The 72,089-nt window shown below is 35.9% G+C and overlaps 3 protein-coding genes and 1 long non-coding RNA gene across 6 annotated transcripts; 1 reads left to right on the top strand and 3 right to left on the bottom strand.

The window, feature by feature from the left end:
* Positions 1–18,001: 18,001 nt before the first annotated feature.
* Positions 18,002–20,317, bottom strand: LOC111886930 (uncharacterized). Of its 3 annotated transcripts, none has more exons than XM_023883167.3 (10): positions 20,160–20,317; positions 19,834–19,895; positions 19,625–19,699; positions 19,413–19,494; positions 19,234–19,304; positions 19,025–19,126; positions 18,826–18,915; positions 18,649–18,723; positions 18,473–18,577; positions 18,002–18,400 (listed from the first exon to the last, which is right to left on the bottom strand). In XM_023883167.3, the coding sequence occupies exons 1-10, from the start codon at positions 20,212–20,214 to the stop codon at positions 18,242–18,244; spliced, it is 876 nt and encodes a 291-aa protein (XP_023738935.1). In that variant the 5' UTR covers positions 20,215–20,317; the 3' UTR covers positions 18,002–18,241. The 3 variants fall into 3 exon arrangements, with proteins under 3 accessions (XP_023738935.1, XP_023738934.1, XP_023738936.1); XM_023883166.3 differs by having other exon boundaries at positions 18,002–18,406; XM_023883168.3 differs by having other exon boundaries at positions 18,002–18,406; positions 19,625–19,715; positions 20,160–20,316.
* A 3,394-nt stretch (positions 20,318–23,711) lies between these two features.
* On the bottom strand, positions 23,712–24,746 carry LOC111886892 (uncharacterized). The gene is made up of 2 exons (XM_023883132.3): positions 24,459–24,746; positions 23,712–24,349 (listed from the first exon to the last, which is right to left on the bottom strand). The coding sequence occupies exons 1-2, from the start codon at positions 24,587–24,589 to the stop codon at positions 23,917–23,919; spliced, it is 564 nt and encodes a 187-aa protein (XP_023738900.1). The 5' UTR covers positions 24,590–24,746; the 3' UTR covers positions 23,712–23,916.
* A 6,280-nt stretch (positions 24,747–31,026) lies between these two features.
* On the top strand, positions 31,027–31,953 carry LOC111886937 (uncharacterized). Its single transcript, XM_023883177.3, has 3 exons — positions 31,027–31,420; positions 31,521–31,574; positions 31,686–31,953. Exons 1-3 carry the CDS (start codon positions 31,105–31,107, stop codon positions 31,802–31,804), a joined length of 489 nt encoding a protein of 162 aa, XP_023738945.1. The 5' UTR covers positions 31,027–31,104; the 3' UTR covers positions 31,805–31,953.
* A 3,126-nt stretch (positions 31,954–35,079) lies between these two features.
* On the bottom strand, positions 35,080–36,869 carry LOC122194774 (uncharacterized). Its single transcript, XR_006184611.2, has 3 exons — positions 36,168–36,869; positions 35,977–36,092; positions 35,080–35,369 (listed from the first exon to the last, which is right to left on the bottom strand). It is a non-coding gene; the product is annotated as an uncharacterized LOC122194774 (long non-coding RNA).
* Between the last annotated feature and the right edge of the window lie 35,220 nt (positions 36,870–72,089).

Consider the following 72,089-nt stretch of genomic DNA (forward strand, 5'->3'; position numbering starts at 1 on the left):
TCGAATAAACCCCTTTCCCAACAGCTCCTGAAGCTGCGAGGATAACTCCTGCATCTCCGGCGGCGCGAGGCGATAAGGCGCCTTGGCGATAGGTGCTGCTCCTGGAATCAAGTCAATACAGAACTCCACCAGGGGCGTAGCTACTAAGCTACAAGGTGGGTCCTAGGACCTACCTAAAATTCCAATTTTATTCACAATATATATTGCAAAAAAATTAGGAACTACCTTAGAAAAAATAAAGGACCCACCTTTAGTTTGTTTTTGAAAAAAATGTCTTAAAAATCATTTTAAAATAGGAAAAAAAAAAGTTACCAGGGTCAATATGTTATTTTAAATTATGAAATTGATAACAAAAATTAACCACTCTTAATCGACACTCTCAAAATATCAATAAATAAATAAATTGCTCTGATAAAAAGAAGCTCACATGCCAAAGACTCTCACTCTCCGTTCACCGCTTTATCAATATACTAATAATCAACTAGTTTTTCATTAAAACATATGTTTTTTTTCATTTATATTTCAATTGGTTTTTTTTTAATTTTTAATCGGTGGGGCGTGATCGGTTTTAATAGGCTGAACTGATTGATCCGGTTTTTTTAAGGTACACGATCCGACCCGACCCAACCCCACATAAGTGTTGTTGATTTTTTTAGTGGCTTGACTTAATATGGGAACCATGTGATTTTTTCGTCTAGATTCGCCACTAAACTCCACTTGTCTTTCCAGAGGCACACCCGGCAGTACCTCAGAAAAAACATCCGGAAACTCGCGCACTACCGGAACCTTGTCAACTGAACTTGGCCTCCCAGTGGCCCCTCGTGCGTCCATTGTTGGATTAGTGTCTAAGTCCATAACTATTTTGGTATGTACTTGACCCGATGGTGCATGGTCCTTTTGGGTTGTCTTCACCAAAGCAACTTGATAGGATGAATTATGGAGAGAAATGATTAAATATGATTTATTAATATATTATGAGAATAATATATTAAAAGAGAAATCATATTGTTTAATTAATATTAGTCAAGAATTAATAAGAATTAAGTTTGTGACTAAAAGAGATTAATTAAACTTAAGGGTCTGGAATTGTAATTATAAGATAATTGCAATTTGGGCTATGGATTGCCTTATATTAAGGAGTGGACGAATTCTATGGGGAAACCCATTAGAAATCGTCCAAGGCCTTTAAGGAAAGGAGTCCATGGGTTGCTTAGGGCTTAAGCATCCAAATTAGGGTTTCCTTGTTAGATAACCCTAATAGTCTCACTATATATAGAGCACTTATTCCCCAAAAACGTGGACAAGCTTTCTTCTAGGGTTTCCACACGTTTTGGGCAGCCTCCTTCTCTTCTCATCTTCATCCTCTTTCTCTTGGTGTTTGTGAACCATTAGAGGAGTGAAATTTGTGACTCTAAGCTTTCTAAAGTCAATACAAGAAGGATTTGAGATTGTTATTGCTATATAACAATCAAGGTATGGTCTAAACCCTAATTATATGTTATATTGATTATCATATGCTAGATCTAGGGTTTATAGTCTTGGATAAATTGCATGTACAATAGAGAAACCTAGATCCAAGCATTAGGGTTTGTATGAGCAAATAGGATGTTCTTATGACCAAAACCTATCAGTAGTATCAGAGCCTTGATTGGTTTCTATTGTATTGATGCCTTGTATGTTTGTTCAAGTTTAAAAAATTCGATTTTTGTGAGCCTGCCTGATGGACTCGGCGAGTAGGCCCCTACTCGGCGAGTCCATATGGGTACTCGGCGAGTTCGAGTGACAGAAAGAGGGGATTTCGGGATTTCTTGCTGTTTTTCTCATGGATACTTACCTTATCTGTTTAGATCATTAAAATCCGATTTTAATCATTTTTATGAGTATATCCTTGCCAAAACACAAGATAATTGTCAATTGATTAGATAATAACTTCCTTATATGATTAAAGTTGATTATTTGTATTAATTGGGTAACTTATTTTGCAAGAAATTGAAATTAGGTCAAATATAGATAATGACAAAATTAATTGTTTGATTTATATTATTTGTTATTTGATCCTTGTGTTATGAAAAGTTTCAATTTCCCCCTTTAGGTTTTATAGTTTAAATTTGAACTCAAAAGTTTAGTTTTGAAATTTAAATAGTTGAAACCCTAATATTTTGAAAAAGGTTTCAAAACTTGCCCTCAAGTTTTGGAATTTAAATTTTGATTAAAAGTTTAATTTTGATGTATATTTAAATTCTAAACCTAAATGTTTTTCAAAACTTGCCCTCAAGTTTTGGAATTTAAAAGTTGATTAAAAGGTTTAATTTAGGAATGTTAAATTCTAAAACCCTAGTATTGTTTTGAAAATTTTAAATCACACCCTTATGGTTTTATTAATTAATTAAGGTGTATAATTAAAAGAGGTTTAATAAATCCATAAAAGTTTAGGTTTACAATTTAATTGAATTAAAAGTATAATTGTTAAATTTGACCTCCAAGTATTTTAAAAGTGTAAAATACACCCTATACTATATATAACATTAAAAGTCTAACATTATATATATGTATGAGTAAAAGTCAGTATTACCGTTAGTAGGCCTCATTCACGAAGCTGGTCTATAAGGGGTGTTTAAGGAAATTGCCTATAAAATGGCGATTGAATGGGTATCCACTCTTACCCACCGCACTCTTGACTAGTGGAGGGTCGTTAGCCGAACGGGTAGGATAGGACAAAACCTTCCATTATAAGTATAATGAAGTACAAAAGTAACTAAATGTTTTACAAATTCCCAATCTTAGTTACTTAGGCAAAAGTGAATTGATGCAATTCCATGAAATTACACTTTGTGCCCTTGCGAAGACGTTAGTGGAGCGTGTGTGGTTTACCGGCACACTAAATGGTTCTAAGCAAAGGTAGCAAATGGTGACTCAATGTTTGTCATAGTTCGGTGGAGCATGTGTGGTTTACCGGCACATCGAATAGGTGACTGTAACATGTGAGGGCACCATGTAAGTTTGCATGGTTATTCACACCCGCTTTGTGATCCTCGGCATCCCAGTCACAAACTAGAGGGGCATATCGAGATTTAAACATGCCATTGAAAAGTTCAATGAATCTCAAAGGATCTAGGAGTTTTCATAGATTTAAAACTTAAATTTCTTTTTCATTTTTCATGGTGGAAATTAGTGAATCATCATTCACTTACCTTCAAATATTCTGCAACTAGATTACGGCATCCCTTTTCTAGGTTGTAGCGTATTGTGTTGGGTCCTTGTGACAATAGTCAAATTCGGGTCAAGTCTAAGCCGGACAAGGTCAACGAGTCAAACTGGTCAACTCAATTAAACATTGTATAATAGGGTTTGTATTATGTAATTTCTGTATAACTCACTATCTTAATGAGAAAACATCACTTGGAAAGTTCGTGTGTTTAAATTTCTTTAACCTTAGTGCTAAACAATGAACAAGAACAATAAAACAATGTTGCATACTCATAGGGAGTGTGTAAGATCCTAAAACATGGCATAACGAGGTTTACGGACCTTGCATTGCGAAGCCGGACACTCCCATTCGTCACACATGAAACCGCTCTCAATCGTTTTCACTCTATCTCTTCTTATCGAAAATCTCTCCAAGTATGTCAAATATCTCCCAAATCTCTCTAAGTATGTGAAATCTCTCCCAAATATCTCCTTGTATGTGAAATCTCTCCAAGTATGTCAAATCTCTCCCAAATCTCTCTAAGTATGTGAAATCTCTCCCAGATATCTCTTTGTATGTGAAATCTCTCCAAGTATGTCAAATCTCTCCCAAATCTCTCTAAGTATGTGAAATCTCTCCCAAATATCTCTTTGTATGTGAAATCTCTCCAAGTATGTCAAATCTCTCCCAAATCTCTCTAAGTATGTGAAATCTCTCCCAAATATCTCTTTGTATGTGAAATCTCTCCAAGTATGTCAAATCTCTCCCAAATCTCTCTAAGTATGTGAAATCTCTCCCAAATATCTCTTTGTATGTGAAATCTCTCCAAGTATGTCAAATCTCTCCCAAATCTCTCTAAGTATGTGAAATCTCTCCCAAATATCTCTTTGTATGTGAAATCTCTCCAAGTATGTCAAATCTCTCCCAAATCTCTCTAAGTATGTGAAATCTCTCCCAAATATCTCTCTGTATGTGAAATCTCTCCAAGTACGTCAAATCTCTCCCAAATCTCTCTGAGTATGTGGAATCTCTCTCAAATCTCTCTCAAAATCTCTCCCAACTCTCTATAATCACTCGGGGCATCCCGACCCTCGAATTTGGCGAAAACAGCCCAAAAACGGAAGTCCACGCGAAAAACGGACTTCAGGAACCGAAACCCCTCTCAGGAACCGAAACCCCCCTTAAGAACCGAACCCGAAGGTACTGTTCACTACTGTTCATTCGGTTCTGACTTCTCGCCTTTTATCTCCGAACCGAACCTCGCTTAAAAGGAAGAACCGAACCCGAAGGTACTGTTCACTACTGTTCATTCGGTTCTGACTTCTCGCCTTTTATCTCCGGACCGAACCCTCACCTTCGCTTCTGACTTCGGACCGAGCTCCTCGCCCCTTCGTTTCCCTCTGTTCGCTTCCGGCTCAGCACCAGCAAGGACCGAACCTCGGCCTAGGACCGAGAGGTCTCGCTGGGAACGCTTTTTCTCCCGATTTTCGACAAAATTCGCATTTTAAGCCCGTTTTTAATTGTTTTAACATGGGATTTTCACCCAAAACTTTATTTTAACATATAACACCCCTAAATTAATGATTTAATCACATTTTAAGGATAAAACCTTATCCAAAAGAGAGTAGGTAAAGTACAAAGGTAGAGTGTTGACTTTACCTTATTTTATGACACAAGCAACCCCATACCCACTCCATGATTAACCCACACTCCTCCCCACCATACCTTGTCACTTCCTTGTACTTTTTACCCCTCTCACAAGCCATCCCCACGTTTTTAGGGCTGGTCACTCAACCTTTCTCCTCATTTTCTTTCAATCACTCTCATTCCACCAAAGATCCAACTCCAACTTTTCTCTCCAACTTTTCTCTCTAATTCAAGATCCCAAGGCTGATCATCAAGTGTTCTTCCACTCTTGGTAAGTGTAATTCATCCTCCTTGTGATTTTTACACTTCATTCTACTCAAATCATTGATAGCTTATACAAACTCCATAACTATGATGCTAGATTCTCAAAAATCTTCAAGGCATCTCCAAGTGTTCTTGAGTTAAAAACTTCCATTCTTCAACAATCATCTACTGAAAACACTTAAGGTGAGTTCATACCCCTACATTTTTATGTTTTCTCAAGTTTTTAGGGGGGGGGGGGGGGGGGATACAAGTGAAACAGCAAGAACAAAACTAAACTTTTCTAACAGCCTACATCAGAAAAGTTAGACCCCATTCACGGACTGTTTTGGACAATTTAAACATTTTAGTTTTCAAAACTGTTTTAGGTGCAAGTAGTTCCACTTCTTAGCTTTAAAATGACTACTTGTACATCTCCATACGATTTTTCTACAATTTATGGTGATTTTTACAAAACTGTCTATCATCTCAAACATCAATCCGGACCAGTCTGTGATTATGGACTTGGTTACACAAGTTAGAGGTCCCTAAAAATTATGGGAAAATTTATGAACCAACTAGGCTCATTTTCCAAACTCCCAGAAGTTACAGAACTTGATTTGGTCATTTTATGATTTTTCTACAAATTTTCTAATAACAGTTACAGAAAATGTTATAATCAGAAAAGCACTAGCAATTTCATTTCACCTTGTAACATGTTGAGCAAGGTGTATATTATTATGTGTTTAAGTGTTATTGCAATATATGACATTCTTGTGTTAGTATCTAGACATAAACCAGTTAACAAATGGATTTTTACTAGATAAAGCATAGATTAAACAAAGCGTTATTATTGAAGTATACCCATTACACACAAACATTTTATTAAACTATGTTAAGTATAATTTACGTACTTTGCTGTTACTACCCTTGTTTTGACAAACTATAATAGGTATAGTTTACAATAGATTTCAAAATGCATACATTTCAGAAGGGTACATTTATACAAAAGGGAAACTTTCATTATGTTAAGTGTAAATTCGTTAATAACTTTGTGAGACATTCACTTCGCATAAATCATAAGTCCTGTGTTGTAACCAGAGTCTCCTGGAGGGAGAGCGTGATAGTTGTATATAGATTTATATTGGGCTTGACAAACCCACACCAGAGCTGCTTGCAACAGCTAGACCGGCTGGTCTGTGGTGACAAGTGTCATTTCAGTTCTACGACGCCCGAAGAACGTCGTTTTCAGGCCACCTAGGTCATAGTATGGTTATAATAGCTCACGGAAAGTATTAACAAACTTAAGAATTTACGAGAATTTCACTAATATCATACGCGTTTGTATTGAAATAAACTCACGTTATTTTCTGTAAATAAGGAAGATTACTCATACGTTTCAGTCTTTGGATACAAGACTACAGTATTCATTTTAAGGAAAATATCGGATTTTTTTGGAATAACTATACAATTACATGACAAGCTTTTTCATAATTATATACAAAAACTTATGAACTCACCAACCATTGTGTTGACACTTTTTCAAACTACTTGTATTCTCAGGAAATCGCTAAACAGGTAACAAAGTACTTTTGAGGATGGGACGTTGAGGCGTCAAACTTATCATATTTTGTCAACATATTGTAATTGATTTGAAACATGTAATTCATACAATGATGTAACTCTTTCAATTATATATATGTTGGTTGTATTTACTTTCATCACTATTGCCATTGTTGTTATGATACTACACATGAAGTCCTCCACCCCTGGACGTTTCCGCCATCCTTGGTTTGGGGGTGTGACAGTCCTAGCCTTAGTATCTCATTTGGGTGATTTACTAGGGACTCAATCAATCAATTAACTTGAATTCGTTTTCTCCCGTTTTGTAGATGTCAAAGTTCGACAACTATGGTCTTCCCAAATCTCGTGGAACAAGCATTCCACATGAAGATGATATTCCACGATTAGATCGAGGAACGAGAAATCATGTTTCACTTCCTCCACCTCCTCCAATTATTCTCCCTAACCCACAAGTTCGAAGGCTTGAAAGGTTCAAGCTCACTCAAGCCCTTTTTGGCAAGTAAACATAAAGAAGGAAAGTCGGTGTGTGCACATGTCCTAGGGATGAAGTCACACATTGATAGGTTAAGAATGTTGGGATCCGTTCTCTGTGAGGAGATGGCTGTTGATTGGGTTCTTCAGTCACTTCCTAACTCATATAGTGAGTTCATAAGAGAGTACTATATGATGAACTGTGACGTGACCTTTATAGATCTCACCTATATGCTTATTACTGTTGAATCAGCAATGGTTTGGCGCAAAAGAAAAACAAAGTTGATTGGTGAATCTGCCTTCAAGACCTCCATGGATATAGACAATGGCAACGAAAGACATGCTATGATCAAAAAGTTTGATCATAAGAGAAAGGCAATGTCTGAAGTAGTTCCATGTCCTGTTCCAAAAGAGTCAATTTGCTTTTATTGCCAAGAAAAGGGGCATTGGAGACGAAGCTGCCCTATTTACCTAAGAGATCTAAGAGATGGGAGAGTCAAAATGTATGGCTTTGCTTTAGGTAAAATCCATTGACTAACTCTTTTAAACTTCATTCTAGATTCTTAATACATAATGTGATAAGATTACAATTGATGTTTTGTAGGATCGAAGAAAAGAAAGGAAGCTTAAGGGAAGAAATGAGCAGAATCTAACCGTGAAGAAATGGATTCCGATCGCATTACTTGAAGATTAGATTCTTGAGCTACTACTTAGAGTTAGAATTAGATTGCTAAGAAATATGTATTAGCATAGTTTTTCAATGAATTGCATTGTAAGGACAAATTATTTCCGCAATAAAATAAATTTTGATTTTATATTATTTATCCTTGCAATGGCGTGTATGAAAAATTGATGTTTGAATGTTTCTATTATTAGCAATAATGGGTTTGATTCTTAATTATGAAAATGTCGAAAATTTACCAAATAAGGAAAGTTTCTCATCGCCCAAGTTTCAATTGGACAGAAACTTGGAATCATGCAACTTGGTTGCACGATGAATGGGAAATTTCATATTTGGAAATTAGACTAATTCATTGACAAAGTGTCAAGTGAAGGAATAGGAGATCGAGCACACAATGTTGCGTGTTGATCAAGTCCACCATAAGAGTAACAAAGATATTCTTCATGATTTACTAAAGGTTTAGTAAATATGATTATACTTATAAGATTAAGTGTCATTCTGAATTGATTGAAAGAGTTTAAATCAATAGCAGAACGAATAAGAACAATCAAATAGGCAGAAAGATAAAAGTTTCTCCATTCTAAGAAGAAGGGAGAGTACCTTTTATGTTTTATGATAAGTCTTAATGATTAAGAACCATATCTCAATTGATCCTCTAAGTGAGTCTTAGTACAATTGCATGTCTAATAAGAGGAATCATGAATTGAAGAAATAGTTAAAATCAAGAAGTCAATCATACTTCGTTCCAAACAAGTCTTAGAGTTAAGATTGTGACAATGAGTGACAAGTATTAAGAAGGTTTATAACATTCATCAAATGAGGAAAGTTGTGATGTCTTGGATAAGACAAAGACCAACTAGGACCTATTGATGAAGTGTTTTGATATAAACTACACTAACTCTTGAATATTTGTTTGTCAAGAAATGTTTATTGACAAGAGAATCTTATATGTCAAGGAGTCAGTGGGAGTCTTAATGGTCTTGAAAGGTTTTGAGAACAAATCAAAATAAACCTTATCGGTCATCACTAGCACACGAGTTAAGGTTTACAACCTATCGTGTTGACATTATTATGTTTCTGTGTCGTTCCAATTAAGTTAATTATGCATGTGAGTTCTATGAGTTCTCATTTGAATGCATAAAAGGCAAGGACCTTGATCGATGAAAAGTACATTGATAGGAAAAGTTGAACTGCTTAACTACTTGGAAGACATGGTGGGCAGTTGTGCTACCATAAGGCAAGAAATCAAGATTAAGAAAGTTCGGTCCATATGAGTTTGAATTTGTCGTAAAACTTGGTTTTGACAAATTCACATGGATAGGAACACTTACACCATTAAAATCTAAGTGTCATAAGATTCCCTCCTTCATGAAAGTGACTGTGAGGAAATGCTTTCACTAAGAAAGATTTTAAAAAGATAGTGATTGTGAAAAGTTGTATTCTCGAATTCGATTATGGTTACGGTATCCCTTTACATGATTTGAATTGTGAGGTTTGGCAATTAGTCTGAATTGTTTAGGCACAGATATGAGCTATCTAAAAGAAAGGTGTATAAGCTTAGATAAAGGATTATCAAAGCATTAGGTATTAGAAATATGAACTTAAGAAATTCAATAGGTATTGTTTTTCTGAAAGTTAAGTTGGTTTCTGAATACATGTCAAAGCTAGTGGGAGCATAAGTGTTATGTTTATAATAATCATCATGATAGTGGGAGCATAAATGTTATGATTGTATGATTATTAAGGAAAGTATTGCAAGTTAGCAATATTAATCATAGAAAACAAGAGTTATACTTTGCAAAGTTGTAAAGGTTGAATAGTTGTTTTGCTATAATTAAGGGAGTGAATATTATGCTTCATTTCAAATCTAAAGGCTTAGGTTGTGGAATGTTAATAAATTTAGTCAAGGATCAATAGTGTGTTCTCGAATTTCGATTATGATTACGGCATTCCTCTTCGTAGTTCGAATTTTGAGAACGTAGCACATAAAATATTATGGCAAAAGATTGATAAAGTATCAAATCTTTATGTAAGACATTATGCATCGTGTCCCATACGCTTCGGGTATAGGATGGATTGCAAATGCGATAATATTTGACCATTCTAAAATTTTCCAAATGTCTAGTGCATTTAGAGGGAAAAGAACAAGAATCGGTTTTGACTAAGATAATTAAACAACTATCAAAGGACAATCCAAAGTTCGTCGAGGATTGGTCGCGTGTGAGTAGTTGGAAGTATAGTATTGGATGAAACATATCGGCATTATTATAAATAGATAAGATTCTATTAAGAATGAGTTGTTATATGGAAAATATGGAAACGTGTCCATATTTTGAATTGAATATTGAAAATCTATGTCTAGATTAGAAACTTTTATGCAAAAGGATGTTCAAAGGAATGTACTTTGAGTGAGAGACATCATATCTAAGGATTTGTATTGTAACAATCTCCGATAGAGGACTTTGTAATATCGTTGGCAATAGTCTTTGTGACTTTTGTGCTATGACATTACGAAAGGATCATTACATAAAATGTTAGAATCTAGCATATTCTATAAGTGGCAAGAATTTGATATTCTTTCACTTATGAAAAAGGATTTGGAGTTGTGAAATGAGTATGATTGGAAATGTGTTCATTTGATCTATTTCACAAAGTAAGAACCATAGGTAAACATTGTGTGCATGCTAGGAGCATGGGATAAGTGTAGTAATAATTCAAGTAAGAAGTTGATTACCCGAAACAACAAATAATGAGTAATCGATATGGTGATAAATAAAAGGTGTTTTATTTATGCTCAAAGGTTTGAGGCCATATGGGATTAGTATTATACTTGTGTTTCACTTTGCATGTTTTGAATTCCTGAATAATTTAATTGGTTTAGAACAGTCAAATTATTCGAACGGACCACAGTCATTCATATGTTGGAAGTAGGTATGAATAAAGACTGTCGTGAATTGGTGTGTGGATTGTCTAAAAGGTATTAGACATAAGCAAATGTTTGTTGCAACGTTCATTAGTGCTTATGAATATGATTTGAGCATTGGATTAAACCCATGCTCACTTGGATCACTCCATGAATTGTATCACGAGTGATTGGTGAGACGATAACATCTTATATTCTTGAAACCGAGATGTGTGAGTTGTATCTTGCAAATCGGTTGCACATTGATAATATGTAAACGCACCAGTAACTTGGTGTTATAAAACATATTGTTGTGTGTGATTCGGTGAGTAAGTGCAAGCGAGCATTGAATCAAAGTTTATCCGTTCCTTTTATCCAAAGTAGGATAAAAGCGATATCTTTGGGCCCCTCGATGATTTAGTGATGACGAACGTAAATGCTCGGCCGGGATAAGGCTAATTTGATTTGTTCAATTAGTCAGTCGTCATAAATCGGAAGTCGAGAAATAGTACAGAGAGAATGATTAGATATCATGTCTCATACGATATCTAGAATGGAGGAATATATGATCCCTTATCTAAAGGACATGCGTATCTGATAGGATCAGAGTTGACAGCGGCTTTGGAAAACTACGATTGCAGATCAGGATCTGAAGTCATACGCAGAATAGTTATTAGACTTATCCAAGTTGGAGACTGTTGGATTAGTGTCTAAGTCCATAACTATTTTGATATGTACTTGACCCGATGGTGCATGGTCCTTTTGGGTTGCCTTCACCAAAGCAACTTGATAGGATGAATTATGGAGAGAAATGATTAAATATGATTTATTAATATATTATGAGAATAATATATTAAAAGAGAAATCATATTGTTTAATTAATATTAGTCAAGAATTAACAAGAATTAAGTTTATGACTAAAAGAGATTAATTAAACTTAAGGGTCTGGAATTGTAATTATAAGATAATTGCAATTTGGGCTATGGATTGCCTTATATTAAGGAGTGGACGAATTCTATGGGGAAACCCATTAGAAATCGTCCAAGGCCTTTAAGGAAAGGAGTCCATGGGTTGCTTAGGGCTTAAGCATCCAAATTAGGGTTTCCTTGTTAGATAACCCTAATACCCTCACTATATATAGAGCCCTTATGCCCCAAAAACGTGGACAAGCTTTCTTCTAGGGTTTCCACACGTTTTGGGCAGCCTCCTTCTCTTCTCCTCTTCATCCTCTTGCTCTTGGTGTTTGTGAACCATTAGAGGAGTGACATTTGTGACTCTAAGCTTTCTAAAGTCAATACAAGAAGGATTTGAGATTGTTATTGCTATATAAAAATCAAGGTATGGTCTAAACCCTAATTATATGTTATATTGATTATCATATGCTAGATCTAGGGTTTATAGTCTTGGATAAATTGCATGTACAATAGAGAAACCTAGATCCAAGAATTAGGGTTTGTATGAGCACATAGGATGTTCTTATGACCAAAACCCATCATCCATCACATAGGCTACGAATCCACTGCAGCTCTGATGCAAACTCTGCCTCGCCCTGGCAGCCGAACAAAATGCTGACCCACACCGGGTCCCCTCGCCATACACAGTAAGCACTCCCCCACTAGGGTCTCGCACAGTCACCAGCTGTCTCTCGCAGTCAATGACCACTCCAAACTTACTCAACCAGTCCATGCCCACGATGACACAGACATCTCCCATAGTGATAGGAACTAGGTCTATAGGAAAATCGACACCAAAAATCTCGAGCACACATCCTCGAATCACGTCGGTGGCATATACCGCTTTCTCATCAGCTATGGAAACCCTCACAGGTCGACTCATCACCTCTCGCTCAATGCCAAGGTGCTGACTAAAAGCCAGAGATACAAAAGACCGACTCGCACCCGAGTCAAATAATACCAAGGCAGGTACAGAATTCACAAGAAAAGTACCAGCCGCGACATCGGGCGCCGCGCGGACCTCTTCCGCAGTCAACTGAAAAGCTCTCCCACTAGCCCTCAGGGCCTTGGCCTTCACTGGTCGAGTCTCAGTAGCCCTAGCAGTAGGTGCAGATCCCTGGAGAAGCTGAGGACACTCGGCCTTCCGATGGCCGGTCTGGTTGCAATGGAAGCAAACCATAAATCCCTTGGGGAAATCCCTAGCGATGTGCCCCTCCTTGCCACATTTGTAGCAAGCACCTAATCGAAAGACCCCCTCATGACCATTGCCGCACTTTCCGCAAGTGCGGCCCTTCTGACCTCCTGTCCTCGAATCGGCGGACTTGGTCCGCTTGGCTGCCTGCTGGGACTGAGCCGGCCGCCAATCCACCCGCTGAGACTCGGCCTCCTCCCTGGCCTGGGTCTCCAACTCGATCTCTCTCTTGCGGGCATTTTCCTGGAGCTCAGCAAATGTCCAGTATGTCGAGTTCGATACGAACTCCCGAATGTCTCTCCTCAGTATACCCAAATATCGGCTCATCCGTGCCTGCTCAGAAGACACCTGCTCAGGGCAAAACATCGCCCTCTCATGAAACTTCCGGGTGACCACAGCAACTGAATCATTACCCTGCTTGAGGGTCAAGAACTCCTGAACCAATCGTTCCCTCTCCACCGGGGGAACATACTCATCTCGGAACATGGTGGTGAATTTCTCCCAAGTCACCGCTAAAATCTCCTCAAGAGTGAAGTTCGCCGTCACGAACTTCCACCAATCCTTTGCTCCCAGACGGAGCTGGTTCAAAGCGAACCGCACCCTCAGATGCTCCGGACATGAACACGTGTAGAAGCATCCCTCAATGTCAGCAATCCATCGCATCGCAGCGATCGGGTCCTGTGTCTCATCAAACTCGGGTGGTTTCGTGTTGCTGAACTCCCGGAACAACAACGAGTCACCTCCCTGAGGCCTGGCAGCAGCCACAGCTGCCGTAACTGCAACGGCTGCGGCCTCAGTCACCGCGGCGTACCGCTCATCAAAAGTCTCCAACAGCGTGGTCTTGATAGACCCAAACATCTCCGGAATCTCGGCCCAGATTGCCGCAGCCACCTCATCGTGGATCATCTGACGAATCTCCTCGTCACTCACACCGCTCGTCTCAGGTCTGTGGCGTGTCCCAACCATGATGTCTCTGAAATACAACATAAAAATATCAGAGACCCAATCGAGCATACTCGCACTCGATAACGCAACCCTACTCGACCTCCGATACCCAAAGGATTCTTACTTGGACTGCCCACTGATCCGGTGTCTTCAGTAGTACGGGCCCTATACTACTGACTACACCGCATCAGCGTTCACCCCAAGTCCTCCTCCTTGGACCCCGAATCACGAGTACTCTATTCTTGCTATGCACTGATTACCTACTCGCTCTCAAAGCATCTCATAGCAGCAGATTTCCCCTAGACTAAGGCATCACAAATCAGGCCACTCTAGTCCTAATATGAATACCTAGTCTACTCTAGCATGCATAACGTATTGCAACATATCTTATAACACATATTGTAAGGGTATTTTGGGGATTTTACCGTTCGAGCGCTGGCTGATCGTACACACTGCTTCTCCTTTGGTTATTACAAAATCTCTTATAAAAAATTTTTTATGCCTTTATTAATTGAAAAATTCCTCAAATCCTCGGTTTAAGTTCAGTTACGCCCGAAGGTGCATCCGAATCCCTCAAACCAAGGCTCTGATACCAACTTGTAACAACGTAAATTTTCAAAACAAAATTTTCATTTCTTAAAAACATGTTTTCATCCAGAACAAGCCATAAAGATCCAATGTATCATATCATAATACAAATCATATAATCCCAAGATCATAAATCCTCCATCAGTGTGTACAGATCACGCCGGCGCCTTCCCACGGTCCTCGCTAGTACCTGAAACACATAACACAACAACTGTAAGCATAAATGCTTAGTAAGTTCCCCAGAATACTACTTACGCACATACGCCTTTCTAGGCCCTGACTTCCGGTCCATGTGTCTCAGGGGACTTCCATCTCGACTCGGTAAACCTTCCGGTCCTACCTTACGGTCCTCATCACAATGCCTTCCGGCCCATAACATATATGCCTTCCGGCCCATAACATAATGCCTTCCGGCCCATATCAAGCATAGCATACATAGCACATATAAACGATTAACTTATCATATACGATGGATACAACCCATAACATATCCGACCATCCGGTCACACAATAAAACCCTTCCGGGTACAGTATAATGAGAAAACTCACCTCGTGGAAAGTCTAGAATCTCACGTGCTCGCTATCTCCGAATCCCAAACGAAGACTCAACCTCGCCTAATCATAACGAATACCATTTTAATTAATATAGACTTCCACCACTAGACTTTAACCCTTATTAACATTCCTCAGAGGGGTAAAAGACCATTTTACCCTCCCTTGACTCAAGGTCCACAAGTTGACCAAAACCCTAAAAGTCAGCAAAAGTCAACATCTTCAGTACGCGGGGCGTACAGACTGATGTACGCGGGGCATACATCGCCAACTCAATAATCGGGGTCTCCACCCAATACGTTGCGCGTACTGGGAGTTACGCCCAACGTAATAGTCAGATCTAGACACACTTCATTTCCGGTCTTAATCGGTTAAGCCATTACTTCAACTTCTAGATTCGGCCTTATTTAAGCATCCTTACTCATAAAGTCGGAACCTTTAAGCCTTGGCATGGTTGTAAAGGCTCTTACACTCCTTAACACCTTTCCATTTCAACTCAAGGATCTAGATCTCATGCATGGCTAATCATTCACGTCCAAGATTACATTTTTATGGATCTACAACTCAAATGGACCAGAAATATGATGGATCTAAGCTAATGGAGACCACTTGCTCATAAAGTCTCCACCTTTGGGACCAAAACCCTAGAAAATGGTCCATAAAGCATATCACAAGATCTACAAGTCAAGATCCGAACTTTTTACCTTAGAAAGAAGCTCCAACCTTTGCTAAGCCCGGATCTACACTTGAACACCAGCTCCTAGCCTTCACAATGGACTCTTCTTCTCCTTTGCTACCTTGAAATGACACCACCAAGCTTAGAACAGTCACAAAAGGGCTAGGAACGAAGGAAGGCTCTCTTAGGGTTTCTTTCTAAGGGATGGTGGCTGAGGAGCCAAGCCATCTCATTCCTTTTATAGCCAACAACTCAAATTAGGGTTTTGGGTCTGGAGCGATTACGCCCGGCGTAACCTTGGGTACGCCCAGCGTACCCGACGATGACGTGTTTAAATGAGGCGCGCGAGTACGCGCAGCGTACTCGCCCAACACAAAGGCCCAAAATGACAAATAAATAAAGATGAAGGGCTAATCGGTTGTACCTGAATTTCGGCTGTTACAGGGATCATAGATGAGTAGATTGGAAATCGTTGATGGTTATATGTCATTTGTGATTCTGTGTCTCATGAAAATGGCAAAGTGCAAAAAAAAATTATACCCTACTCGAAATTGCATGTTAGAAAATGAAATTGCAGGTGAGTTAGGTTGTGTTTGGCGCGCCACAGCTAGCTGATAAGCTAACTTGTTTTTCGAGCTTTTTTTATGTTGTCGTGTTTGACAAGTCAAAAAGTAGCTTATAAGCTAGCCTTTTGAAAAGCTACTTAGACTATGTTTGACGTACTAACTGAAAAGTTGGTTGTTAGCTGAAAAGATAAATAATAGTTGAAAAGCTAGTTGTTAAATAAAAAGATAGTTGATAGCTGAAAACTAGCTGATAAAAAACAATGTTTGATAAAACTATCTGAAAAGCTAGTTGAAATATATAGAATTACATAAAATGACATATAAGAATATGTGTTTCTATAATTAATTAAGGGGTGTATTTGGAAAATTTTAAAAAATCTCCTAAAAAGCTAGGATAAGTAGTTTTTCAAGAAGCTAGCTTATAAGCTACTTTTTGGCTTACCAAACATGACAACATAAAAAAAACTCAAAAAATAAGCTAGCTTTTTAGGAGCTTTTTTAAAATTTTCCAAATATACTCCTTAATTAATTATAGAAACAAATAGTCTTAAATGACCTTTTATCTAATTTTATATATTTCAGCTAGCTTTTCAGCTAGTTTTACCAAACGTCGTTTTTTATCAATTAGTTTTTCAGTTATCAGCTAGCTTTTTATTTAACAACTAGCTTTTCAGCTAGTACATCAAACATAACCTTAGTGAAATAGGAGGCGCCTTGCCTTCATTTGTTTTTTTTAGCTAAAAATGTCCCTTTCAAAAAAAATTGTTTCTTGGAAGATTATTAGGAATACCGTCTATCATGTTTTTCTAGTTAGCGTTCAATAGAATTAGCCCCCTTTTTATATTTCATCTTATTACTTCCTAATTATAGTTAAGTGTTCAATAGAATTAGCCCCCTGTTTATATTTCATCTTACTTCCTAATCATAGTTAAGCTTTAAATCTTTGCTATTTATTACTACTTCCGTCTCAAATTGATAGTTCACTTTTGACTTTTGAAGTATTTTTTCTTCAAATTTGACCTTAAATATTTTTGTGTTTGATAGATAATACTTGATGCAAAATATATGAATGGATTGTATTTTAAATGTTTTTTCATTGTTATAAGTTTTATGAAGTAATATATAACATAAATAAAAATATTTAAGGTCAAAGTTGAAGAAAAAAGATTTTAAAAGTCAAAAGTAGACTATCAATTTGGGACGAAGGGAGTATTAACTAATTAATCTTCTAATAAATACTAAATAACATTTCATTATAATTGTCAAAATTATTGTATTGTAATATATATTATTTTAACTCAATTTTTTGCTGTGTAATATTTAATTTTAAAAAACTGATATTTTTGTAAATATGACAATTTTGGACGATGTTTTATAATACAGTTCATAGTTCATATTAGATGGGATAGATTAGTAAATTATAGAAAGAAAAAACTTCATCTATTTTGGACAAGAAGGTTTTATTACATTTCAAAAATAGACCAAATAGTTAGTACTCCTTCCAACAAACATTTCTAGGTAAACGTTGTTATTATACAAAAACATCATCCATATCTTCATGTGAAGTTAGAATGAGCATATTGTTGTTTTATTACGTATAAAGACCATTTCTTAAAATATGTCGTGATCTAGTAAAATATAAAATATTTTAGATGTTAGAAGAATATGAAAAGCATATTTTCCTTGTATTGATGGTGATTATATCATCTAAAAATAAATTTAGACTTCGGAATCTCATTCCAAATCCCTTCATGAGACTGAATATTATTCCCCAACAAAAATTCTACTGACGGATCATTTGAAAAATATAAACCCATCATGCAATATCTATCAAGGGCACATATAACGAAATCAATTTCAGTTACAACGGAATGTGTTTTTCAAAGGTTGGGGAATGGAATTGGACAAAAAAAACTGAATTTACCATTGTTTCAAAATCCAAATCAGTCAGCTATGGAATGGTTCATTGAACATGAACAAGACTAACCATAAAGATATAAACGTTTTCACTATTCTACAAGTTGGATGATTGATGAGGGGCAATATCGTCTTTATATTAATTTAATTTGACCGTATGTCTCCTGGTCAACATTCTTGATTGTATTTGTTTCTCTGGATCTAAATTATCAGCAATCTCCTTCACACCGTCAAGAGAGAGAATTCCATTTCCACCACATGAGAGATGTCCATCAAACGACTTCCCAGCAAGCTTAAACTGTTTCTATAATTATAATACAAAAAGAAAAATTATAAAAACTCCATTAAATGAATTATAAAAAAGTCAAACCTGTGCAGTGCCAGATAACTTGTTTCCATCAGCCATATTGCAGAGGTACCACACTCCAAGATTAGTCATATCTTGTTTTTCTTCCAATGTCATTATCTTCCCATTCTGCAAACCAATTAATTAATAATAAAAACCAACACAAAAATGTGAATTAACAAAAAATAATAATAACTCACCAAACCAGAAATCATTTTATTTAGTGAATCCAAGTCATACCCTATTTGGGAAACATCAGCACGAACATCAGTCACCTGTTTTTACAAATTCAACAAATCCGTTATATATTTATATTTATATTTATATTATTATTATATAAAACCATGTAATATTCATGTTTAACAAATCAAATGCACCTCGTTTTTAATTAGTTTTGATATTTCAACTTGATCATCCAATTTCCCATCTAAATTTTCAATCCTCTGGGTCAAATGCCTCTTTGCTGCCTGATGAAACAAACACCAAAAAATTAAAAAAAAAATAAAAGAGTATGAATGTAGACATGATATGAAGTAATTAAAAAGAAAAAATAGTTTTTTATGCTTCAAAACTTACAGCGAGAGCATCTGTAACTTGTTCTAGATTTTTTGTCAAACTTGAAACAGCATTTGCCATGTTACTCTTGGTGACATACATGAGATCTGAAAATGAAAGACCCTAAACACAAGATTTGAGAGAAAAAAAATTGTCAAAAATCTGACATAATGAATTGAAAAACAATTTTTGTGAGAATCAAAAGTCAAAACAAAGCAATAAGCATATACCTTCCACCACATGTATCCATAGCCCACTGCCCCTAATGCAGCAGCAGGTACCACCATAGATGTTATATTACCTATATTTTATTGTAAGATGTTAGATTTACATTCACCAAAAAAAATGGAAATAAGAATTTAACCAAAAAGTGACTTTTTCAATGCCTTTGAAACAGTGTACAACATACCACTAGAACCCCCATTTAAAACAGTGATTTGATTTTGACGTGAAGAAGCTAGCTGTCTAACTTCCATTGCTAACCTTCGAACCTGTTTTTTTTTTTCAGAATTAAATTCAATTACCATATACTTGTAAACAAATTATAGAAAAGTTGAAATTTTGTAATTGCTTTATTGAAAACTAAAATTTTACATAAACAGATTGTGGACAAAACAATACCTGGCTAGCGATGGCATCTGAATAATCACCTTCAGCTCCATCTCCTTGTTTTCCTTCATATCCTTTCACTAAACCCTGTCCAATTGAAACTCTATTGGAATTAAAACCTAATCAGAACTTCAATTTTTGGTCTTTGGAAAACTGAATCACTTGAGATCACATGTATGTCAAATTGGCTAAATAAGCATCGAATTGATAGCATCGTTTACCTGAAGTTCGCCCAATACATCAGAAAGCTTCCCGTTTTTAAACAGCAATGTACCAGTGTACCCTGCAGACAAAACAGATCCGTATTTGCATCAATTTAACGATCCCCTTACACATACACACACATTGTATCTCTCCAACTCACGACCTAATGATTGTATAGACTTGATTAGCACCATTGGCGCAAAAACCACTGTATAAGCTCACGAATTGGGGCATGGAAGGTAGAATATATAATATGATCGACTTGATTAACATCTATGCAGTTGAAGATTATAAATAGGTATGGAACAGATGGAGGAGTATGATTGTGTAACGAAAAAGAAACCTGTTCCGACTAAGATGATGATCTTATAAAACCCCATGCCAGCATGCGTCGCCATAGCCGCTGTGGAATCCTACAGGAACGAAATCCAACCCTCGTTTCTGTCTGATGAACAACACTGACCGCTGTTCTAACACCATGCCAAAACGCCGTCGTCAAAGGTTTAGCAGCAGCCGCGTGATAGATCCACAATGTCTGGGCCGACTAATTGAACATGGGCCTGAATTTTTCAGGCTTTCTTGTTTGTATTGTTTGAAGGAAGTAAAGGTAAAGGCATAATTTTAAAGATTTATTATTTGAGCTATTTATTAAATCACTATATTCCCTAAGTGAATATGCATTTGATCTTCTTATTTATTACTAATAAAAATAAAAAAATGATCATCCATCAACAAGATAGTACCTCGCGAGTTCGTAAGGAGGGTCCACTTTCCAATAAAGTAACCTCGCAAGATCTTTTTGATGTCCTAATATTTAGCAAATGATAGTTCTTAGGCTGCAGGATGTAGTACGGTTTCAGAGAGTGCGGTTTTGTCATATAAGCAGCGAACACCACCCCCTGTGTGCGGTTTGGTGCAGTTCAAACCGCAGTGCGGCAAAAAATGGCCGCGGCTTGTGATTGGGTGTAGATAATTTGACTGTTTTGTGATTGGGTGGGGAGAAATTAAAGTTTTTATTTATTTATTTTTTAAATAAAGTATGGCACCACTCCTTGGGTGTGACAAAGAACCGCACTTTTGTGGTAAAAATGACGTGGCGCTTACGTGGCAACGAAGGGAGTGTGGTTTCGATGGCACCACACCCTCCAGCTTTATCTCCTATCTAATAAAAAGTGGCATCTCCTCGGCATATATTTTTTTAAAGTAAACTACCAAATATGTCCTTAAGACATTTGGTCAAGATTTAACGGATTCCATGTTTTAAGGAATTTATAGATTTCAAATTTGAATCTTTAAAGCTTATCAAAATTCAACACTTATCAACGATTTCTAATCATGATTTCTATATCTCGGCTCCTATCTCTCGGTTGTTGATCGCCTTAGATGGTTTGAATTAAAGTGGTTATTATGGAATTCAATTTTGAAATGTTGAATACCCTTTTCTCTTCCTGTCGTGATTTTCTTCGATCTGTTACTTAATGGTAGTGAGGCTAATGTTACCCGCTCTGGTCTCCAGTCCCACAATCTTTGCTCACCTCCTCATCTATCTATTAAAAGTAGATCGTGTTTGTCTTCTTGGGTTTGAAATTTTTATGTGAAGATGTATTATTTGTGTAGATACTCTAGACAACGTCGTAATGTGGAAGTGGTTAATGGGTTTGGCGTATTCTCTTGTCTCTTCGGATCTTCTTCTGCAACATTGATTCTCAACAACCGTTTTCTACACATGTAGATTAGTAATATTGTAGTTGGCTTTGATTTTATTATTTTCTTAAATCAATGCGGATAAATGTTCTCTTTTTTTGTTTATCTTTTCAAGATTTTATGTTTTAGTTGTGGGTGATGAAGTGAAGTTCAAAATAATATTGATGCTCGTTACGTGGAGAAATTGATGTTCAAGGTAAGTTCTCTCTAAATCTAAATATTAATGCCTATTACATGTTCGATGATATATCTCTTATAGTTGCACTATGTTTTTCTTTTAATTTGTTCTTTGCTATATTGATCATTGTTGTTCATTTATTGAATTATTTTGTTAGTATTGTATAGGAGGTCCCATATATGACAGACACAGAGTCTTTAGAGGAGAAAAATACATGAGTGAAGGGTTTAGGAAGGAAGAAAACCAATGAAAAAGAGCATTTTGTTTGGAAGGACGATATTATGGTGCCTTATGGTAGTTTGGTTGAATATGAGCATAAAGAAAGTTCTCGTGAATTCAATGATTAGGTTATTTATGATCCTAAACAGGTAACTATTGTTAGTTTTAAGAGTATATGTACTTTTTAAATCAAGGGTAAAATGGTTATTTGTTGATCATTTGTTCTTTTTGGGTTTGTTGGTTATTATAAGGGTTTTGGTTGGCTTAAAGTTTGAAGAACAAAATGTTTTGTATGAAGAAGTTGATCCAGCTAATGCTTATGCTCACATTCCTTGACGTGGATAAAGGTTATTTTGTCTTTTCTAGAAGGATAAGAATTTATAGTCTAGGGGATATGGGTAGTATGGTCTATTTCGATGTAAAAATAATTAATGTCATTTGTAATATGTTTTGGGCATCATATAAGCCTTATATAAAACTTTGTAGACCAGTTAATAATCGTTGGCTAAACTATGGCCCTATGTACCAATTCTTGATTTTTTTTGCATCAATTTTTAGTTAAAAAAAAACCCTCCAATTGTTATTTTTAATTTGTTTTGGCTACAAGATATATGGATTTATAAGATACATCAAGAGCACTCAATGGATGAGATTTCTTTGCTAATTAATGTTCTTCATCTCTTCTAACATAAGTTAAAGAGAAATTTATAATCCTAATCATCAGGTTCTTCCGAATAAACCTCATTCATATTGTTACTAATAAAAATGATTATTTGGTTGAACTAAGGTACCATTTATGAAATGCCCCTGCATGATTTGATTACTTTTTTACATTGTGGTAATATTTATATACTTTTTTGCTATTTCTAATAAAGCACTTAAATAACAATTGTCAAAAATAAAACGGGTGAATCCAAATTTTATTTTAAAGTTTACAACTATTTAAATACCTTTTTGTCATTACAAATAAAGCACTTGGATAACAATTGTCAATCATATGTTTTTTATGGAGTTTGATATATACACTAATACAAAAACATTAGAGAGTTTTAATCCGTCAGCTTACCCATTTAAAGGATAGAAAATTCATATATTTCCACCATCTAAGAAGTTTGATTTTGTGGGTTTTTTCAAAATATCAATTCAGATTTTTGTTATATGAAGTACAGTGTAATTTGAAATTTTTTCAAGACTTATGAAGTTTATTTATTAAAAGTACTTCGCAACGAATTCTTCGTTGTTATTTATATAACATATTTGAGCTTGATGAGTTGCTTCATTAAGGATGAAACATTATTTTTTTATGTGACTATGTATGTATGTTACTATATCTGGATGTAACTCTATTTTAATAGCATCCTATTATGTATGTCGATGTTTGTAAGTTAATAAATTTTTATAAATCTTTAATTTTTCATTACCATTTTTAATTAAATATAATTTTTCTTTTTTACCCGTGGGTTCCAACTTCCAAGGGTTGTAACCTAGTCTATTAATATGTGAGTTGAACCTTAGATGATAAATGTGTGCTCATATGATAAACTAAACTGTCGTTTCATAAACCATGTTGATATTATGTAGAGAAACTTATATCAAGTATATATGAAATGATCCATCATCCATGAATATAAAAGAAGAGTTGGATAAATCTTTAATGTTGCAGAAAGCAAACAAGCAAATTAAAATGATCCATAAACGTTGAAGAAGAGTTGGATAAATCTTTAATGTTGCAAGAAAGAAGCAACAAGTAAAACTTAGAACGATTTATATCCATCATTTGTAGTGAAAGAGCAATTAGCAACAATTAACTACTAGCCAGATGTGATCTTATAAAAGGACAAAAACAACATATAATGTTGGCCAAAACAAGACTATGATTAGTGATACTGTTTCCACAGCAAAAGTGGAAAAACAACCCATTGACATTGACATCCATTCCTGTTAACTACAACAGAGGATTTGGAACAATAACAACCATGAAAATCCACAAGAACAAACACTACCCATGAGCCAACCATTGCATTATATCATTACGAACAACTCCATTAAACCCAAAACTCTTGTTGCTGCTTGAAACCAATTCTCTGTACTGCATATTACTCGCAACAAGCTCTCGACGCCTCAACAACTTGGCAATAGTCGGATATGTTGTAAGCCAAAGATTTCTAGACGATGTAACAAGTCGCCTTCCAGATTCTCGATACCCAAATCCTCCTCTACTTTTCTGTTGAAATGATTCTATCAACTGCCTGTTTCTGTTTGGCATTCTCATCGTGTATGGGGGAAAACTTCCAGCTCGAATCTGGGCCACCGGTTCCATCTTCTCAAGCCACTTGAGAATCCAATTGCCCAGATTCCGACCTATTTCAATGTCTCTCCGTTGTACCTCGCGATGAACCTTCAGTGTTGCATCAAATACAGTTCGAGTTTTCCTGTTATACAACAGATTTTATAATCGAATTAAGTAATTAACCACAAAACCTAATCGAAGATCGAATGAATTTGTAAATATGAAAAACTACAGGAGATGAGATGAGACACCTGTGGAGGAATTGGCGGATCTTGGGGTGTTTAGGGCTAACAAGACGACGTTGAATGTGAAGAGCAAGCCTGTATGTTCTCTTTAACCCTAAGAAATACGCCGTCCCTAATGTAATTTCCCATAGCACCATTGTTATGCAAGAAGATCTTGGCTGAATTCTGTGTATGTAGTAGAAGTAGAATAGCGTCCCATTACTTTTCTTTCCCTGTTTCGTTTTCCCCAAGCCAACTTCGTCACTGCTTACAAAGTACAAACGTCCATGTCTTTCTAGTTTCTAATTTGCGTTAACAGGTAGGGGAAGTTTGGTTTATTGGACACTATCGCTACTTACTAAAGTCCACAAAAGAGGCCCAAAATCACAAAAGCCCGTTCTCCAGACTTGTTTAATTGGATATTCATATTCAAAAGTCAAAACAAAAGGTTGTTAGGTGTGGTTCTAACTTCTAACACCACATCAGTATAATCTAATTCTAATCCACCTCTTCGCCATCATCACACCACATGAATGGGGCATGGTGATCACTTGAGTGATAGATGTGAAGAGGAAGCAATCAAGAAAAAAAAAAAATTGGTGAGGAAGGGGAATGAGGATGGTCGCAACAACCCACACAAACAAACAATGTCCTACTTGCCATTTACGTCCTATATAGAGTGATCATTCTTTATTTTCTCTTGTTTTTTTTTTGTTTTGTTTGTACTAAAATAATGGGTAAAAATGATAGATGGTAAAATAATAGGTGAAAAATGAAAGAACTTTTCAAAATCATAAATTTATAATTAGATAACCTATTGAAATTATGAATATCTATAACTATATATATATATATATATATATATATATATATATTTGTTGTAAATATTATTTTTATTACAATATTACATGTTAACAAAACAATATTTATATCGGTCTAAAAAAATCTAAAATTCAAAAACAAATTTGCAAATTATTTTATGATTATATAAAATTAAATACATAACACACTCATAACTATATAATGCTAAATGGAGTGGGTCAATGACATCCACTCCACCTAGATAAAATTGTGCCATAGAGCATGGGCAAGCTGGGCGACCGCCCATTGGCCTCGTCAAATCTCAGGGCCCCCGTAAAATTACAATTAATGTATATGTATATTGGTATGGATGATATAAAATATTATATGCAACAAAAAACAAATGTAATTGGTTGAGATGGTTGATGCATCTTGATTGAGGTTTGTGAGGTTTTGTGTTGGAATCTTTTCTTTAGTATTTTTTTTTTTAATTTTTATAATTTTTATCTATTAATCTAATAAAAGGAAAAAAGACCTAATTAACATCCTATAGTTAGGGATTAGGGTTTTTTCTTCTTCTTAATACGATGTCGGCTTTCCAAGAGACGACGCCTCAACTTTCAATAAGCAATAATATTTGATGTCTCCTCGTAATACACGACTTCACACTTCACAGTAATTTTCAAGAAGGTAGAACCACATAAGCATCAATGGGTGAGCAAGAAACCAAAAAGTTGTCATATTATTTCTCTATTTGTTTTGAGGGTTCTCCAGTGATTAAATTTTTATGATATTTAGATTTGGGTTTCTCTTTACTCTTACTGATGGATTTTTTGCCCATGTGGACAGCAATGCCCCTGGCTCTATTTATCTGGCATTTGTTTATGTGTTTCTCTACGATGATTTGCTCCAGATATGGAATTGTTTATAAGATTTTGCTCTTAATTTTGGGATAATATATATCCTAGCTATTGGATTTTTTTGCCTTATGGACGGTTTTGCCCCATGCTCTAGTTTGTCTACTACTATGCTTTTTTGCCATGTTATGAGCTTTACTTACTGTGTAACGACCCAAATTTCACATCCAAAAATTTTCTTTTTAAAACAATACTTTAGAAAACAATTGTAATTAAAACACTGTCTGGTCAAACCATTTCATAACATACATCGTATCTGAAAACCAAAACATGAAAACAGCTAACTATCAGAGTACAAAATCCCAGAATGACTCATGGTGCGGAAACAAAGTGCGTGTATGATGTACCGCTACTACGCCAACTCCTTCCCCCTTGAAGAATAGGTACCTGAAAACAAAATTGTAAAACGTAAGCACGAAGCTTAGTGAGTTCCCCCATAATACCTCATATCATACAAACATACAATGAACAACTAAGAGATACGGGCATTGCCCACACTCATGAAGATACGGGCCTCGCCCACACTCCGCTATCAGGGAGATACGGGCCTCGCCCACACTCCGCTATCTGAGAGATACGGGCCTCACCCACACTCAGCTACTAAACCATAACATACAAGTATCACACAGACAACAAGTATAAGCAATTCTATCATACTGGCATATACCATAATCAAACTCAACTATGAGATACGGGCTTTGCCCACACTCCGATACTATCATATCGTCTATACGGGTCGGCCTTAGTGCCTTAGACCCGTTCCTACTGGAAGGAAACTCACCTCGAAAAGTAGCTACCGAAAATCTGACTGCTAGACGTCTGGCTGTTGCACCGGCAATCATCCGGCTACAAATCCATACACATAGATTAGCCACTCATAAATACCCTTAGGTCAATTGACTGACCCACCCCTGGTCCAAGGTCAACTCCTTGGTCAAAGTCAACTTCCAATTGACTGGACTCGCCGTGTCATGGCACAGACTCGCCGAGTCCTTCTCCTACTAACCCGGTCCTACTTGCCAAGTCCCTCTTCCCACTCACTGAGTCACCCTTATCTCACTACTCGGGACTATAGAACCGACTCGCGATCCGACTCACCGAGTCCAAGAACAACTCGCCGAGTCCCCACGAACAAATCTCCTACTCGCTTCCAAATCCTCACCAGAGCATCCCTTAAGAGGATTTGGGGTTCCGGGACTATTGCTACACGTTAAATTGCTAATTCCGCATGCAGATACGAAGGGTTGAACCTTCAACACTTAAACCCCTCTTACTTAGTGACAGTTCATATGACTCACCGAGTTTGAAGAACCACTCGTCGAGTTCCAGGCAATCTTCATAGGACTCGCCGAGTTGTTCTTCCAACTCGTCGAGTCTAAGACCATCTTCATAGAACTCGCCGAGTCCTTTCGACCCATTTTCGATACATACCAAATCTGAGACATGCAACGCTTCTAAACCATAGATCTATGATCCTAGGGCATGCTTATCACGTAAAGTTGCAAAATTTACGTGCATGCATGGCCCCATAAGCTCAAAAAGGCAAATCCAAGCTCTTTAAGAGGTCATATACTCAATAGGGACCCCAATAACTCCAACCACAGAGACTTTACACTTCTAAGATGTCCATAATGTCCCAATATGAAGTCCTTTCAGAACATAGAGCATAAATACATGGAGTTTGAGGTTTTAGGGCTTGAAAACCACTAGTTTGGGACAAAAAGGGGATCTAATGAACTAGTGATCAAGGTAAGAACTTTTCTACCTGAATGGAGGCTTCCCACAGTGTAGATTCTGGATCTACCTCCCCTCCTTGTACACTTCAACCTCTTCCTTCTTCTTCTAAGCTCCAAACCTTCTTCACAAAGCCAAAAACACTCTCAAGAACAATATGGGAGCTAGGGTTTCTTTCTACAGCTCTCTGGAAGTGTTAGGGACAAAGGAGGCCAAGTTAGAGCGTTTAAATAGGGTGTAAACACCCGGATTAGGATTTTTTCCCAAACAGGGTCTACTCGCCGAGTCCGGGGGCCGACTCGCCGAGTCCAAAGCTTAGACCCCGCGTCTCATCCCGCTTCTACTCGGCGAGTTGGTCCTTTAACTCGCCGAGTCCAAGGCAAAATGCGTAATTAAGAAATATTAATTACAAGGATTACGTACCAAGAACCAGGTGCTACATATTGCTTTCAATTTGTTGTTGTTTTCGTGTTTGGCTCCTTTGGATTGATTATCAAGCTCGTATTCTTTGTTTGTCCTTAGTGATGTTTCTTTGGTGTTGTATTTCAAGTTTATGTCTTATTTACATCTGTTCTAATTTTCTAATTTAAGAATTCTATTTTTTTTCTAATTTTCGTGTAGGCAAACTGAAATAGGAGGAGTAAACAACGTGATGGGAGGATGGTTCAAATGACGATTATACCCACTTTCACTTTAATTTGTAAATTTTTATATTGTGGGTTTGATTATATTGGTTGCAAAAACCAAAACTTTGGCAGTAATTGTGATTTTGGGTGTCGTAGCTGAAATATTGTGATGTAAAGATGTACGGATGTAGTCGACTATAATAATTTTTGTACACTGGCCGTTAAAAGCTTATACCATTCACTTTGATAATGAAAAAAAATGGGATTATTTACTTATTGTTTCAAATTGTCATCATGTATTCCATCAACTTTGAATGTCGGTAAAAGGGCCTTATTTTCAAATTTTCCATGGGCCTCAAATTGGTTTGAACCGGCCCTGATTAAATGGTGTTGATCGTAGAGATAGAGAAGGTGTGATGCATGCTTTTATTGTTCAAAGCATGTCATCGACATATGTCGGCATCATGGGATGGTGTATGCCGCCAGCATCATGTACCAAATGGGATGTTCACACGGTGTATTCTAATGTCATGTTTTCATGATCAAAAGTATCACGATTGTTTGACCAAGAAAATAACAATTGTGTCTTTTGGTTTTTACTGCCTATCAAGATCAAAAGGAGGTTGTATTAGTGATTGTGCGTAGGGGTGTCAAAAAAACTCGAACCCGATTAACCCGATCCGACCCTATCTCGAATAAGTTAATTAGGGTCGGTTTCAATAGGGATAGAATTTTAAATCGGGTTATTCGTTAGGTTTCGGTTTAGGGTTGATTTTTACAAAAAAAAACCGGGTTTCGGATTAACCCGAATAATCCGGTTAGTAATTCACAACCTTTACATATTCCACCGCTCTCTACTTGAACAGTACAAAAAGACTACAAACCCTTTGAAAATGTAAATTTTTGTGACTCTAGAAGCATACGAGGGTCAAGTAACTCCCATTGGTGAAGTTGAAGTCCAAAAAGATATAAAATCTCAAAAGTACTGGAGCAGCTGAGAAAGTAAAAATTTTATTTGATGGTTATTTCTACTTTAAACTAACTATAAACACGAATAAACAACATGATGTTGATCGTTAACTAGAGATTAAAAGTTCATATATTTAATATTTATAATGGAAAAACTCTTTTAGGTATTGTGGTATGCATGCTCTCTCATATGTTGTAATAACCATGAGGTCCATGATCTTCTATTTTTAATTTATTTCAATTTGTATGCATTCTTGATGTTAAGAAAAGAGTAAAAAAATGGTTTGAGTTTATATCAGATTGCACTCTTGAAAAAACCATATATATTATGTTTAAATTAAGTGTTTAGTCTATTAACCCGACTAACCCGGTTAACCCGACCCAATTAACCCGAAACCCGATTAACACGAACCCGACCAACCCATACCTTAATAGTGTCGGGTTAAATTATTTTTTTGTGAAAACCCGACTAATCCGACCCGATTAACCTGAAACCCGATCGGGTTGACCCGATTAACAGCCCTAATTGTGCGTTGTTTGCCTAGTCCTTAAAGTTATTTTTCATTTTTGAGTTTCATAATTTTTGTTCCGAAAAAAAAAATAAAAAGATTCTAAGAATAAAATATAGATTGAAAACGAAGCGTGTAAAATGTACAATTAGCTTTATCATGTGATCCACAATATGACATTTAAAAAAACTTATTTGATGGAGTATAAGATTAGACTTGATTAATAACTATATTAAAACTATTTTGGACTTGCATTTGCAATTATTGGACTAAACCTACAATGTAATCAATACCTAGGGACGAATTCGTAATTTGCTCTTGTACTTTGTATAATTTTTCTTCAAATTTATTTATCACTTAATTGATCTTTATATTCATTATTTATATATATCTATTTATTTATTCATACATTATGTAAAGTAAGATATGTATAATAAAAAGGAGTAAAAATCGAATATAGTTATTATACTTATTTTAACCTTCAAACAACATCATATTTATACAAATTTTAAAGAAATATATATGGTCATCATCATAACTCAACAAGTATTACAATAGTTTTAAAATCATATCATAGAACATTAGCAATATTTTAAGACTTATCAACATTGAATCTCGAAACATCATGTATGAAATTTCTCACGGTCAACCACTAAGCTTCTATAATTGAAACATCATATATGAAATTTATCACATCAACCACTAAACTTCTATAATTGGAACAATAATTATAAATACTCAGCTTTTCCAAGTAACTTGTGACTATGGAGATTCATTCAACTTCAATGATTTCACAAAAACCAAACAAATATGTTGATTACATAGAGTTATGCACCGTTTAATATGATCCGTTCATGACTAAAAAAGTATTGGTTAAATAAAGCAAGCGAAAAGTAGCTTTTCGAAAGGATTAGATTCTTAAGGGTAGTTTTGTTAATTTGTAAGCCTCAAGGGGTCTTGGGAAAAAGGTGAATGCCAATAGACCCTACCATAATAATCTTAATTTCGTTGGGCACAACGGGCACAAAAAGGAAGAAAAAAAGCAAAGCGCTTTAAAATACTCTCTCTCTCTCTCTCTCTCTCTCTCTCTCTCTCTCTCTCTCTCTCTCAAGTAAACATGCACCGTCAGTCACTAGGATCACCTGCTTCAAAGCTTCTCACCCATGGAGTCATCTTCGCCGGCGCCGGAGTTATCAAGGACGACATTAGTAACAGTTTCATTACAGAAGACTTCCAGAATCACCGGAAGGATAAATCAGCATCGTCTTCCTCCGGCGCCTCCGACGTCGACGAAGAACACAAGTCACAGAAGCCTTATCAACAGAAATCAATCTTAATATCTTCTTCTACGAGACTAGTTCACCTGATTCCACTCCTCACGTTCTTATGCTTCCTAGTCCTCTACCTATCCTCCCACGATCCTTCCCGAAAAGGTAATTTTACATTGTAAATCGATTGACGACATTATTGCTAATTGCAAGTGTATTCTAATTTTTGGCGATTTCTCTGTATACCGTTAATTTTACGCTTCAGATTTAACTCCGTTTAGTGGATTCACAACGCTTTCATCGAAGAACGCCAACATAGGTACACTATCAAATTACACCGCAAATGTTGTTTGATTTACAATTACTTATAGATTTTAATCAGAAACATCTCCTCTCGAAGTTTGATTCAGTGAATTGTAAAAATTGGCAGATTCAATGGACATCGGATTTCTGGAGATCGAGAAGAAGGATGTATTGGCGATCCGAAGCATGAGGAACTTGCAACAACAAGAAGGAGGACATCGTCTCCATCGGAAGTTCGGACATTAAACCCAAAACCTATACTTCTCCGCCGCTTCCTCCGTCGCTTCAAGCCTTCAGAGCTTCGCACGTGTGTAAAAGCTGAAAACCTTTGGTTATAATAGTATAGTACATTATAATTATTATTTATACATGCCGTTTCGACGTCGTTTTGTGCATGTGACTTTGGCATTTTCTGTAACCACATATTCATCGATCCATTTTTTATTGAGAAAAAAACTGGGCGTACACTACACGGTGTGTGAATTGTGACAAATGCAATGTGTGCAGCTAGCTAAAATGCGCACGTCTGAATGGTTTCAGACCCATCAAGGAGGGTGCTACGATGGCGCAATGTAGCGAATCAGCGCATGTTATCGTAGAAAAGATGCGATTATACCTCGAAAAAGAGAAAGTAAGTTAAATGGAGTACAGCTGGAAAATGCACGTATAGGACCGTTGCTGTACATTGGGGTTCGCGGTTGGTGTTGTTGACAGCTAGCGGACGAGGGCATTTTGGTAATTTTGATCATAACTGACGCAGATGCAATTTCATCAGGTGGACCCCGCACCACATATTTTACTATTTTTTCTTAAGTTTTTCAAGAAAGAATGATTCAACATGTTAATCCATTCAATGATATTAAAAATTGGTATCAGTTAAAAAAATCAAAATCAAAATTAAATAATAATAATAATAATATATCAATATAAGTTAAGGAATGATATATCACATACTAATTTAATAAACAGAAATTGTATTTGTTGGAGTATAATGATTGGTAGGTTTGTAAAAGATAAGATGTTTGAAAGAATCCAAAAGGATATCAATGATTTTGATACCCACCGATAATTAAGTATATATATTTTAGAAACTTTTTAAAGAGTAAATTACATGAATGATCCCTATGTTTTGGGGTAATTTGCACGTTTGGTCCCTAACTTATTTTTTTAACTCGTAAGGTCCTTACTATTTGTTTTTATTACTTACTTGGTCCATACTATTTGTTTTTATTACACGATTGGTCCCAGTTTTACCTAAAAATACTATTATTTAAGTAGGGGGAAATGATGAGGTAGGTAAGATAAGATGAAAAAGGTGGAATTGGAGGTGTGTTTATTTAAATAAATAAATAAAGCAAGGAAAAAATAGTCTTTTTAGGTAAGACAGGGACCAAGTACGTAACAAAAACAAACAGTAGAGACCTTCCAAGTTAAATAAATAAGTTAGGGACCAAATGTGCAAATTACCTTAAACCATAGGGACCATTCGTGTAATTTACTCAACTTTATATATATATATATATATATATATATATATATATATATATATATATATATATATATATATATATATATATATATATATATATATATATATATATTAAATGGGGAATATTAATTGCATTCTTTTCCTTTTATGTTTACCCCTCTTTTAATTTCGTAACATATTTTAGAATATACGGTTTACTACAAATAGAAGAATAGTAATATTATTTAATGCATTCAATCTATTTCGATGTTATAGCAATTAAACTGTATGTATTAACTAAACATTATTACATTGTTTCTTTTTACGAAAATTTAGAGGAGTAAATTTTGATAGATCATAGTAATTGGAAAGTTGGATTAAAGGTGGAAGGTTCAATATGTGGGTCCAGATATGTCATAATTTCTAAATCTTCTAATTAATAAGTAGGGTAAGTAAAACAGAAATTTTTTAATAAAATTTGAGTAAGTGACAATTTTGTTCCTTGTGGTCTGTATCTTTTTGCACGTTTAGTCATATTCTATAAAAATTGATTCCAATTTTCATGGTTTCAACTAGAGGTGTTTGCGGTGCGGTTTGGAGGTAAAACTACAAACCGTACCGCACATGCGGTTTGAAATGATTGGAAACCACAAACCGCACCACGAATGTTCCAAACCACGTTATGCGGTGCGGTTTGGTGCGGTGTGGGCGGTTTTGGTGCAGTTTGATAGGCGACTTTTCAAATTTAAGTATGAGTATATAAATATTAAGTTATTGTAAACAATATATTGTACATGTTTTTACCTAAGACTACGAAGATGAATAACAAACATATATATATTCTCTCTCTCTCTCTCTCTCTCTCTATATATATATATATATATATATATATATATATATATATATATATATATATATATATATATTCTAAACAATATACTGTACATTTTCGAACGTATAATTAAAATAAAGAAAAACATATAAAGAATTAGCAAAAATATCTAATTTATTAAGCGAAGCCCCATCAAATTCGCTTAAACAAAAGTTTGAAATTTGCATCCTGCTTCGATCTATTTTTTCGTATGTATGACTAAATTAGTTATGTTCTTTAATTATTTTATACTAAATTGGTTATATATATATATATATATATATATATATATATATATATATATATATATATATATATATATATATATATATATATATATATATATATATATATATATATATATTACCCGCGCAATGCGGCGGCGGTGAATAGCTTTTTTCGACAATTAGTTCCATTCGTAAACATGTTATAACAACAAATCATATTTTAATATGGTTAAAATGATAATTTGATAGTTTCTTTTTGGTGGGTAGATAAAAATTGTGTTTTATATAAAAATTGGTTTTGATTTCGATAAGATGTCATATTTCAAAAAAAACACCGTTCGGCGAATAGTTTTAGTTTTATAGTGGTGATTCGTTTCTTTATTGTAGACGGTGAATATTAATTTTGGTGAAGTTTTACGATGATTAATTTTCTTTTGGATACATGTGATATTCTAAATAACATAAATTACGAATATTTAAATATCAATTGCAATGTTATAAGTATTGTCTGTTTTGGATTAAAAATAATTATACCTTTCTATTTTCATTTAAAAATATAAGCAAATTGATATTTATGGTCAAAAATATAAATAATTTGTTTTAGTTGAAAATAAAATTATCTTAAATGAAATCATAGTTTCCCAACAAATTAATTAACAAAATACTTAACCTAAAAACAAAATCGAAAACCAAAATATAACCGCATAAGGTGAACCCGCCAAATCAATTACTAATATCAAAGAAAGATACATGAGCATTAACAACAAAAAAAAACTTTCATTCACAAATGGTATAATGCATAAATAAAGCTTATTTTTTTCATTTACATAGAAAATATTAAGAACAAAACACTTCCATGTTCTTGTACATGATACATACAAAACAAAGAAGAAACTATTATTCATATGGAACCTTCAAATATAAGAATGATACAATAGTCAAATATGTATATGATAAAATTCGAAACAAATCAACCCAAATTCACAAAATTTTGTCGGTTAAATTTTTTTGTTGTCCGACAATAAATGAAACCAAAAACTTATGCATTGCAATTTTCAAAAACAAAACTTACAAATGGGTTTACCCCAAACAATAACAAAAACTTACATATTGCAACTTTAAAGAAAAAACTAAACACTCAACTACAAGAGCTCTAAAAACCCAACAAGAAGATCATATTCAGATCTTAAGAAGCTTACCCACGATTTCTTTGAGATGTCGGTTTATATCAATCCATTTCAAGTCCTGTAAACACACATAAACACAAAGTTAGACATACACATAGATACAGGACGATGGTCAGCGTTTTAGAAGGAGGCAGAGAGGAAACTAATATGTGGAAGCTATGAGGTAGCTTTTTGATAGAGAGACAGAAAGGGGCAGTGCAAAGAACGATAACAAAGGTGGTGGTTTTAGCAAACAAAGATAGCCACGGAAGGAGAAAAAAGGTAGTGTATCGCAACAACAATGATCTAGGATTTTTTAGAAACAACTAATTGACTCTTGGTGATTTGCAAGATAAACATAGACTCATACAAACACACACAACCAAATTGAGAAACGATAAGGAAAGAAAGTAATACCTTGAACTAAACAAATTAACAAGCTCTCTGGTTGCTTATTTCTTTAAGAGCATCAAACTAACTATGAAATTTTCAAATATAATAAGAACCTCTATTATCAATTGCAAAGATACAGTCATAAAGAGAGTAACAACTATATCTGACATTTGTGTTAATTTTCTAGATCTGATGCAATTTCATCTACTGGAAGGACTTAAATGAGAGAACTTGAAACCAACATTTCATGATCAGCTACAATGAGAACAAAATCTACAAAACTAACATCTCACCTGCAAATCCCACACCAATATCCGATATTCAAATGATGGAGTAAAAACCCCAAACCCAATCCCCAAGAAAAAACAAACAACATATGACCTTCAAACACAGATTCAGATTAACCTATCTGCAATTTTTTGGGTTTAATTAAGAATCAGTTCTAAATGAAAACTAAAATCGGAAACTATTAAAGAAAACCTACATGGCTTCGAATGATCTGTCGAATCTTTGAGGAGTCCACATCGGTTTCAAGGTTGAAGCGGCGATGCATATATCCTTAGGTTTCCAACGAGTGATGGAGATCTGAATGAGGTGATGGTAGTAATGAAGTAGTGAAGACGAAGGTGTTGATATGTGTAGGGTTTTAGAGATAGGTCTTAATAAGGTGTAGAAGTGGTAGAGGTGCGTTGGGATGGGTAACAGTAGATATTGGTGAACAGCGAAACGTAGGTGAAGGAGGGTAGAGGCGAAAAATTATTGGGTGGTGATGATAGACGGAAAGAGGCAGAGTGCATACGTTGGTGGTCAGACTGTTCGTGGTTAACGTTAATTTGAGAGAAGTAGGTAGGTGGCAGAGAAGGCGAAACATGCGTGACTGTGGGTGGTTTAAGGCGAAAGGAGGCAAAGTGACGTCTAAGGTTTCAGTGGTGGTGGAGATTATGGAGGTGACAGAGTTGTGCGGTTGTGTTGCTGGTGAATTCCAACAGCTAGGGTTTTTCCATTGAATGGAGGAGATAATGCGATAAAGGGATTTAAAAGCCGGTTATGGTTGTTGACCGATTAAACTGGCTGAAAGAAGGCCAGATCGGCTTCCTTGAGATAAATAAGGATTTTAACCTGTGGATTAAATAGCTTAGTCAAAATTCATGCATGGGTGATTGTACACTAAGTTTAAAAATTTAGACGATTTCAAATTTAATATTATTTTATTGATAGTTAGTTGTACTATTAGCTTAAGGGTTTGGACGTCTTAAAAAAATATTAATATTATAATCAATCTATTTTTAGAAATAGATAGATTTGCTTTATAAGATATATATATATATATATATATATATATATATATATATATATATATATATATATAGTGCGGTGGTGTTGTAATTAAAAACCACGAACTGCACCGCGTAGTGCGGTTTGACCAAATTACTATCCGTAAACCGCGCCGCATTTGTTTTAAACCGCGTTATGCGGTGCAGTGTGGTGCAGTGTGGGCGGTATATACGGTTTGGTGCGGCTTACTGCACACCTCTCTTTTAAGGGTTCTTCCTTGCCTCTATATACCACTCAATAAATTTATCAATGATCATCAAGAATTTGAAGACCTTTAATGAAAACAAAGTGTTATGAGATAACAATCTCACAAATAACTCCATAAAAACGGTGGCTAGTATTTTAGCAATTATCTTGTAATTGCACCCAATTAAGCTTATAAAACAAAATTTTGATGCAAACATTGGTTCAAATATAAGATATAAGCAGAGGTTCTAAAACCATTTTCCATAAAAGAGCAAGGTAACGAATTGTTTTGACAACATCAAACCATATTATAAATGTATAGAATCATCATAAAAACAATGAAAGTCTAAATTATGAAATCTCAGTGATGCATGTGCGATACAGTCAAGCCGGGTCATTCAATCTAGCAACAGAAGTACCTGAAAAGCATTTTGTCACACCCCCAAACCGGAACGACGAAAACGTTCGAAGGTGGATGATGTACCACCCGTAGATCCGGGCTAGTCAATTTAGAGATAATAGGGGTCAAGAATGAATTTTCGACAAAAGATTATTTAGAATAAGTAGTCTTAACCAAGTTGTATAATATGTCTCAAGGGTTCCGTACATATACAGAACGCCGAAATCCGAGTTATAACAAAGAAGTTATGGTCCGTCGAAGTTTTACGGCAAAACCAGCACACCACCGGGAGACGTAAATAGTGAATTTACGATGGAGGACCTTTTAGCCTTAGTGATCTAAACCAAAGTTGTAGTATACATTAAATCGAGAACATCCATAAAAAGAACATCAAAATCTGACTTCGTATGAGGAAGTTATGATTTTTCTAAGATTTGGCATAGCAGTGCACGACCCGAAACTCGAATTTTAGTTTGAGCGGTTTTTGGCTTACACAAACTTAATGAGAGTTGAAGATCTCATTAATAGGAACTCAACGGTAAAAATATAGACGAAAACGGAGTATGTATGAAGGAGTTACGAATTCTCACCGGTCATTTAACAGTCTAATCTCCTCCTACTGTTAAATTTAAGATCGGCCGAGAACTAGCCGACGGAGTCTAAATTAAAGTTGTAGATCAAGTTTTTACCTACGCGTGGAAAAAAGAACGTCGAATACGGAGTTCGTATGCGAAAGTTATGAATTTTTGAAAATCGGCTGATTTCCACCCTATGTGCGTCACCACGTGTCAGCACCAGGCGAAGCCTTGGAGTCTACGCAACACCACGACGTGGTGACACTCCAGGAGCACTATAAATAGAGGTGTCGGGGCAGCCTTCAACCTCACACCTTCACCCCTTCTTTCTCTCTCTAGAAACTCTCTCTAAACCTCCCACCCCCCCCCCCCCCCCCCCCAAAAAAAAAAAAAAGCCTAGGGAACCCCCTAGCACGAGGCGGAAGCCCCGGAGCGCCTAACAGCTCCGAAAAGAAGAGCCTTCGGCTCAGAAACTCTACTCCGGCGGAGCCCGATTTCCAAGGAACTTATAATGCGTATTTGGGCTATTATTATGAGTTATATAAGAGTGTTTCTTAACGCTTATATAATAGTAATAATAGTTAGACTATTAATTAGTCTCGTCAAACGTTAGACTGAACTCTAGTGGTAATGATACTAGGTTTCGTCAAGGGATAATTGTTTTAAGAGAAACGAAGTGCCGTTCAAGTGCCGACTCACCACCTTACCAAGTGAGTGCATAGTTACTTTCATCTTACACATAGATATGAAGTATTTTATATAAATTACATGCTATGTGTGCATATTATCTGAGTACTTGCTGTCTATGCTAGATGAACGATTGTATACATGTTTTAAATGATTTAAATTGTATATGTATTTTATATCTACGATAATGTTGGGGTAAAACATGGGCAGATGTAATAGATGGAATATGAGTTGGATGATGAGTTGAGAGGTGTTATAAACCACGAGGTGAGGGTGAGAGGTGGACGATGTGAGAAGCCTTTTGCCAAACGATGACCCCGTCATTCAGTAAAGTATGGATGACAACCACGAACTATTCTAGACAGTCCAGTGGAACACTAGTAGGCTCGCAACCTGTAGGTGTTGTGAACGATGTGTTCACCCGGTGTACTCTAAACCTTAGGTGATCATGCAGACTTGATGCCTAAACCCTGGTGATCATGCAGACTTGATGCCAAAACCCTGGCGACTATGCATACTTAGTGCCTAAGCCCTGGCGACTATGTAGACTTGGTGCCCATTGTGTAAACCGTGACAACGATGGACTTCGTGCCGATTCCTTAGGATGATCCTTAGGAATAAATGAACGGGGAATAGCTGCTTCTTAGGTAGATCCTTAAGAATAAAGAAGATAATGGGGATGGGTAATTGGGTTGATTGTTTAATTGTTTGATGATTAAACATAATAATTATATTATTGTGGGTTGAAAACCCTATGTACTCACCAGATTTCCCAACCCGACCCACTCAGTTTATTTATATCACAGGTGTTGATATGAAGTCATATTACACTGAGAGATTAAAGAGATGTAGATCGCTAGTGTAAATAAATGTAAGTTTTGTTTATGCTTATGTTTCTGTATTGACGATGACATCCCAAATGTTTTAAAATGAATAAAAAATACATTTCCTCGGAAATGCCTTGATAACGTATTTATCATGTTTTACTAGGAACAAATTCTGCAACATTTTTATTAAAAGAATTACTCTGATTTTTATAAAGCATAAACAAAATCGGTCTTTTCTGGCCGTGAAAATGGGGATGTCACAGTTAAGGTGGGTTGCACCTAATCCTACATCGGCTTGGAAGGAGAACGAAACATCACCTTATAAGGGGTGTGGATACCTTCCTTGTCATAACGCGTTTTAAAGCCGAGAGGGCAGCAGATCCCATAAGAACTCTGCAATTAAGCGTGCTCGGGCGGGAGTAGTACCGGGATGGATGACCCCTGGGAAGTCCTCGTGCCGAGTGGCCCAAAGCGGACAATATTATGATACGTGCCAGAGGGGGGTGTTACAGATGACGTCATATGTAGTATCACAACAATTACATCATAGTAATCAAAGTAAACACAATCAGTTACATTGATTATTTATAAAAAGGTATTTACATCTGCTTGATTCATATTCATATACATCAAAAGTATAACAAAATATAAATATATGACTCTATACGCTCCGTCTTCTCAAAAGTATGTTAGGTACCTGTCTACTGATTTCCTAAGAAAACAAGCGGTTTTGAAAAGAGTATCAGCATTAAGCTGGTGAGTTCATAAGCATGTTTTTGTAATGAAAACCTGTTAATGAATCAGCGAAAAATGTTTATATGTTTCCAAGAAAATCCAATATTTTCTAATGTATGAGTTTGTTACAGTGTTCCATAAGTACAAAAACCCTGGCTATCACCAGTAAGTATAAAAATGTTCTATTGGAAAACCCTAGTTACCACCAGTATGTATAGTAGTTCTATTAATTAAAATAAATCCATGTATTTTATCCCCTGGAATCCTCTAGTAAAATGTGTAGTAGTTATATTAATTAAAATAAAACCATGTATTTTATCCCCTGCAATCCTACAGTAAAATGTATAGTAGTTCTATTAATTAAAATAAAACTAATGAAGAATGAAATCCCGTAAACAAAAGTTAGTTTATACTATTGTGAGTCATATAATCATGCTTTATATGACCTAGTAACCTTTACGACGTTCTTCAAGTGTCGGATATATGACATTTGTCACCCCAAGCATGCCTGCCTAACTATAGCTAGCAGTTCAGGTGTGGGATTGTCAGTCCCGAATAGATTTATTCATAAATATCACGCTTTCCCTCCATGAGACTCTAGTTATACTATGATATAATTCGAAGTAGTGTCTCACAATCCTGTATAATATAGTTTACGTGCAATGTTATATTCTCATCTGAATGTATGTCTTGTAGAGTAAAACTAATTATACTTACATAATTATTTAGTAATGTACTCTTGTTATCCGAAAGGTAGTAATGTATTTCGTAAACTAAGTCTGTCATAGTTTATATGCCTGTAAATGTAAAACCGTGTATTGAAATCCCCAAACTATACCTATTATAGTTTGTATGTATGTTATGAATATTTGCGTATTAATCTGTAAACTATGCAATTATGCTTATAAATTGAAAACGTCACTTATGCTCAACATGTTACAAAAGGGATAAAATATCTAAATATTTTATAAAAATGTGGAAGCCATATAGTTGTATCAATTGCATCGGTTTTAAGCGTTTTGAATCTTTTTAAACAAATTCACAAAAATCATTTGTGTTTAACTTGTATCCTCCCCCCTGAAAACATTAAAATCATAAAAGTATAGGGGTATGAACTCACTATTAGTTGCGTGAAATGTCAGACAACAAAACTGGGAGTGAAGATCCTCAGGTTGATGTACGCGGCACTTAACGGAATCCTAATATCAATTAAATACATATACACATTTTATTAGCGAAACCATTATTTATAGCGTTGGAAAAACACTTGCTTTTGGTTTAGGAATGTTACCGGGACTCGATTAAATCGGAATAAGTGGGCAGCCAAGTTTCACGATGAAGGGATGATTGCGTCGTGAAGGGGATTACGGCCGTGAACTGTTCTCGGCCGTGATCTGATCTCTGCCATGAACGGTTTCCTTGAAGGGTTCACAGTGTTTGAAGGTTTGAAGGGTTCACAACATGTTCTTGATGAAATATGAAGATTTGAAGGGTTCACGGCCGTGAATTCAAGAACAACAACACTTGATTTTGATAAAAAAAAAAAAAACTGATGTTTTGATGCTCCAAAACGAGTTCCAAGGTGGATAGAGTGATAGATGAAGAGAAATCTTGTGTTTTCTTGTGTTTTCGGGTGATGATTTTTAGAGAGAGAGAGAGAGAGAGGGTGTTCGCGTCCAGAAAAGTATAAATGAGGGTAGGAGTCACATATATAGGGGGTTTTCATGGTTGGTGGTGGGGGGGCCACCAGCCACCAGCCGTGAACGGGTTTACGGTCATGATCGGGTTCACGGCCGAAATCTGCTGATTCTTGAAGGAAACTCGGGTTTTCGCGCGACTTTGGTTCCGACTCATAAAAGAAAATTCAATTTTATATAACTTAAATGATTTTCCAAACCATAAGGATTTGACGAAACTAAATAAAATTAAAATTTTATTTAACGAAATCGGCTAACATTAATGGAAAAAGGTTCGGGTTGTCACACATTTAATCCACAACTGTAAACACAAAGCGTATTGAGTTTACCAAAATACCACATCCTTAAATACACATACAATGTATACAAACAAAAACTCTCAGTTCTAGTGCTGATCCAGTTGAACAGACATTGACTAACAACTCTAGTGCATCTCTACTCATTAACGACAAGTAACAACTCTAGTGCATGTCTAGTCATCAACAGACGACGACAAAACAACTCTGATGTAATTATACTGTGTATGCCGAGGGGACCAGATCTGGATTAGCATTCGGCTCTACCGCCAGGGCGAGACAGAGTCTACAACATGGATGCATGGGTTTCTTAGCTTATGTGATGGATACGAGAGTTGCCACTGTGAGGCCGAGTTCTGTCTCCGAGGTCCCGATAGTGTTTGAGTTCCCGGATGTTTTCCCCAAGGAATTATCGGGTGTACCTCCCGAGAGGCGGGTGGAGTTCCGAATTGATTTGATTCCGGGTGCGGCGCTTATTGCCAAGGCACCTTATCGCCTTACGCTGTTCGAGATGCAGGAGATATCCTCGCAACTTCAGTAGCTACTGGGGAAGGAATTTATCAGACCGAATAGCTCACTGTGGGGAGCGTCGATCCATTTTTGTCAAGAAAAAGGATGGTTCACACCGGATGTGCATCGACTACCGAGAGTTGAACAAGTTGATGGCCAAGAACCGGTATCCACTACAAAAGATCGATGATTTATTCGATCAGTTGCATGGGGCGTCTTGGTTTTCCAAGATTGATTTGAGATCTGGGTATCATCATATGAGAGTTTGCGAGGAGGATATCCAGAAGACGGCCTTTAGGACTCGTTATGAACCGAGTGTGCAGGCCCATGTTGGACAGGTCGGTGATAGTGTTCATCGACGACATTCTGGTATACTAGAGGTCAAGAGAGTAGCACGAGGAGCATATTCGGAAAATTCTTGGAGTATTGAGGACGGAGAGGCTTTATGCCAAATTCTCCAAGTGTGATTTCTGGTTACGAGAGGTCCATTTCTTAGGACACCTCATTAACCAAAATGAGATTTTGTTCGACCCGGCCAAGATTGAGGTAGTTATGCGATGGGAGGTATCGAGGTCCCCATCCGAGATCAAGAGTTTTCTTGTCCTGGCAGGCTACTATCGGAGATTTATTAGAGATTTCTCCAAGATTGTTGTTCCTCTTACCAGATTGACCAGGAAGGGTGTTACTTTTGCCTGGGGGCCTGAGCAGCAGGCCTCATTCGAGACTCTTCGCCAGGGATTGTGTAAAGCTCCATGTTAGCCCTTCCCAAGGGAGTGGAGGACTTTATAGTTTACTGTGATGCATCTATATCAGGGATGGGTATTGTGTTGATGCAGAGGGGACACGTGATTGCATATGCATCGAGGCAGTTGAAGCATCATGAGACGAGGTATCTCACCCATGATTTGGAGTTGGGGGCAGTGGTGTTCTCCCTCAAGATTTGGAGCCACTATCTTTATGGTGTCTGGTGCACCATATATATGGACCATAAGAGCCTGAAGTACCTTATGGATCATCCCAATCTGAATATGATACAGAGGAGGTGGTTGGATGTGGTGAAAGACTACGACTGTGAGATCTTGTATCACCCTGGCAATGCTAACGTGGTAGCCAATGCCTTGAGTCGTAGAGTAGCGAGTGCTCCAATCCGAGACGTGTGCATGAGGATGATAGTGATGACTCCAGTCTTAGATACCATTCGAGAGGCCCAGGTGGTGGCCATGAGACTAGAGAACCGTATGAGAGAGCAGGTGATTGGGCAGGTTTCTGAGTTTGAGACTGATGGTCAAGGGCTTATGACCTTCCAGGGGCGGATATGGGTGCCATATGCGGGTGGAGCTCGACGTATTTTGATGGAGGAGGCCCATCGGTCGAGATTCTCGATCCATCCGGGGGCCACCAAGATGGATTTGGACTTAAAAAGGGATTATTGGTGGCCCTGTATGAAGAGAGATGTGGTTTGGGTAGTTGAGAGGTGCTTGACATGTCGTCGGGTCAAGGCAGAGCATCAACGTCCTTATATATTGAAAAAAATGTTTTAGATAGTATTAGTAATGATACAGTTGTGAAATTATATTAAACTATAAGACCTCGTCGGGTATAATTGTAAGAACTTCATTTGTTTTTTTTTTTGCTTTTACAACTCGATCCGATCTGAACCCGCAATAATATTTATTTTTTTAATTTTTTTTTCTTCTTTTTTCGGTTTCTTTTAAATAGTGAACCATGTGGTTTTACGTTCTAGAATTGCCACTGGCTAAATGTGAGAAAATGCCTTGATTGTTGTGATAAGTTGTAGTTGTAATATGCCTTAGATAATACACTTTAATTTACATGCATGATTACAAGATAATTGTAAGGTTTATGTTACCCATGTGAGTGAAGTAATTAATTATTAATTAATTAATAACAATAGGAGCACTAGTACGCATGATAAAAGGGTAGAAACCTAATTGTAGGTGAGTGCCTTTTTGGGATATCGTGACGGAAGGATATCGAGAAGAAAGAGCTTAAGCCAAGAAGACGTCGAGTGGTTTTCTAGACAACCATCTCGAGGCATGGTTCAAGTGCACTATGGTGATGTTGGATGCCATGTACAAACATCACGTTTGGGTATAAACAGGCTCGTAGAGGTGTTGATACCACCCTCAAACGACAACGCATTGGTTACGTCCGTGCAAAGTCAGAGTAATGAAGATGAAGAACCTAGGACAATGTTACGGGTGGGAGTCGCGCCCTATTTGGTGCACTGAGTCACCAGGTCACGTTAGTAGCAAACAGGGCCATACTTTGGGGAAAGTTAGCGGTGGGTAGACCCATTTAGCGAGGCACATTAATAGTAGTTATATTGATGGAAATATATAAATAACTAATGTGGAGAAAGAATGTCCATATTAATATATACATATTATATTAATATTTATAAGCAATGAAATATGAGGTACATTAAAAAAGTTATTACACTAATGAACATAAATAAATAATAACTGCGATGAAAGATGTATAATGTATGTTGCTTTCTTATCCGTGTGCTTAAGGTGACTCATTTTGTTGATGCTAACACTTGTTCTTGGTTGTTGTTATGGTTGCCTTGGTACAGGTTGTGTGATATTCGATGTCCTCGTTATAACACCTCTTGGATATTCATGGACCAACCTCCATCAGTCTCAAACAAAACCCTATGTTTTGAGCTTGTAAGTATGATTTTGATGGTTTTTAGTGAAAGAAGAAGAAGAACTCTTGGTGGATGATTGAAGGAATAACTTGAGCTTGTAGATCCAGGATTACCTTCTCATTTGCAAACTTTTGAGGTAAAAAGCTCACACATTGATGGTCTTATGTGCTAGATCTAGTTTATGATGTTATTTTATGCACTTTTGAGCCTTCTTAAGTCAAATATGAGCTTTTGATCTACTCCAGAAGTAATGGATGTTAGATCTAAGCTCCATGAGAGTCCCTTGATCATATAAATGCAAACTTTAGGAAAGATTTTGGCCCACGCAAGTGTTAACACCTTTATTAAGCTCTTTTTGGGCCTTGAGTCCCATTGGAGGCATGGATGGATGTAAAGTTGCCAACTTTACGTGATAAGCCGCCCTTTAGGTCCAGATCTGAGATTTTAGCTTGAGGTCTCAACCGATTAAGTGCTTAATGGAATAGATTGGCAATATGGGGAGTATGATGGGCGTACCCAGCTGGTACATTGCGCGTACTAGCTCCGGATGGAGTACGCTAAGCGTAAGAGCTGAGTACGCCCTGCGTACTCAACAGATGGGCTTTTGGGATTAACATTCTTAGTTTGGGACATAGTTTGGGCTCTCTAAGTTTGGGCCTTATTTGGCCTGTAGACTTTTGTGTTTGACTTGGGTCTAGTATGTGGGATTCCTTGGATTTAGGCCCATGATGGTTTTTGGGCCCAATATTGGAAGATTTAGCCATATTGGGCTTTAGGTTGCTACTTAAGATTTGGGCCTTGGTTTTGGGTCAAGTAAGAAAAAGGGTAAAATGGTCTACTGGTTGTAGGTTAAGTAGCTTAGATTCTTGGTGGGGTCGAAATCTAATTTTTTTATTTGGGTATTATTTTGATGGTGAGAGCACGGGGATCTTCTGGACCAGCAGACTGAGATTCATTTGAGTGTTTCAGCAGCTAGAGGTGAGTTTCTTTACTATGTTTAGCGGGTCGAAGGCACCAGTTCCGATGATCATTTTTGTATGCTATTTATCTTTGTGATTATTGCATGTGCTATGTGATATTATTTTATATACTTATATGTATATCGGGTGGGGCCCGATGACTGACATATATGTATACCGAGCAGGGCTTGATGCCAGGCGGGGTCTACTATATGTTTGATATGTATGGTATGTGGTTTATGTTTCATGTACTTCTGGTTCGAAGGGGAGGAGCCCCAGATGATTGAAGTGCACACATTACCTCATTCCGTATTTTATGATTACTCTGAAGTATTTTGATGTATTTGATACACTCTGATTTAACGTGACTCTTATGATGATGTTTTGGTATAATGATTTTATTAATTTTAAAAATCGAAATTTTTAGTCTTATTTTTGGGACGTTACACCTAGTGAGGATGGAAATCTTTAGGGTAGTTATTATTAGATGTTTTTAGATGATACCATTTTGAGACTCATGTGGTGTTTTCATTTTTCACTTGGTTTGGAGTGTTATGGTTTGATATTACAATACTTGATTGTTGAAGGACATGTTTTCAAAATAAACGTAACATTGGTGATGTTTTTCTTTAAACTTTAAATAATATTTCCGCTAACGTTTTCTGATATAAAAATGGTTTAACAATAAAAAAAATGGGTGAAAAATCACGGTGTTACAAGTTGGTATCAGAGTCATGCCGTGAGCAAACTAAATACATAGGTCGGTGTTCAGACTCACAGTGTAGACTGACTCAATTAAGTGCTTTAGGATCTTGGGGGGGGGGGGGGGGGGGTGCTGAGAGATATATGATAGTTATATGTAATTTTTTGAACTTTCCCTTCCTGAAACTCTTCATTATTTAGTAACATGTTGTGCGTTGATGAGGATGCTACTTTTAGGGGTACTAGCGGAGACCATATCAACCGTAACCCGGAGATGTCACCGTTTGTTTTTCAGACCCCACCTGTTGGTCGTCAGCCACGAGCCCAATCAACATGTAGCGAGCGCAACATTGCAAGTGTTGCTATCATTGCATGCCTTCAGGATGAATGTGTTACCCACGAGCCCCAGCAACATGTAGCATAACTAAATGACGTCACAAGAAGGTAGATCATTTGACATAAAATGGAACCTTTCATCTTCATAATCATACAAATATAGCTTCTAAGCACAAACACACCAAAGAGATTAGGGTTTCGCCCAAGGAGGTTTCACAAGTGATGGAGGTTGAGAAATGATGAAACCCTAAAGGTTAGTCTAATTCCTTTTTCAAAACAACCATTTTATGTTGAATCCCTTCCGCTTGATAAAAAAAATCAAAATATTTATTAGGTGTTTTGTTAATAAAAATGAACTAAGAAACTGAAAAGCTATTAGAAAATAAATTTTACGTTGTTTGAAAAGCATAACTTTAAATTCTACACTCTTAAAATCATTTCTCTAAAAAGATATTATTTGTTATGGGAATAACAACTAATACCAATAGAATTTATATTTTATTATTTTGAATAAGAATATATATATATATATATATATATATATATATATATATATATATATATATATATATATATATATATATATATATATATATATATAAACAAACATATATATATAAACAAACTAATGTTTCTTCCCGGTCACCATATATATATATATATATATATATATATATATATATATATATATATATATATATATATATATATATATATATATATATATATATATATATAAACAAACTAATGTTTCTTCCCGGTCACCTAACCTATGTGAAACGAAAAAAAAAAGTAGAGCAATTAGTGAGGATGGGATATTGATATGGATTGAATATATATCACCTTCGCTGATTTACTCAAAGATAAGGTATAAAAATATATGTAAATCCACCAATATTTATGTCTACCTAGCCCTGTCGAAAATACCCGATACCCGAATTACCCGTCCGATTTTTTCGGATATCGGGTAAAACGGGTCGGGTAAATCGGGTATCGGGTAAATTTTTCCGGGTAATCGGGTTACCCGAAATTTTTTCGGGTCGTGTAAATGGTATTTTTTTGGGTTTCGGGTATACCCGAATTACCCAAATTATTTTAATTTTTTTTTTGTAGAGCTTGTACTATATAATAGGTATTTGATTACGCTTAAACTAACTATCATTATTGTAAAACATAAATATATTTATTATGACAATACGACACTAACAATATTAAAAGTAATTTTTATATATCATCACGTTCTTTAAAATTTAACTGTTTTCTTGATTATAGTTTTTATTACAACTAACAAACTCATTATCTTGACGAAACTTTAGAACATAGCAAAACTTATGACTACATTTATCTTAAACATTTTAAACTTTTAAATTAAGATCTTTAGGTATTTGTTTTTTTAGCATCTTATTAGATTAGATTAAGTCGTTAAAAAATTACTTGATATCTCATGTATTATTGAGTAGAAAATCTCAATGTTCAAAGCTTGAGTAACTTCATTTATGTCTCGTTTGTTTATATAAACAAGACTAATAAAGCACGACGTATTTATTTAATTAAATTTATTTTTAGGTGAAATTAAAAAAAAAATCATATATTTCGGGTAATACCCGAATTACCCAAACCCGACCCGATACCCGAATTACCCAAACCCGAATTACCCGAATTTAGTTTGGGTAGGGTAACGGGTAATTTTTCTAACATGAAAAACCCGAATTACCCGACCCGAATTACCTGAAACCCGAAAAAATTACCCGTTCAACACCCCTATGTCTACCAGAAGGGTGAGACAAAAGAAATTGATCAACTTGTCATTTTAACCTTTAAAATTTCCAACAAATCAAGATGATCAAAACAAGATCTAGGCAACAATTGACAAAGATAATTGTATATACGAGAAACAAATATATACATGAAATATATATATTTTTGGATTTTTATAATTAGATTTAGCTGAACACATACAAATCTTGGGATGTTATATTAGATTTGAATAAATAGAAACAATGTAATCCTTTTAACATTCATAGAATAAGTTCACTAAATATAAATATGAATATGGATGTCGGATGTCGTAGTGATGGTCATTTCAATCTTAGGACATACAGGCTCCATCAAATTTGGATCGTTGAAAGTAACCATTGACTAAAACCCAAACCAATCTACACCATTCAATTATTCATGATTCATTAAATGAGAATTTGGTAACTTTAGAATTGGCTTTCAAATGGTCCCATGCTCCCATGTAATTCACGAGTGGAGCCATTAGAGAACATGGGAGCATATATCAAGTTTTGTTTATGGTTTTTTTTATTACGTATCTTTTGTTTTTTTCTAAGAGTTTTTATTGATTAAAAAAAGCTAAAATTTATATTATTTATGTGATCTCTAAGTATTTTTTTTATGTATTTTTATGATTTTTAGAGTTTCTTTGTTTTCCATAGAACCTAAACTTATATATATATATATATATATATATATATATATATATATATATATATATATATATATATATATATATATAATAATAATAATAATAATAATAAAGGAAATATTTTTCTTTTTACCACATTTATTTGAAACTTCCATTACCTTTTTATTTCTTTCTAATAATAATTATAAGTTGGTTAATAAGGTTAAATAAATATCAAACCTTATGTGTAATCATATAAACTAAATTTCAATATTAAAATAATATTTATACTTCTATTTATAAAGTTATGTTTTTTTAACTTTTAACATATTATACTTAATTTATTAGTTTTAATATATTGTTGGATGTAAATCATTATCATTTTAAATATACAATTTTGGAACAATTTGTATAAATATTTAAATTATTAATTTGAATATAACATTGCAGGGTCAACTTATATATAAATTTTAGTTTAACTTAAACAACCCAAATAATATTTTGTAAATAGTTAAAAGTGATTAATTGTTATGTCTTTCTAATAAGGATTATAAGTTGGTTAATATGGTTAAATAAATATCAAACATAAAGTGTAATCATAAATATACTAAATTTCAATTTTAAAATAATATCTTTGCTTCTACATATAAAGTTATGTCTTTAACTTTTAACATAATATACTTAATTTATTAGATTTAATATGTTGTTGTATGTAAACAATTATCAGTTTAAAGCTACAAATTTTTAAACAATTTGGACAAAATACTTAAATTGTTAATTTAAATATAACATTACAATGTCAACTTAAATATAAATTTCAGTTCCACTTAAAAAACCAAAGAATATTTTGTAAATAGTTGAAAGTAATAAATTGTGGTGATAGATGCAAAAACTAAATTGTAATCTCAATTTAACTAAAATATTTTCTAAAGATATTTTTATAATCGTTAAAAGTTTTCAAATAAGTAGCTTAAAATAACTTACAATAACAATAGTTAAAATAACTTTTTATAATTGATTATATTGTTACCTTTAAAATAAAAAAACAAAGTTTGATTTTTTAAATAATTAAAATGATAGAAATTAAAACATTAAGCAAATAAATTTTAAAAAACTAATTAACAATAACAACAACTATAAATAACATTAAACCATATTATATTTAATTGTATTCATGTATAACTCGCGAATAGAAGTCATTCAAACGATTGAGATTATGCAGTTATAATAGATGTATATATTACATATAATTAAAAATAATCAATATATTATATCAATTTAGTATATAAATTATTATATCAAATTTAACAAAAAAGTTATTGCTATATTAAAAAAAAACATATATTTGTAAATACATCAACTATATAGGTGTTTCTGCACGACGCGCATGCATTCGCCTAGTGTGTGTGTGTGTGTATATATATACACACACACACACACACTAGGCGAATGCATGCGCGTCATGCAGAAACACCTATATAGTTGATGTATTTACATATATATAGTCTCATTAGAGACCATGTAAATTTTATGAGACATAGGGATACGATCATAGCTACTCGTTTTGGAGATCAAAAAAAAATCTGAAATGCAAAATAAAAGGAAAAATTCAAAAATTCTTTTTTTAATTATTCTTTTTTCAAACTACTGTTTTTTTTTAATATATATGAAATATTCTAATAGAATATTACACTATAAATATTCAAATGAGATTTTTAATGTTAGAATTTTCTAGTATTTATTAAAATTGTTATAATTTGTAAAATATTTTAATATTCTATTAAAATTATTTGAATAATTGTAGTCTAAAGTTTTAGTAGAATATATGAATATTCTAACAATTTTGTTGTAATTTTTATACTAAAACATTCTATTAAAATATTTCATAGATATTTAAAAAAAAACGTTAATTTTTTATTTTTTTTATTTTTTATTTTTTTGGAAAATATAAATGAAAAAAATAATATTTAAAATTTTTTTTGAAAATTTTCAATTATTTTGCATTTTAAAATATTTTTTTATCTCCAAAATGAGTGGCTAAGATTGCGTCCCAATGTCTCACAAAATATAATGATTTCAAATAAACCTAACGATATATATATATATATATATATATATATATATATATATATATATATATATATACACACACACACACACACACACAGAGGTAGGTTTCGTTGAGATTCAAAATAAAATAGAGATCTTGAGATTCAACCTTAGCCACATATTTCACATTTACAGTTTTAACCTTTGTCATATCGGCGCGGAAGGTTAGTTATAATCATAAAAGATTATATAGCCATGTCCGTTCCTTTCTCCTCCGTTAGCATCCCCATCACCATAACTGCCACCACCACCACCTCTACCACCAGTTGACCCCAACAGTGCCACCTGCGCCACTTATACCACCATCACCTCTGCCACTACCACTTCTTCTGCCACCAATTGTTATAATCATATATGATTACTCAATTTGTGAAAATACATATATGTGTAATCATTTATGATTAGGCATATATATATATATATATATATATATATATATATATATATATATATATATATATATATATATATATATAAACATGTAAAATCATACATGATTATACATCTCCGGCATATAATCATTTATGATTAGGCATACATTTTGTTGTCGGTACGCTGGGGCGTTAGAGCGGCAAATGAGAAATATGTGTATGAGGTTGAATCTCAAAATCTCTAATTTTTTTTATTAATTTTAAGTGAACCGTCCCAGTAGATAGAGGCTGCGATTGTCATCATAATATTTTTAAAATATGAACAAAAAGGATAACTTTCAAAATTGAATTTAGAATTTTATTTATGAATTTCTATTTCCTTATTATAAATTCAAGAATGTAAAAACAACAAGATCTTAAGGAGTTTTTGGGCGTGTTTGGCATGATGCTTTTGAAAATGTTTAAGAGCTTTTAACTTTTAGCTTTTGACAAAACGTTCTTGTTTAAATAAAAAGTTTCGTTTTGTAGTACGAGTGTTTAGCTTTTACTTTTAACAAAACGTTACAAATTTAAAAGCTACTTCATTTAGCGTTTAACAAAACTCTACTGAGCTTTTGAAATCAATTTTCATAAGTACCCTTAAAATATATTTATATATTTATTTATTTTTAGGTAATTGTCTTTTTATGTAATTTTATATATTTCAAAAGTTTCCAATTATTTTTGTCAAACACTCATATAACAAATAAAATCTACAATTTTATGCTACCAGCTACGAGCTACACGCTACTAGCTACCTGCTACCCGCTTCCAGCTAACAACTATTTTTGTCAAACATGCATTTTAGAGCTTTTGAAAACTTTAAGCGTTTAACTATTTTAAAAATAAATAAATAAATAAAACTTGTTTTGGCAGCAAAACTTTTAGTTTTTTTTTCTCTAAATAGCTTTATAGAACTTTTAGTTTTTAGTTTTTAACAAATTATACATGTTTAATAGCTAACTAGGTGTGAGACTCATGTATTACATGGGTTTATTTGAAAAAAATTAAATATGAAATTTTAACAATTTGAAAATTTTGAATTTATAAGAAAAATGAGAATTTTTTTGAATTATTAAAATTAATGAGGCTTTAATGTATTGAATACATTACATATATAAACCTTTCTAATAAATATCTTACATATATATATATATATATTACCTTACATATTAAATGTGAGATTTTAATTTAATAAAATGAAAAATACAATAAAATGACAACTAAAAAATAGAAAATTTAAAATTTTTTGAAAACGCCATGTGTCCAAATAAATGAGAAGACGACATGTGGCAAAAAACCTTTATTTATTATAGTAGATGACTATTTTAAGGGGTAATTACTAATCTAACCAAATTAAGGAAGTGATTATCAATTTTTAGCCAAAAATTAGTAAATGTCCAAATATAGCCCACGAAACCGTAGGTTTCTAAAATCGTCTACTGTTTCGCCATATCGTCTATTGTTTCGAGTTCTGTATATATATATATTTTCATTTGTAAGCTACAAAACCGTAGGTTTTGGAAAACCTACGGTTTCCTCTCGGTTAACTACGGTATCCCAAACCATAGCCTATGGTTTTGGGGGAAAATAGTTTTTTTTTGATATTTAAATATACTGTTTTTGGGGTTTCGTCTACTGTTTTGTGAAAAAACCTACGGTTTTAATTTTTTTAAATCTTTTTTTAAGATGTACAAGTCGACACTGCACAAACTGTGCATTGGGCACTTGTACACCGTAGGTTTTGTATGAAACCTACGGTTTTATTATTTTTTTATTTAATTTTATTCAAAAAAAACCTCATATACAAAACTTACTCCTAATCACAAACACGGTAAAATTTTGATGAAAATTAGACAAACCGGGTTGTTCTTCGGGTGTTCTATTGAGAGAAAAAAGTAGCCAAACCAAAGAAAATAATAGGAAAAATGACTAATCTGAATTTTTTTTTCATTATATACTATGGGCTAATGGGCCACGAAAAAGTAAACGTGCCCGTGAAACAGTAGACCATTAGCACGAAAGAGTACCTTTCGGCCTAAAACAGTAGTCAACGGCGTTGACCGTAACCATAAGTTGACTACTATTTTGTGGCTATTTTTGGCTAAGTGGTATTTTTTGGCGATTTGATAGCTTATTTTATTTCCTTATTTTTATTAGTTTATTTTAGATTTTTAGCTCTTTTTATTAGTATTGCATTGTATATTCTTTATTTTCTTTATCATGGATCGTATCGGGGACTTGTTATGTTGCATGAGGAATTTTGCAGGGTTTTGGAGCTTTTTGTGATTGTGGGTAGATTGGAGACGGGCTTAGTGGGCTCCTGAGGTATAGTTGGGCTTGGCAGAATCAAAGAAAAAGAATTGGGCTTTTAAAGTTGATGGCTTGGATTATTTGGGCTTGTGAAGATGGATCATAAATTTTTAATTTTGGGTTTGGAGCATCCATTTGGTAGCTAAATGATGATTGGTGGATTCAAATTACATGGACAAGGGGGGACCAAAAGAATCTTTGGTAGTGGAAGGGTGGAGTGGTGGAATGAAGGACCAATAGCATTACAACAACATTTGTGCGGGTGGAATTTTCGTCGTGTGGGTACCCGCACAACTGCCCAGTTTGGGCATTTTGGTCATTTGGTTTGCCATTAACTTGGGGAATCAGACCTAGCAGCCACATTGACAATTTTTCACCATTGGAGACCTGCAAGAGGCAGTTTTGGGAGCTAGAAACCATTTCCTTTCATCTTTCCAAATCTTAGGTAGTTTCTTTATGCAATTAGATTATTATTTTTGTTACTTTGTTGCCATAAGTGGCTAATACTCTTATTTGGTTGACTTTGGCTGAAAACCAATGAATGTTTGTGGGTTTTGAAGGATTTATGTTGATTATCAATTTATTTCATGTTTATGATTCTAGTTTGCAATTCTTATGCTTATTTGATGCTTTGATCATGAGCTTAGTAATTGAATGAGCAATTGTTGATTTGTTTCTTTGATTTTGCATTGGATCATTGAATTTATCTAGAACAAAAGCTTTATGATGGTAGAAATCATCTCTAGCTTATGAATCATAACTACTTTGTGGATGTGTAAGCATTTGACATCCTTTAGGAATTGGGGATTCCTTCATTCTTAAGGCTAATTGATTTATTGGGATCAATTGCTTCAATTGACCCTTGATCTTAATTAAGAAGGTGTGTTGTGGGCTTCCCCAACCTCCATACTACCTATAAGGAATCTTGGCATCTCATGCTTCATGATTGCTATAACCAATTTGGGATGAAAGATAAACTTTGTATTAGATCCTAATGATAAACACATAAATGTTTATTGTGTTGAATTGCCATAGTTAACCAATTATTCCCAACCTTTGAGCATCTCATCAACTTGCTTAATTGCAAGATTTTTAATTATTCAAGTTTTTTTTAGTTTTCAAGGAATCAAACACCCCCCCCCCCCCTTTTTTAGTCTAATTGTAGTTAATTAGTTTAATTACACTAGTTCTTTTGGATTGCATTGGTGATTAAATACAACCATTTCCCCAAGGATCGATACCCCTTTTTACCATTATATTACGTTTTATTTGCAAACAAATGGTGTAATTTGCTTGGTGGGCTTGACATCCCATCACTATTTTTTGATAAGTAATTAAGAAAAAAAGCTAGATTTGTAATTACCCCTATTTTTACTAAATAGTTATATATAAATAAAAGTTATACCTTCATCGATTACCAACTTCCAACTACAAGTTAGTTACTAAAAACACCTTAAATAGTTAGTCATTAAAAATCAAAATTTTAAAATAAAAGGCTCAAACTTTATGTAAGCCCTACACACCTAACTCTCTTCAACAAGAAGTCTTGTTAAAAAAGTTACAAATATAAAAAGGCAAAAGTAATATATTTGCACACTTTAAGTCAAGCATGAAAAAGACATATGACAATTTGTTATAACTTTACTTCTTGCAAAAAGTAAATACATGATGCTTCTTAAAATTCGTAAATGTTCAGAATTTTCAATATATTCTTTAGAAAGATTGATAGAAGAATGTAACATCGACTCTATATAAAACTCACACAATGATTGATGTGTATTTATGAGTCAAAAAGATTATCATAATTTAACACGACCCATGGCTGTGCCATGAGAAGTGTAAAACAATTTTTTGCACTAACTTTATAACTTTATATAAGATCATCCGTTATACCCACCATATATCATATATGTGGTGGGTGTCACATTAGCACCATATTCTTCTACCATTAGCATGAAATATCTACTACTAACACACCACTCCACCTCATTTTTTTTTTATTTAAACTTAATTCAAAAATACTTTAAAATCATTTTTTAATACTAGTTTTCCATTACATTTAAAAGACCAAATTACATTAAATAAAAACTACAAAAATTGAAATAAATAAAAAAGCTAACAATAAAAATAAAAATTACGTTACTTAAAATAAAAAAAAATTAAAAAAACATTAAAAAATTAAAATTTTCAACCATAAATAAAATAAACTACCCCATACGCCTATGTCGGGCTCGAACCGACTCTTTCATCGCTTAGAAAAGTTTCAAGACTTCTCCCTCGAGGCCGTCCGTTTTCATTTTCAATATTTCCATATCGGTTTTTGTTTGGATCGTCGCTTGTGCCTCTTGAAATGATGTTTGTACTTCAATCATTTTTTGTTTCATCCTAGTCATCACTTCGGTCTTCGTTTCTTGAAGTTGCACATATCGATCAAATTTATCGTCAAACATATCCATAACACTAGAATTCGAAGATGTTGAAGCCGCTTTTTTTGCTTTATTTCTTCCAACGAGCCGATGTAGAGGTTGGTCGTTTTCAATATCTAGCGGATCGTCGTTGATGTCGATGTGTGTTCGGTCGTCCGATTGTTAGGAGGTTCCATCGAGGTTTCTCGAACGCTTTGAACTAGAAGATTGCGAACTTCCTTCCATTTGCTATTTCCATTTTAGAGCGTCTTTCAATTTTAGCCACGGTTTCATATACGGAAAAGCTTTGCGTGTTGGCGTTGTTTTTTCAAATTGCTCCATGGCCGCCTTGAAAACATCAAAATCGTTCGACCTGCTTTTGCATATGTTTAGGAGCTTGTTGTAGATTCATCCAAACTTGGTGCATTTTAGTCGAATATTTCGCCATTTCGACGTAATTTGATTGATATTTCGAGTTTCACTTTCCATTAACTCGTAGAAAATGACTTGGAATTTCTCCCAAAAACTTCTGTAAGGCTGACTATGTAACATCCCGAAATATCAAGAGTAGAGTTGAAGGGCTAAAAGAGTAAATTGGGAAAGAGCGACTCGGCGAGTCCATGTGCGACTTGGTCGCGTGTTAAGTGGCCGACTCGGCGAGTCAGAGTAATGGACTCGGCGAGTAGGCGCTGAGTGGAGAAAACCCTAATTCTCGGGGTTGAGCCCTATATAAAGAACATAACATCCATTCCCCCAGCCTCCTTACTAATCCTCAAGTCTAGAAACCCTAACCCTTGTGTGTGAGTGGATCAAGTGCATTTGGAAGCTTGGAGAAGCAATTGTTGAGGAAATCATGAAGGGTAAGAGGCTTGGAGCAAAGGGGCTTTGCTTGGATTCGAGTTTCATTGCAGTTGGGGCGTTCCTTTGAGGTAATATCTCGTTTTTGAGCTGCTATTTCTTAGATGCATCGTTTTGGGGGTGTTAGAGACCATATCCTTGGATGTATTGGAGTTTAGAGGTTAGATCTGAGGTTGCTACCTCATATTTGGAATCGAGAAGGGTTGGAATGCATGAAAGTCCCTGTTTGTGAGTGGTTGATGGAGCTATTTTGTCCCAAACCCAAACCCTAGAGTGAAAATGCATAGATCTCTTCGGATTCACGTAAAGTTTGCCACTTTACGTGATGGATGAGTTGTAGGAGGCTAGATCTATGTTTTGGATCAATTGCATGGCCTGGAATGCTTCTGTATGAGTTCAGACCGGTGGTACCCGACGAGTCACATGGGTGGACTCGACGAGTTGCTTGATGATGAGCTGGAACTCGACGAGTTGGATGAAGATGGCCTGGAACTCGACGAGTTGTATGAACAACTCGGTGAGTAGGTTGAAGATAGCCTTAGACTCGGCGAGTCTGCTGTTGGACTCGGCGAGTCTTGTCGAAGAGTCCCAATATTTTCTGGTTGAGTCGAGAATCGGCGAGTCAAGGGATGACTCGGTGAGTTGTGTGCGAGTGGACTCAGAGTTGTGGGACTCGGCGAGTCTCGAGGTGACTCGGTGAGTTGAGTCGCGGATTGGGGAAGTTCTGAGCATGGGGACTCGACGAGTCGACAGGTTGACTCGGTGAGCAGGGTCAACCAGGAGGGTTGACTTTGACTAAGGACTTTGACTTTGACCAAGAGTTGACCGTTGACTTTTAGGGGTTGGTCAGCGATGTGGCCTTTGGGCCAAGAGAGGGGTAAAATAGTCTTTTACCCTTAAGAGGGTGCCATGACAGGGTTGATTCTAGTCTCGAGAGTTATATTCATGAGAGTATATGCCTTACGTGTTAGGCAGCGGCGAGTTCGAGATTCAAGTGTGGGGATATCTGCTTTCTGCTTGTCAGGTGAGTCTTCTCACTATACTTTATCTTGAGTAGGTAACCAGAGTTATGTGACAGAGTATTTGTATGCTATGTATGTTATGTGTTGTACTGCATTATTTCTATGTGATTTATGTTGTGCATGTTTTCAGAGTTGGAACCGGAGGGTTCCTAGAGTTAGAACCGGAAGGTTCACAGAGTTAGAACCAGAGGGTTCACAGAGCAGGGTCCACGGACCCACAGAGTTATAGCCTCGTGTGGCTAATATGTGTTGTGTGTGGTATTTTGGGGAAACTCACTAAGATTCGTGCTTACAGTGTTTTGTTTTATGTATGTGTTTCAGGTTTCTTTCAGGACCACGGGACGACACCGGCTTGATTGTACACACCAAAGAAAGAGTCATGTTTTGAGGATCCTGGTTTTCTATACAAGTGAAAATGGAGTCATGTTTTGTAATTCGATTATGAATGAGATTTTAAACAAGTGTTTCTAAGAATTAAACGATTATTTTTAAATGAAAAATTGTTTGAAATTTTCGGTGTTACAAGTTGGTGTCAAAGCATTGGTTTGAGGGATTCAAATGCGCCTTCGGGTAATTCTGGACTCAAACTGAGGAAGTAAGAAAAGTTTTCAAAGAAATAATTTTCTAAAGCGAATAAGAGTTCAAAGAGAAAACGAGAACGAGCAATGTGTACAATCAGCCAGAGCCCGAACGGTGATTTCCCAAAATACCCTTACTTTTGTGTTATGAGATATTTATGATGCACTTTATGAGATATTATTTCATGCTAGAGACAGGCTAGGTATTCCATATCTTAGGACTAGAGTGGCCTGATTTGTGATGCCTTAGCCTAGGAATTATTGTGATATGCGATGTGCTTTTGAGTATGTGATGAGTGAGAATATTTGATTGGAATCCTTTAGGGGATTTGAGTAGAGGAGTAATCTAGGGGAGATACCTAGATGAGTACTGTGGTACTTGGAGAAAGAATAGTTAGAGCCCGCGAGGGGAAGAGTTGCAGAGTTCGGTGGTACTTCCGAGGATGAGCAGAGCAAGCGGAGTTATCACCCAGAGTGAGTCATATATATTCTTTGATGCTCGAATGCTGCTTGCTTCGTGCTTTGTGGAACTCTCGATGATGGGAGTCAGCTACCAAGCGAATATGACGATATTCAGGAGGTAGATGGCTGGCATCATTAGGAGCTCTTCAGCAGATGATGGCAGAGAAGTGTGGGAATATAGGAAGAGCCTAGGGAGTAACCTTAGCCAGATGAGTGCACTGGCAGAGTAGAGAGTTTCGCTGGGGAGTGAGCGCGCGCGACGGAATTGGTGAACGAGAAGGTCGAGCAGCTACTTAGGAGCTCTGGGATAGTCCGTGTGGAAAGTATGGGTAGATGTGGCAGGTAGTATGGGCCCGTACTACTGAAAGCAGAGGACCCATACTTGATACAGGGAGTATTCTGAAGGTTCTAACGAGCGTATTGAGGAGTGATGTTATGGTTCGAGTACCATACATCGGAGCAGATGGAGGAGTGATGCTATGGTTCGGGTACCATACACCGAAGCATATTGAGAAGACATGTCATGGGATGAGTACCATGGTTCGTAGTGAATGATGCTTGTGATTCTCTGGTTATCCGGTCACGATTGATGAGGTAGAGATTGGACGCTATGGGTTTTAGGCCTGTAGACCATGATTGAGTTTGAAGAGGCGTCCCTCGAGAGGAAGGTTGAGAGCCTATCAGAGTATTTTGGTAAGGAGTTAGAGGGAGGGGAGAATTTCGGTCTGAGTTGAGCAATCAGTCGATAGAGGAGATGTCACCTTCTATGACCTGAGTGGTGCTATTTATGTTCGTGTGCGGAACATGAGAAGCCTGATGTTTAAGTTTTGGGTTTGGGGGTAAAACCCTGCAGGTTGTCATTGATGATGATTTTCCATCAGAGTATCAGGTAGCATGTGTGCTGCGAGACAGTGATTTACCATGAGCAGATAGTCAGCTGGGACTGAGATAGTCAAGGACCACGTTACGCCTATTTGAGTATAGTAGGGCGTATTGTAGAGGTATCAGTGGGGAGTCCAGTCGAATTAATCAGTGCAGTGGTTTTTCTATCCATGTTGGGTGTTGAATATGGGAGTGGGTCCCTGTTCTTGGGATGATCCATGTGTTGGAACGTTGGTTGATGAGTCGAAGTGGGGAATATGATGATTTCGTGGTCCAGTCTATAAGACAGTGATGTTATTGGACAGTTGAGTTGTTGGTATTGGATTGGTACGAGACTTGGAACGACTAGAGGCAGTCGTGACGAGAAGTTCTTGAGGATTTCATCTGAGGTTCAGAGTTATGAGATCGATTAATTTCCTTAAAGGGGATTATCGGGTGTTGCGTAGCACTTTCCAGGGGCAGGTGCGTTATTGCTGGTGGAAATTGTTCGTGAGGTTGTTGATGTGTCAGATAGTGATGGTTCGAACCCTAAGTGGGGGAGAACCGGGTGGTTTATTGAGAGAACCAGAGATTTGTGCAAGAGCGGTTAGGGGTTGGATGCAGGACCTGCGGCTTGAATTCAAGAGATCAGGGTCATTGGTGGTCAAGGAAAAGGTGTAGGGCGAGATAATGCATGTGGTGTATGCCTGAGGGAAGGATGGGTGTCTCCACGGGGGGTGGTCAATGGTCAGGAATCTGGTGGTGGTCAGAGTCGTTTCAAGTGGAAGACTCGTAATGGTGGTATGGGCAGTTGAGAACTTCTGGGTTGAAATATGGGTAGCAGATTATCGAGTAGCCAATTCCCGGGCTAGGATGTGTATTCTTGCTTGAATTTTGAGCAGTAGTGGAAAGGGTTTCGGAGGATCATCAGTGTGTTCTGAAGGGTTAGCGCCTTCCTTGTATTCCAATTGAGTGTTTGGATGCACTGAAGTTGCGCATCGTGTGATATCAGAAATTATTATGGGATTCAGAGGAAATGTATTGTTGTGTGTGTATGGTGTTGGGAGTAAGGGAATCAGTGGTTGTGGCAGGATCTTGTGATGTTCTGTTGGGATATTCCGAGGTATCCGGGTATGATATCTTTATTTCGGAGTTACTCGTGAATCTTGAGTTGAAACGATTTGTGGTGTATCAGGTATCTACGGATCTAGTGGGAGCCCTTCGAGTATGGGCATCCAGGGAGATTATTTAAGAGAGTGGATCTTCGCAAGGGTGGGCATTTTGATATGTCGATTGCCTCCAGAGTCTGTGATGCATATTCGAGTCGAGTATGGGTAGCTGCCTATGATAGCCTGCGAAGCATGAGCTAGTGGAGTCAGAGGGTGTTGTGATACTGCGGGAAGCCGTAGTACTCACTAGTCAGAGGGTGTTGTGATACTGCGGGAAGCCATAGTACTCATTAGTCAGAGGGTGTTGTGATACTGCGGGGAGCCGTAGTACTCACTAGTCAGAGGGTGTTGTGATGCTGCGGGGAGCCGTAGTACTCACTAGTCAGAGGGTGTTGTGATGCTGCGGGGAGTCGTAGTACTCACTAGTCAGAGGGTGTTGTGATACTGCGGGGAGCCGTAGTACTCACTAGATGGCAAGAGAATGTGATGATGGAATGTTCTCCGATCAGTGTATGATGTGGAAGAGTTTTGGGTTTGAGTAGCCCTAGTATTGAGTTCTGGAGCCTGGGTGTTGAACCGGGGGCGAGACTGGGGTCTCCGTCTCTGTCGGGAGATGCGGCGAGATGCGCAAGGGATATGCGCAGCAGAAACCAGAGATCAGAGTTGAGACGATCCTTGGTTGGATTGTATTTTCTCGCATGAGGAAAAGAGAATTTGGTGACTTGCGTGTCCCTGGGCCGGGATAGTGGTCACGGGGAGGAAGTTAGTGGGATATTTGGATCATGATATGGATGACCTTTGGAGGCTCAGCTGTGGAGTCAAAAGCTGACATGGTGCTCAGTCTCGAAGAGGGATATGAGAAATGAGCTAGAGCTTATCATGATGATGTCTGAGGACACTTCAGAGTGAGCGAGCGATTCAGACGCTCGAAGACATGCTTCGGGCATGTGTATTAGATTTCGGAGGGAGTTGAGGCACGTATTTATCCTTGGTTGAGTTATCCTATATCAACAGCCATCATTAGTGCATTGGTATGCCACCCTTTGAGCTGTTGTATGGGAGGAGGTGTCGGACCCTCATTTGCTGGGAAAAGGTAGCACATGGACCCGAGAGCCCTTGCGAGCAGATCCAGAGCATGTGCGATACATGGAGTAGTGGCAAGATTGGCAAGTGGATTTCCCTGGGTAAGGGAGGAGAAAGGTATGTAACCCCCCCCCCCCCCCCCCGGGGGGGGGGGGGGGGAAAGTGTTGGTTCACGGAAGTGAAAGTAGTAGTGAGAGTGGATGATTTGGAGTATGGTGGTTGAACACTGTGTCTGTGACAGTGGTATGGAATGACATCATGATGGGATGTCTGCTGAGGACGCGGAAAGGATTCCGCGGGTGTAGAGCCAAGAGTCTCATGATGAATGCAGGGATGGAGTCTGGGACTCCCAGCTTGATTCTGATCAAGGGTTGTGTGCGTAGTGGTGGTTCCTCCTGGGGATGTTAGAGATGTCGTCAGTGTGACGGGTTTTCCTAACCCGAGGGTGCGAAGGTTGGTGCAACATGTGTGTGTGATTGCAAGAAGAGGACTCGTGGGAGTTGCTCTGAGATTGAAGAGTGGGTCTTTCTATCAAGCATGGATGGATAGAGTGGGATTCGGATCGGGGATCCGGTGGTTCGTGATTATTTCTAGCTCGTATGGGGGGTCGGGCGATTGTTGAGATTTGGAGCAGTGATGCATCTCGGGTAATTCTTGATTGTTGAGTGTGATTATCAGAGGGTACAGCCGATGCCCGGTTTGAGACGATCGTCAGGACACCGCAAGGAAAGAGGAAGTGAGTTCGAGTTCGATGGTTATGCTTTGAGGAACCTGGTCCAGTTAGGGCCAGGTGGCGCGTCGTGGGAGTATTTTGGAGTTGAGTTGCCATAGGCTTCGAGGACGAAGCCTAATTTAAGTGGGGGAGAATTGTAACATCCCGAAATATCAAGAGTAGAGTTGAAGGGATAAAAGAGTAAATTGGGAAAGAGCGACTCGGCGAGTCCATGTGCGGACTCGGCGAGTAGAGTCGCGAATTGGTTGCGTGTTAAGTGGCCGACTCGGCGAGTCAGAGTAATGGACTCGGCGAGTAGGCGCTGAGTGGAGAAAACCCTAATTCTCGGGGTTGAGCCCTATATAAAGAACATAACATCCATTCCCCCAACCTCCTTACTAATCCTCAAGTCCAGAAACCCTAACCCTTGTGTGTGAGTGGATCAAGTGCATTTGGAAGCTTGGAGAAGCAATTGTTAAGGAAATCATGAAGGGTAAGAGGCTTGGAGCAAAGGGGATTTGCTTGGATTCGAGTTTCATTGCAGTTGGGGCGTTCCTTTGAGGTAATATCTCGTTTTTGAGCTGCTATTTCTTAGATGCATCGTTTTGGGGGTCTTAAAGACCATATGCTTGGATGTATTGGAGTTTAGAGGTTAGATCTGAGGTTGCTACCTCAGATCTGGAATGGAGAAGGGTTGGAATGCATGAAAGTCCCTGTTTGTGAGTGGTTGATGGAGCTATTTTGTCCCAAACCCAAACCCTAGAGTGAAAATGCATAGATCTCTTTGGATTCACGTAAAGTTTGCCACTTTAAGTGATGGATGAGTTGTAGGAGGCTAGATCTATGTTTTGGATCAATTGCATGGCCTGGAATGTTTCTGTATGAGTTCAGACCGGTGGTACCCGGCGAGTCACATGGGTGGACTCGACGAGTTGCTTGATGATGAGCTGGAACTCGACGAGTTGGAAGAACAACTCGGCGAGTTGGATGAAGATGGCCTGGAACTCGATGAGTTGTATGAACAACTCGGTGAGTAGGTTGAAGGTAGCCTTAGACTCGGCAAGTCTGCTGTTGGACTCGGCGAGTCTTGTCGAAGAGTCCCAATATTTTCTGGTTGAGTCGAGAATCGGCGAGTCAAGGGATGACTTGGTTTGTTGTGTGCGAGTGGACTCAGAGTTGTGGGACTCGGCGAGTCTCGAGGTGACTCGGTGAGTTGAGTCGCAGATTGGGGAAGTTCTGAGCATGGGGACTCGACGAGTCGACGGGTTGACTCGGCGAGCAGGGTCAACCAGGAGGGTTGACTTTGACTGAGGACTTTGACTTTGACCAAGAGTTGACCGTTGACTTTTAGGGGTTGGTTAGCGATGTGGCCTTTGGGCCAAGAGAGGGGTAAAATAGTCTTTTACCCTTAAGAGGGTGCCATGAGAGGGTTGATTCTAGTCTCGAGAGTTATATTCATGAGAGTATATGCCTTACGTGTTAGGCGGCGACGAGTTCAAGATTCAAGTGTGGGGATATCTGCTTTCTGCTTGCCAGGTGAGTCTTCTCACTATACTTTATGTTGAGTAGGTAACCAGAGTTATGTGATTTATGCTGTGCATGTTTTCAGAGTTGGAACCGGAGGGTTCCTAGAGTTAGAACCGGAAGGTTCACAGAGTTAGAACCAGAGGGTTCATAGAGCAGGGTCCACGGACCCGCAGAGTTATAGCCTCGTGTGGCTAATATGTGTTGTGTGTGGTATTTTGGGGAAACTCACTAAGCTTTGTGCTTACAATGTTTTGTTTTATGTATGTGTTTCAGGTTTCTTTCAGGACCACGGGACGGCACCGGCTTGATTGTACACACCAGAGAAAGAGTCATGTTTTGAGGATCCTGGTTTTCTATACAAGTGAAAATGGAGTCATGTTTTGTAATTCGATTATGAATGAGATTTTAAACAAGTGTTTCTAAGAATTAAACGATTATTTTTAAATGAAAAATTGTTTGAAATTTTCGGTGTTACAGACTATCTCCTACAATTGGATCTTCGGAAGCCGCCACCCATGCATTCGCTAACTTTTCTTCTTCTTATTTTGTCCATGGGACCCTTTCTTGGGAGGTAGTGGGACGGGCCGGTTTTTTTCTTTTTTTCTTTTTTGGTTGAGGTGGTGGTGAAGGTTGGGTTTCCGCAACAAAATCCGACGAAAGTGGTAGTTGTGATCTTAGTGGTTGTGAAATTGGTGGTTGTTGTTGTTGTGACGATTGTTGTTGGAGTTGTTGTAGTTGTTGGAATTGTTGGTATTGTTGTGAAATTTGTTTTTGTTGGAAAGACGAAAAAGATTGATATATTGTTGGAAAAGTGGCGTTTGTTGGATAGGGAACCAGTTTGAAGTTGATTGATAAAACCGCTTTGAGGTGACTCCATAGTCGGGAATTGGCGAGGTGTTGTATCTAACGCAAAAGAGTTATCGGGTTTGCGATTTCTATAGTTTGGAGGGGTATTTTGGTTGGGATCCATGGTTTTTGGTTGTGAAGATGTAGTGTGTAGTTTGTGTATAGAGAAAGAAAAGAATGGTATAAAATATAAGGAGTAAAAGTGTTGTATTTATAGGTAAATAAATTGGTTAAGTTTTTTTAAAACAAACTAGCCGTTGAACGGCTATAGTAAACAGTCAAATTTTGGGCTTCGATTTCATTGGTCGTGCGATTTCGTTGTGTCGAACACGAGAGTAAACGACAACGAGCAACCACGAAACAACGGGGTAGTGTGCACGCCCGTTGTTCGTGGCCAGCTCAACCACGATCAGCCTCGTGGTAAGTATACCACTCGGCCTAACAAAAACTCATTAATTTACACAGCATCTTGATCATTTTAATATATATATATATATATATATATATATATATATATATATATATATATATATATATATATATATATATATATATAACTTATTATTATCTCTATGAAATGTATTATAAATTTTCTCATCTAGTTTTTTCATATATGAAAAACCATTATATTTATTAAAAAAATATGACTTTATAATAATATTTAATATAATAAATATATTACAATAAATTTACAAGAATAACTATGATTGATCATTTCTTTTCGAGAAATATAAAAGATGATAGGTTATTATATGCTTAATGTCTTAAATAAATAATGAACTATTTTAGTTTTTACAAAACATCATTGATTTTAATTTGAGGGGGGGTTAGTTGTAGGAATAATTGGATTGTATAATTAACAACAAGTTAGAAAACAAAAATAGTTACAAAGAATAAATAACCAACATTGGGTTTTGTAACCAAACAACTTATGTGACTTTGAATTTGATATGTTTATGCACTAATCAAAAATATGAATTCAAAACTATTTTACTAAATAAATAATCCTTCGTCCATTTATAGCCGTTTTAATGGTATTTTGTGAAAAAAAAAAAAATAGTTCGGTATCTATTTATAATATTTTTAAACAATGATATTTTATAGAAATAAATAAATAATATTTTATGTTTAGCCCCTAATATTTTGGGATGATGAAGACAACATCTTTATGTCTTATTTCCTTGCACACAAGAAGAAAATTCAGATTTAGATAGAGCAAATAATCTCTTTACCAATATTAGACTATGCAGACTATGGTCCCGTTTGATAGCTACCGATTGAGAAAGTACTGACTGGGAAATGTCTGTCTGAGTAAGAAATTCTGACCGAGTACGAAACCATATTGTTTGATTGTACATCTGATTGAATGTGTTGACCGATGCAAAATGATCATTTTACCCCTGATGTTGTATACAATGATGGATGAAATTGTTTTACAGAGAGGATTAAAATTTGACAAAAATAAGCTTTCTACTACAATTTATGATGCAAAAACATTAAAAATTACCAAGAGAAGTGAACTAAAAATCATTGGAATATATAAACTCAATATTTAAACACAAAATCTAAAATTCACATGAAATATGCAATGCCATGAATTGTAATATTAAAATTGTGCCAATTGTCAAATTCATTTCCACACCCTCAAACTAATATTCACATTTCATGAAAGGCCTAGAAAAAAAATATTGTATCTTCTTTGTTAAGAGTTCGACTTTCAGTAATGGCTTCACATTTCTTGAATCCCAACAATTTCAAACTCCAACTTCTCAATTCGTCAAAACCCCAATTCAATTCACCTCTCAAATCATTTAATCGGTTTCAATTAAGTATACTCACATCCAAATTTTCTTCATCAATTTGCGGGTTCTTCATCTTCTTCATCTCAGAAACAAAACAGAAATGTTAAAAAATCAAACAGCAAGCAACAACATAACATTAAAAATCGGAGTTGAATTGGAACATAACAATAAAAATCGAAACTTCAAACAAAAAAACATCAAACAACAACATCACAGTAACATAACAACAACATAACAACAATATTCAGTTATAAAACAAGATTATAACAACATAACAACAACAGCAACAGAACAACAATTGTTTCAACAAATAAGAAGAAAGAACGAAGGAAGTGATTAGAAGGAGGAAAAAGGTAGAAGCTTACCTGATGAGAGAAGATGAAGGACGATTCAATCGGTCGGTGAAGAAGAAAGAAAGAACGAGGGAGACGCTGAAAGAAGAAGAAAGAATGGAGGTGTTGCTGGAATAGAAGAAAGAATGGAACCGTTAGGTCAAGGGTAATTTTGGAAACCACATATGCCTTTCTCACTCAGCAAGTTTTTATCTTCTAACCCACTCAGACGTTTCTTTCCGAGAAAGACACCCGAAATTGAATTATCAAACGCCTTCAGCTGACCGAGTCATCCAAAATTGTCTGACTCAACTCAATCATACACTTATCAAACACAGCCTACATCAATGATGGATGAAGATGCAATAAAGTTTGATAACGAGGATGAAGATTCCCTAGCCATTTTGGTATATGGAGGAAAATATGTTGTTGAAGAGCTGACAAATCCTAAACCATTGTTGCATATGAAGGAGGAATGTTTGATCAAAACTATGACAATTCCAACAGTGAGGGAGAAATGCAGTTAGAAACATGGAAATATAGAACACGGGCAATGTGGACCAGGGAAATATGTTGGTGATGGTAAAGTTGGAGGTGAGGATGTTAAGATGAAAGACGATTGAATTGTTTATTTTAGAGATTGTTTATGAAGGTGATGTATGTTAAGTAGGATATGTATGGATGGTTGTAGGTTTTTGGTAACTGTAATTTGGTAAATGGATGTGATGGTTTAGATTAGTGAAATGTAAGTTATGGATGGTTGATTACTTGTTGCAACGAATGAATTGTGATTAATGATAATTGCCTTTGAAGTTTCTACTTGCATCATTTGTTTAAAGTTAATCAATTTTAAATCTTATGATATATATATATATATATATATATATATATATATATATATATATATATATAACCTACTATTTAGGTTTGAGTACCTAAGCTTATATACCTTATAGGGTATATTTATTTTGTCATATATATATATATATATATATATATATATATATATATATATATATATATGGAAAAGTAAATATACCCTATAAGGTATATAAGCTTAGGTACTCAAACCTACAATAGTAGGTTGTTTTGTATCATATATGTATTACAATATTCTTAAACTTCAACCCTTAACTTAATTTACTTCCAAGGTTTTCGAAATTTCACTATTACCTCTTACATCATATCTTTATGTCGAACACCTACCAGACTATAGTTGCAAATGAAATTAAGTAAGAGGAAGTTAATGGTGAAATTTCAAAAACTCTTGCAAGTAAATCAAGTTAAGAGTTGATTTTTTTATATGAATTTTGGATGATTACAATGCATATATGATACAAAACAACATAATATGGTGAATTTGGGTACATAAGCTTATATGCCTTGTAGGGTATATTTGTTGGATTAGTGTCTAAGTCCATAACTATTTTGGTATGTACTTGACCCGATGGTGCATGGTCCTTTTGGGTTGTCTTCACCAAAGCAACTTGATAGGATGAATTATGCAGAGAAAGGATTAAATATGATTTATTAATATATTATGAGAATAATATATTAAAGGAGAAATCATATTGTTTAATTAATATTAGTCAAGAATTAATAAGAATTAAGTTTGTGGCTAAAAGAGATTAATTAAACTTAAGGGACTGGAATTGTAATTATAAGATAATTGCAATTGGGCTATGGATTACCTTATTATATAAGGTTGGACGATTTCTATGGGGAAACCCATTAGAAATCGTCCAAGGCTTATTAAAGTAGGGTCCATGGGTTGCTTAGGGCCTAAGCATCCAAATTAGGGTTTCCTTGTTAGATAACCCTAATAGCCTCACTATTTAAAGAACCCTTAAGCCCTAAAAATGTGGTGAACTTGTTCTCTAGGGTTTCCACACGTTTTGGACAGCCTCCTTCTCTTCTCTTCTTCATCCTCTTACTCTTGGTGTTTGTGAACCATTAGAGGAGTGACATTTGTGACTCTAAGCTTTCTAAAGTCATTACAAGGAGGATTTGTGATTGTTATTGCTACATAACAATCAAGGTAATATCTTAAACCCATTATTATGTTAATATTGATTATCATATGCTAGATTTAGGGTTTAAAGTCTTGGATGAATAACATGTACAATAGAGAAACCTAGATCCAAGCATTAGGGTTTGTATGAGCACATAGGATGTTCTTATGGCTAAAACCCATCAATATTCACTTTTGGGTTGCCCTCATAACCAAGAAATGGCTTGGATTGATCAAAGAAGAGAGATATATTAATTAGAAAATTTTAATTAATGATTTTTTAATTTATTATATAAATAATAAATTAATTAGAAATAATCAAAATTGATTAATTATTAATCATAATTAATCTGGAATTAATTCGAGATTAATTGGAATTAAGTAAAAATGCAAAGGGTGAATTGTAACTGTTTAATAGTTGAACAAAAGAGAAAATTCTAGAATAGTCCATGGTATGGACGGTTTTGGAGCTTTTCTTAGGGTTTCCAGAAGCCTCCTGATGGTATGTAAGGAAAAGATTTGGACTAAGATTAAATCTATTATTTAATCATTTAAATCTTGTTTTGTCCCTAAGTTACCTAAACTATAAATATGACCTTTTGGCACCTAATTTTCGTGGCTCTCTCATACCTAAATGGGGAGAACGAAATTCTCATCCTCTCTCCTCTCTCTCCTTCAATCCTAGGGTTTCTTGTGTTTTGGCTGTGAACCATTAGATTAAAGACTCGCACACTATTGGAGCTAGGTTTTCCAAGGAGACTACAAGACTTCGGTTATCTTGATTGGGATCTGCAAAAGGTATGTGTTCTTGATTATGAATTTAATGTCTACCAGGGTTTATTACTTTTGTTGTTCAATAATATGTTGCTTCGATAGTGTTATGACATATATCATAATAGGTTGCATGCACCCTTTAGAGTATAAGGATTTTTTCGACATTGTTACATCTTAAACCCATCAGTGGTATCAGAACATTAGGTTGTTTAACAATTAAAGGTTCATTAGTTGAACTTGAAAAAATTGAAGAAAATAGAATCATCATTCTATCGTAGCCACGATGTGGGCATCTCCGTGCCACATCATATCGATCTTTTGATCCACGTTTTTTTTCCTAATGGTCATGACGTGGGCTTTCCTCTGCTACATCGTGAGAAGCATCTGATTAGCGAATTTTTTTTATTTGAATAATTCAAATTGATTAGGATAATTACCTTAGTGAATATTATTTTAATAGTATAAAATCTGAATATTTAGCTTGATAATCAAATATCCTAAATCTTGAATTTGCAAATTATCCTCATAATTTAATTACATTTAATTATTTGATTAATTAAAGGATTATTATTGATTAATTTAAATGTCTAATTTAATTAACATTAAACCTTGTGATTTTAAAAGGTTTAGAATACACCCTTATACTTATATATTAAAAGTTTAATACTATATTTACAACAAGAGTAAGTTGAATCGCTAGTACACCTCATTCACGAAGCCATGCTATAAAGAGGGTATATGGAAACGACCAATAAAATGACCGTTGAATGTGTAAATAATCCATTCCACATAGACGACAAGTTGGG

The sequence above is a fragment of the Lactuca sativa genome, chromosome 6, assembly GCF_002870075.4.
Source record: "Lactuca sativa cultivar Salinas chromosome 6, Lsat_Salinas_v11, whole genome shotgun sequence".
Lineage (NCBI taxonomy): Eukaryota > Viridiplantae > Streptophyta > Magnoliopsida > Asterales > Asteraceae > Lactuca > Lactuca sativa.

Bases quoted from the DNA above. Each gene is read 5' to 3' on its own strand.
- LOC111886930 (XM_023883166.3), bottom strand. From the start codon at position 20,214: ATGGCGACGCATGCTGGCATGGGGTTTTATAAGATCATCATCTTAGTC. The intron at 19,896-20,159 runs GTTTCTTTTTCG...TTTTGTCTGCAG, and splicing joins CATCATCTTAGTCGGAACAG to GGTACACTGGTACATTGCTG. The intron at 19,305-19,412 runs GTATGTTGTACA...AATAAAATATAG, and splicing joins TTTAAATGGGGGTTCTAGTG to GTAATATAACATCTATGGTG.
- LOC111886937 (XM_023883177.3), top strand. From the start codon at position 31,105: ATGCACCGTCAGTCACTAGGATCACCTGCTTCAAAGCTTCTCACCCAT. The intron at 31,421-31,520 runs GTAATTTTACAT...TTTACGCTTCAG, and splicing joins CCACGATCCTTCCCGAAAAG to ATTTAACTCCGTTTAGTGGA. The intron at 31,575-31,685 runs GTACACTATCAA...AAAAATTGGCAG, and splicing joins ATCGAAGAACGCCAACATAG to ATTCAATGGACATCGGATTT.
- LOC111886892 (XM_023883132.3), bottom strand. From the start codon at position 24,589: ATGGTGCTATGGGAAATTACATTAGGGACGGCGTATTTCTTAGGGTTA. The intron at 24,350-24,458 runs GTGTCTCATCTC...GTTGTATAACAG, and splicing joins ATCCGCCAATTCCTCCACAG to GAAAACTCGAACTGTATTTG.